The 69,977-nt window shown below is 39.2% G+C and overlaps 7 protein-coding genes and 1 pseudogene across 10 annotated transcripts in view; 4 read left to right on the top strand and 4 right to left on the bottom strand.

The window, feature by feature from the left end:
- The first annotated feature begins 390 nt into the window (after positions 1-390).
- LOC144657760 (uncharacterized) lies at positions 391-8,565 on the top strand. 2 transcript variants are annotated; one of them, XM_078518120.1, is made up of 4 exons: positions 391-570; positions 4,910-5,268; positions 6,361-6,558; positions 7,584-8,565. In XM_078518120.1, the coding sequence occupies exons 1-4, from the start codon at positions 438-440 to the stop codon at positions 7,911-7,913; spliced, it is 1,020 nt and encodes a 339-aa protein (XP_078374246.1). In that variant the 5' UTR covers positions 391-437; the 3' UTR covers positions 7,914-8,565. The 2 variants fall into 2 exon arrangements, with proteins under 2 accessions (XP_078374246.1, XP_078374238.1); XM_078518112.1 differs by lacking the exon at positions 391-570 and adding an exon at positions 2,927-3,104.
- Positions 8,566-8,881: 316 nt separating this feature from the next.
- Positions 8,882-15,757, bottom strand: LOC144657696 (ATP synthase F(1) complex subunit alpha, mitochondrial-like). Its single transcript, XM_078518060.1, has 11 exons — positions 15,599-15,757; positions 14,270-14,348; positions 13,837-14,006; positions 13,127-13,467; positions 12,702-12,766; positions 12,475-12,558; positions 11,169-11,320; positions 10,652-10,819; positions 10,215-10,379; positions 9,810-9,954; positions 8,882-9,242 (listed from the first exon to the last, which is right to left on the bottom strand). Exons 1-11 carry the CDS (start codon positions 15,656-15,658, stop codon positions 9,013-9,015), a joined length of 1,659 nt encoding a protein of 552 aa, XP_078374186.1. The 5' UTR covers positions 15,659-15,757; the 3' UTR covers positions 8,882-9,012.
- A 43-nt stretch (positions 15,758-15,800) lies between these two features.
- On the top strand, positions 15,801-21,880 carry LOC144657686 (uncharacterized). The gene is made up of 4 exons (XM_078518048.1): positions 15,801-15,830; positions 16,826-17,970; positions 18,534-18,888; positions 20,684-21,880. The coding sequence occupies exons 2-4, from the start codon at positions 16,869-16,871 to the stop codon at positions 20,919-20,921; spliced, it is 1,695 nt and encodes a 564-aa protein (XP_078374174.1). The 5' UTR covers positions 15,801-15,830; positions 16,826-16,868; the 3' UTR covers positions 20,922-21,880.
- Positions 21,881-23,042: 1,162 nt separating this feature from the next.
- Positions 23,043-37,975, bottom strand: LOC144657728 (geranylgeranyl transferase type-1 subunit beta-like). 2 transcript variants are annotated; one of them, XM_078518080.1, is made up of 9 exons: positions 37,831-37,975; positions 37,044-37,109; positions 36,853-36,923; positions 36,475-36,617; positions 27,143-27,275; positions 26,959-27,004; positions 25,057-25,241; positions 24,483-24,591; positions 23,043-23,879 (listed from the first exon to the last, which is right to left on the bottom strand). In XM_078518080.1, the coding sequence occupies exons 1-9, from the start codon at positions 37,868-37,870 to the stop codon at positions 23,740-23,742; spliced, it is 933 nt and encodes a 310-aa protein (XP_078374206.1). In that variant the 5' UTR covers positions 37,871-37,975; the 3' UTR covers positions 23,043-23,739. The 2 variants fall into 2 exon arrangements, with proteins under 2 accessions (XP_078374206.1, XP_078374202.1); XM_078518076.1 differs by having other exon boundaries at positions 37,044-37,168.
- A 1,970-nt stretch (positions 37,976-39,945) lies between these two features.
- LOC144648769 (LITAF domain-containing protein-like) lies at positions 39,946-43,934 on the bottom strand. Its single transcript, XM_078508237.1, has 2 exons — positions 43,583-43,934; positions 39,946-41,478 (listed from the first exon to the last, which is right to left on the bottom strand). Exons 1-2 carry the CDS (start codon positions 43,816-43,818, stop codon positions 41,307-41,309), a joined length of 408 nt encoding a protein of 135 aa, XP_078364363.1. The 5' UTR covers positions 43,819-43,934; the 3' UTR covers positions 39,946-41,306.
- A 2,490-nt stretch (positions 43,935-46,424) lies between these two features.
- Positions 46,425-56,620, bottom strand: LOC144657707 (peptidyl-prolyl cis-trans isomerase FKBP8-like). The gene is made up of 11 exons (XM_078518068.1): positions 55,921-56,620; positions 54,445-54,592; positions 53,733-53,820; positions 53,363-53,482; positions 52,665-52,739; positions 51,895-51,928; positions 50,263-50,319; positions 50,099-50,188; positions 49,335-49,412; positions 48,128-48,253; positions 46,425-47,533 (listed from the first exon to the last, which is right to left on the bottom strand). Exons 1-11 carry the CDS (start codon positions 56,599-56,601, stop codon positions 47,450-47,452), a joined length of 1,581 nt encoding a protein of 526 aa, XP_078374194.1. The 5' UTR covers positions 56,602-56,620; the 3' UTR covers positions 46,425-47,449.
- A 1,855-nt stretch (positions 56,621-58,475) lies between these two features.
- The window catches only part of LOC144657616 (uncharacterized), an 18,373-nt gene continuing 6,871 nt past the window's right edge, over positions 58,476-69,977 (top strand). Inside the window, exons 1-4 of one of the 2 annotated variants that reach the window (XM_078517982.1) lie at positions 58,476-58,592; positions 62,533-62,727; positions 65,075-65,132; positions 65,585-65,698. In XM_078517982.1, coding sequence (XP_078374108.1) covers positions 62,540-62,727; positions 65,075-65,132; positions 65,585-65,698 — 360 coding nt within the window. In that variant the 5' untranslated portion in view covers positions 58,476-58,592; positions 62,533-62,539. Of the gene's footprint in view, positions 58,612-62,532; positions 62,728-65,074; positions 65,133-65,584; positions 65,699-69,977 lie in introns of both variants that reach the window. The other variant, XM_078517975.1, reaches the window with a different exon arrangement.
- LOC144636660 (uncharacterized) lies at positions 66,997-68,469 on the top strand (annotated as a pseudogene).

Here is a 69,977-nt window from a genome sequence, read left to right on the forward strand (position 1 = left end):
CGATAATAAACTTGTGTTTGAATTTATTTCTCAATCGTCACTTTCCATTTAGCTCCCTTATCTGTTATTACATTGAAAACAAGGCCAACTACAAGACTACGCGAAGTAAATTCCCCTCATCGCGCTGTGACAGGCATTAATGAATTTTCACGCTTGACTCTCGGAGAACGGCAAAACTTAAAGCAAGAAGCACACTCTACCAAACTCCGTGGTATGGCCAGTACCTCACGTATGCGCACATCCATGTCACACCAACCCTGTGGCAGCCATGGAGTGTGATGGTCTCGGTCCCAGTGTCCTCTACTTTTGAAAGCTAGAAATCTGGAAGCGAGGTCGTCGACGTGTTCAGTACAAAAAGCGAGTCATATACGAACAAAGAATTTAAAGCACTGGAACATTAGGCCTGAAACCACGCGGGTAAAAATATCTACGATTAAATGGCACGAGCAAAGAATGGAAAGTTCGTTTTTGTTGTTGCAGCGTTGTTTATAGTTGTCGCAGTTGTGTATACGGTATCCGTACTTTACATAAATGATAACAAGTATCAAGGTTTACGCACCGGCGAGAAAGGTAGGGAGAAAGGGTAAGATTACTATGTCTAATCAATTTTACATAAAATTAAGAACTAAAAAAATGAACATCGGAAAACTCAATTAATTTAAGATCATTGAAAATTCAAATGTTATTGCTAATCATATTGCTGTCCATTTCAATCACGAGAAAAATTCAAATTCGCATTTGCCATTTTGATTCTTTTTTGTTCCCGCGAACATTATATACACAATATTAAAATCATAATTGACAGTCGCCACTATAACCAGGGTTTGTCTCCAACTTATTTTTATTCAAGGTAGAAAATTGACATTATTTTTCCTTGCCGCTATATAAGAAAGCCAATTTTGCAGTTTTGTGTTAAATTTAATTGAAAAGTAAATGAAGGAAACATCCACGGCTACCGCGCCTAGTTTAATTTTCAAGAATTTTGAAGTTACACTATTTGGATAACTTTATCTAAAAAACAGATTTCCTTTTTTGAAAGGAAATTGCACTGACTTAAAAGTCAGTGCAATTCAAGCAGGCAGAACGTGAATAAAAATCAAGTATAGAAGAAAACACTTATAACACCTAGTGAGAAAAAAGTCGATAATGAATTCATTGTATGGAATGTAAAAATCGTATAAAATAACGTTCTGCAGTAATATTTGAGTTGCCTGAAGGATGGGCCTTAACATAATCTTACAGAATACGATTCCTGATTTCCACTTTTTTTATTCTCCTTGCAATTTTTTCGAGTAATCAGTCATAATTTGTGTTCAAAGGTTTACAATAACAAAAGAAACAGTGAATAGGACTGAACAAGGAACGGCCAACCATAATTGCATTTGAATTGTATTGTAAATATTTGTTTAACAACTAAACGCCAAATTGTATTCAATTTACCCTCTTTTGCTTGCAGAAATTGTTAAACAACCAATATCGGAATTTTGAGAGAAAAATCTGCTGTGAAAATTTTAAGTGAAAAACGCGCAAATGTAAAGTAGAAAATATAGTGATGAATATCGTATGTATCTAAATTTGACTAACAATGGAATACGTTTTGTATGAGCTTGTAATGTGTGATTGAAAATTACGCTAAATAACTCTCTTTTGCATTGTACGTTCGAATTCTTGTACTCGTTGAGGTTTTATTCTAACTGGAGCTGGGTGTTTACTGGTATGAACCTGTTGTACAAACGAAGGATTTGCAATGCTTTCTTAAACTTATTTGTTTCCAGGAAACTAGTCAGTCTTCCGATACAATGAACGCGATTGTTTTAACAGATCTTGTTTGTGTAAGGTTGCGTGGTTTGGACTTTTTTGATCTTCGATTGATCGGCTCTGTTCCTTCCTGGAATTACTTTTACTTTCTACCTTGTTTTGGCGAACTGTTATACAAGTATTACCAGTTGATATCAGTGATCAGTAATTTTCCTTAGAATTTTTTTTTTCATTTTCGTCCCCACGAGCGTAACGTGGCAAGGATTACGTAGTTATTGTTGCACTATAATTAAAGATTAAGTATTCCTCATTGAATTCGGTTTTTACATATACTTGTTGGGAGGGAAAAGCGCACACCACACTACTTTAAGTTCTAAGCAGGTTTTTCTCGTCTTTACCGGGACCTTAGGAATACAGTTGAATCCCGATAACTCGAACCTTCAAGGGAAATCGAAAAAGGTTCGAGATATCGGGAGTTCGAGTTATCGAGGGTTAAATTAGTAAGAAAACGACCTGAAGGGAAAACGAAAAAGGTTCGAGTTACTGAGGGTTCGAGTTATCGGGATTCAACTGTATCACTGTACCATTTTGCTTTTTTGCACTATTTCTATGCTCCTCGTTGAAATACGTTGTTGTTCAGGTAGGAAATGAAATGGAGCGGCCCTTTCCACTATAAAGTTTGCAAATGTTACACAATCGTCTAATATAGTCGTCTTTCACCATTGTGTTTCTAGAAAAGTTGCATTGTTTCCATTTAGCGGAAAATTCTCACCGGAAATATCGCAAAACTAATTAAATATTCTTATTTTTAGCATCTTTTAAAGTAACCACAGGGGACCCAAATAAGCAGTTGTAATCGTTTTTATGTTCAAAAATATGAAAAAAATGTATGAGATTATCGAAAGGGTCTTATTGTCGTAAAAAATATTGTGAGTAATGTCTGCAAAATAAACGGAAATCTACTTTACTTGTTTATATCATCGTCTCTGCAGCTCGAAATGGGGAATTTTAACGTTTTGGAGAGTTTTGCATTGACTGTTTCAAGATCTTTCAAATCGCTCAAATTCGCGCGCTATTTTGAGACGACGATGGCGTGACTCGGAAAGCGATCAAACAAAGCGGTTCAAATGTCCTTGTAAGTATCATATTCCATAATCGTCGCCAGGACTGAATCGTCGATAAATAACAAGCAATGAATCGAAAGCTATTTTATGTTGTTATTGCGATAGTTGTTATTGTGACGGTGTATATGGTATCCAGAAATTATAAAGAGTTACAAGGCAAACGAACCAGGGAATCCAGGAATTATATGAAGGAGTTAAAAGGTAGAGAAACAGTCGAGAAAGGTAGGTCGCACATTCGCCCATGGTGCAATTTTATACAAAGTTAATTCACCAATCCCTACATACTTGTTTCCATCTCTCGGAATAACTATAGAGCCTATTGTCTCATGGCTTGTTTTACAAACTACTGGACATGATTATTTTTCGACAATCCTATCATTTTATTAACAAACAGACGAGAGGCGAATAAGTTATTTGTTTCAGTTTCAGTTTAAAGGGCAAATGTCGGCCAAGTGCTAATTTTCCTTTATGGAAAGAACAGAAACAGACGGTAAATATCGATTCACAGCTTAAATTTTGTCATGTACGGCTCTTTCACTATTTTAAACAACGATTCAGGTTTAGAAACAACGTCAGTGCCACGCGACGGATTCTGTCGGTTTGTCAGGACTTCTTGCCACTTATTAATGACAAGTAACGCAACGCACTTCCGTTATTCCGTTATTTTATCCTCTCTTAACTCTTGCGCCGTAAATTAAACCTCTCCGGTTTGACAATTCGAGGGTTTTTTTTACTAACAGCGGTTGTCAGGGTTGTTTAGTAAGTCCATCATATAGGAGAGGGTAGCTCGGAATTTATTTGTTTATTGTGTGTCCCAGGCGCCCTCGTGGCCATTTTCGTTTCCAGAGACGCTTGTCCTTCCTAGCCGGTGAGCTGGGGCACGAGAAGCGGGGGGGACAATGTTTTTGGTAGTGTTCAAAAAAGGAAATTAGTGTACTCTTTCAAAAACCCATCCAGACCGTCACTGTTTTACAAAGTGAGCTCCAGCGATCAGCTTTTGCGGTGGCATACTGATGAGTTAGACTTGTGACTTGATGTGAATGAAAATACGTTTCAACATCTGAAACGTGGTAAAACCAGGGATAATCTCAAAATCTTTTAATACACGTTTCAAACCAAGGACAGAAAAAATGAAAAAAAATGGTAGATAAACAACCGGCAATGATGAGTGCTATTTTTTCTTTCTTCATCGCACCCGACGCAACGCATGGCGTCAACTGAACTCTTTCATAAGTAAAACTGAAACTTTCATAGGTTATTAGTAATTATCTATCATTAACAGGTGTAATACACATCCACAGACTAGCGAATTTTTTTAAAAATCTGTTACCTAGAGACAACGTTGAAATTGGAAACTAGTCACATTCCCTATTTTGGCAGTTAATTTTTCGATAAAATTGTCTTAACGGAATTTTGTTTTATTTTGCTTTAATATCCAATCATAGCCGATTTCTAATTCCTTAAACTTTAAGGTAGGGTCATACGGGTAGATTTTGAGAAAAAATGCCACTGGTCTAGCCTCCCATGCAGTCTTTTTTAGGGGCGTCGCGTTTCACCTTGTAGGTGGTAAATGGACCTACTAGTACGCAGTCCTTTCATGGGCACTTAGTCGCTCATAAGCGTTTGGATTGTTTAAGTGTGAGACAAGTGTCACGTAAGATAGTTATCGGCAGTAAAAAAAAGTCATCAAGTGTTTACAATGAAAATGTATGGAAGAGAACCCCGTTGTAGTGAACACATTTAAATGTAAGTCTCTTGGCGCTTCTTGGCACTTCATTGTATCAGCTAAACGTAAATGATAAGTCTCGAGGGAACCGTTTTTTGAGGCGGGCCAAATAGCAGAAGTTTTTTTTTTTCGTTTTTGGGGGGGGGGCCGGAAAAAGGCGAGGAAAAAGGCTGGAGGTAAAGTTGGGTTCTATTCTAAGAATTGGAAGAGCGCATCCTTAAACTATTTCATAAAAACATTCAAACGTTTCTTTTTTTATCTAGTGCGTTTTTATAAGTTGTGTTTTGCATTCCGTTCTAAGACTCACATCACAGCCGACAATCTTGGCCCGATGATCAAGAGGACGATCAGTTGGACAATGAAGTTTGTGACGCTGTCCAAACATTTCTGATATTTATTGGTTACCCTCGCAGTGGCCACACCCTTATCAGTTCCTTGTTAGATGCTCATCCTAACGCGATCGTTGCTAACGAGTTTGATGTCATTGGTAAATGGCAAGAGTGGGACACCGCCAACAAAAACAAGTATTACCTGTTTAACCAGTTGTACCTGAACTCAAGAGAAGAATCTGAAATCGGTTACAGGTCGGTCACAGTCCCACATCGATACAACTACTCGGTTCCAGGCCAATGGCAGGGAAGATTTGATAAGAGAATTTTAGTGAGTTTCTTAATAATTATCTAATACTTTTGTTTGGTATAAAGCACCTTCTCTGCAATGGAATTCGTGGGCTGTTTTGGGCCGGGGGCATCTACTTCCCATAAAACTGTAGATTTTACAAGCCTTGCTTCTTTTGGCATTTAAACCAATGTCTGTCGCATTATTCAAACTGTTGTTCCGGGGGGGGGGGGGGGGCACTCCCATATATGGGCTATAGAGGTATGCGCCGCGGGAAAGGGAAAGGTTTTTGAGGTTCTCAGTCCTTAAAGAGGGTGTCATTTTTGCCTCTTTTGGCATGTGTTCCCGGTTTAATCCTTAAACCTAGACTCCCCCGGACAGAGGCGCGGGAGAACGGGAGAGAACGGAGCAGCGCAAAACGGAAGAAGCGAGGTCGCGCCGCGCACCGTCTGCTGCGGACGAGAGGGGGACAGACCAGGGGCCACGAGGAGAGAGGACGAGAGGACCAGAGCGCCGACCAGGCCGGACAGGCCGCCCACCGACCCACGAAAAGAGCACGAAAACGAGAGAGGGGAGCGCGAGAGGAGAGGAACCCACCAACCTCATCCCGTGGCCCGGGTTTAGATTGGATACCTAAATTGTATCAGCTAAAATTGCAGTGCGTAAACATCCAGCTAAACAAAAAAGAAATGCTGTATTAAAACTGAACTATCCGTTTAAGTATTAGCTTAACTTCCAATGTTACAGAAACGAAATCTAGCTGACCATGCAGATCACGCCATTTTTGGTTTTTGTTTTTCCCTTGAATAGGGTGTCATTTTTCGAGTTTAGGCCTAAAAGGATATCAATTCCGTTTCCTTCATTCTTCAATAGGGTCAGGGTTTATGAACCTTCGCGGCAAACACCTATCCGAAATTGACGGGACCGGGCTGTTGTTCCACGTATCGCGCAAGACCGACGTGTAGAAATGAAGAATGGGGACTTTTCAAGACATCCTTTTGTACAACATTCACTGAATCACCTCCGGCTCCTTCACCTTCTCACAAGAATTGCATAATGATCGTACTTTTGTCGGCCGATTTGCAGGATTTGCTCACTAAAAATCATGAAATGTGTAATTGTATCAACCAACAGGTTATCGGAGCGAAGAAGGGAGGCAAGACAACCAGACAACTCATGAAACTACAGAACATGGACGTGTTAAAAGAAATACAACAAGTCCTCGACATTCCCTTTAGATTTCTCCATGTCGTTCGTAATCCTTATGACAATATTGCCACCATGTTGCTCAGAGCTGTGGGCAAAAGAACAAACGCCGAATTGGGAGAAAAGGTAACCAGATATTTTGTCCTTGTGCAGCTATTAAACTCAACTGAAGTTTACACCACGAGCAGTCCCTCTTCTGCCTCTTTCTCCTTATTTTGTCGAGCGAGAGACAAAAAAATGACTGTGACGGTGTGAAATGTTTTTTTCTCGCTTGTTTTTAGCTCCTTACTCGACACAGTACTTTGTCGAAAGCCTCACCCCATGTCACGTGCCAGTCAATCAGATCAACACCCATTAGTGTTCCGCCATTTCTGACTTGATTACACAAACACAATAAAAATTCGAGAAATATTTGTAACGTTTACGGTGTTCTGGGTTTAACTGTAAAACTAGCAATGAGAGTACCGTACTTACTCGAATAAGCGCCGCATTTGGGACAAAAAAGTTAATAAGCGCCGCCCCCAATAAGCGCCGCAGTCCAGATGCGGCGCTTATTCTAGTAATTCCGTTAAACTAAAAACAGCAATACAAAGCAACTCTTAAACAAACTTGGACATTTGCATTTGATGTTTTGCAGTTCAAAGTGATTGTTTAACCGCTCGCCCATTGGTTTCTTACAATACGTAGTTCTGTAAATGTTGTGAAGGCCGCGAACCGCTTTTCCAGGTCAGCTAGCGCCACTTCTCTTTTCAGCAAGAGAGGAATACTGACAATCAAAAGACTCTATTTTCAATTACTGTAAAATATTAGATTCTTTCGCGGCGTCCAAATTTTAGAGTGATCAATTAATCCGTGAAACATATTTACCAGTTTGTTCGTAAAGTAACTAAAAAGAAAAAATGGAATAGTATCTAAAGTACAAAAGTGAAATAACTATTTCACGGGTTAACTGAAATCACTCTAATTAAGCGCCGTCCTTAAATAAGCGCCACCTCCGAATGAGCGCTGCACTTGAGGCGCGAAAAATTTAATAAGCACCGGGGCGCTTATTCGATTAGAGTGAAGAGAGAAAGAGTTTAGACGCTCTTCTTCTCTCCTTTCATTCTCGATTCTGTTCGGTCTAGCTTGACATGTTGTACTTTTTCTTTCAGATAAATGACCCTGAAAATTTGGATAAACAGATAATCAGCTATTTCGCTTTAGCGGAAAGAAACAATGAGCTGAAGAGCCGCCTTCCAGGCGAAGTTCACGAGATCCACAGCTCAGAGCTAATCAAGCGACCAAAAGAAACACTGCTTGGAATTTGTCAGTTCTTACATCTTACTTGTGATCGCCAGTATATTGAAGATTGTTCCAAAAGAATATTCCCCGAAGCTACGAAAACTCGTTACAGCGTGATGTGGACAGATAAACAGAAGGAGCTGGTCAGAGAAAAACTGCAGACATTTCAATCTTTGAAAGACTATCGTTTCGATGATTGAACTATTTTCAGTGGCGGCTTGCATTAGCTATAGATATATTGCTATTCGTAGGAAAGAAAAGACACTCTAAAATGAGATGACTTGAAATGATAGTAAGTTAAAAGAGTTGTAAATGTGGTTCAATAGGGACACATCTATTTATGGTATTCGATTCCAGTCCTTTCCCGAATTCCTTATTCTTAGTCACTTGGCTCCAATTACAAGGAAAAACATTTAGCATAGAAAATGGTAGCCTGCGAATACAGCCGCTTCACTTTTTCGCTCTTCGTTGGGGGGGGGGAATGGGGGGGGGGGGTATTCTCAGGCAGAAAATGGTTGAGCCCAGCATTTTCAGAAGTTCGAATAGTGTAATCGTCCGGGTGATAGTAATTCTGAAAAGAACTGTTGTTGGTGACTGACGTTTTGACAACCTGAGGGGAAGTCATCTTCAAAGTCTCTTGACTCTGAAAATGTCGAAACGTTAGTCACCAACAACAGTTTTTTTTCAGAACTACTCTCACCCGGACGATCACACTATACGAACTAGGAAAACGTTTAGTTAGCACGCGTTTGCACAAATGGCGAGTCAATAAATAGTTCATGTGTTCAAGAAAATGCGATGATGGTTTGTTACAAGTAACCTTCGTAGAACCACAAAACAATGATATTTTAACCCTTTAAGCCCCAATATCCACATTCAAAAATTCTCTCGACTGATCTCCATACATTTTCTTATGGTATAACTGCAGGTGAGTTGGGAGAATTTGTTACTGAGAGATCAAAGCAAATTCCCTTTGGTGATCTCTGTATTCATTCTTATAACCTATTTTGGTTATCACAATGCCTCTCCGAAAGACAACTGAAAGGAAGCGTTGCGTGACGTGCCAAGTAACGGCTGCGCAAAAGACTAGGGAAAGATCTGCAGCCTTTTTTCTCTACGGACAGGACTGTGGATTCCTTTGTGCTATTACCAACACACTGCAGCAAAATAATGACATTACTTTTGTAAAATTTATTTCCATAGTTTTTAGCACTGCCAAAATTGTCGGCACGATGATTTCTCGAGAGAACACATTTTACACAAACTGCGGTGAAAAAAATATTAACACTTTAAGACAAATCAGTCAAATGCTGCAATGAACTCTACTACAACTTTCTTAAGCTTCGCGTCTGTGTCTTCAGAGATTTGGCCCTCCTTTCTGATGGTCTCGATAAGTTCCTTCTGTGTTGATCGGATGTGTTTCAGGAACGCTTCTTCGAATGCTGTGATTCGTGACGGATCCACTTTGTCTAAATGACCCCTGACCCCAGCATAGATTACACACACTTGTTCAGCGATTTCCATGGGAACTGCAACAAAACGTTCATATCTTGTCAACAAACTGATAGATGCATTGAATTGGTACTAACAAAGAACCATTGACATCTAGCTCCCCTCCCAATTATGGAGCAAGAAATTTATTATTAAGCGCCTCCCCCCTCCCCAAACCCCTTTCCTTTTGAAAACAAAATAATAAACAACAGACTGCATTTTTGTAGCAACAACGTGGGCACGGATTCATACACAGTTTTGGCAAGCTTTGGGAGAAGTATGATCCGTACTTGAATGCAATAAGAATGCTAACATAACAATACTTCATTGATCATACTATGATACCAAAAGGCAACTGGTAATAAACTATGAACCTTCTTGGTATTTCACTGAATTAAAGGAGTCCCCCCTCAATCGTGTATAAAATAAATAAGCCTAAGGGGCCTTACGTGTACAATACTAAATAGGGGATTTATCGAGTCAACAATGTTTTATTGGTACAGTCAGGAACACTTGCGCAAAGTTTCTTCTACCTCATACACTCAATACCCCACCCCACCCTTTCATGGTGTAATGAGGGCACTCCCTTATTGAACATTACATACCATATTGTCCCTGTTTGAGAAGCTCAGTAAGGCGGACACCTCGGTTGAGGAGGGACTGAGTAGCAGCGTCCAAATCAGAACCAAACTGGGCAAAGGCTGCCACTTCACGATACTGTGCAAGCTCAAGTTTCATGGATCCAGCAACCTGATGATCAAACAATTTAAAGTGTTTATTGTAATAATACATTATTTTGAGAAAAAAAGGATCATCTGGAAAACACCATGATCAAACTCATTAATAACTCTAGAAGGAAAAACAAAGGGAATTACTGTTTGTATGGCTATCATAAAAGCAGCTACAGACTTCATCTTGATTTACATTTGCAAGAGAATGATGCTTCTACATTGTAAGTAATTCAAGTACCATTTGGACTACAACAAAAAAGTTCTGCAGGATTGCTGTACCTGTTTCATGGCCTTGGTCTGTGCAGCAGAACCTACTCTGCTTACAGACAAACCCACATTAATGGCAGGACGAATACCCTTGTAAAACAACTCTGTCTCCAAGAAGATCTGACCATCAGTGATAGAAATCACATTTGTTGGAATGTATGCTGACACATCACCTGCCTGCAGATCAAGAACACAAACAAAACTAAGTGATTGGCAAAATATTCTGGGTAAAACTAACACAAACACTGATTGTCTTTGCCTTTCCTGGCACTGTCAGGAAAGACAAACGCCAGGTATCAGGGTTGGTAGGGGATTTTTTTTTCTGTCATGGAATACAAACATTTTTTCGTGTTCATTTAATAATTCACAATTCAAATCTGATTACTCTGATGTTCACCGGTTCTTGGTGGTGAAAATCCTTGTAAAAGAATTCATGCTCAATGACTGACCTGAGTTTCAATGACTGGCAGTGCTGTAAGTGAGCCTCCCTGGTTGTCATCATTCATTTTGGCTGCTCTCTCCAGGAGACGCGAGTGAAGGTAGAACACATCACCTGGGTAAGCTTCACGACCTGGAGGCCTCCTCAACAACAGTGACATCTGACGATATGCTACAGCCTGCAAAATAATAACATCATACAATGATGATTTATCTGCAATACTTCAAACACACATTTTTCCATGTACCAGTAATTATCATCAATAGGATGACAGGGGATAAGACTTGTTTGGATGCTCTACATCAATGTCCTTCCCCCTCAGTAATTCTTTTAAGAACACAATTTTGTTATTTTGATAAAACCTGTCCTCTAACTGAATTTAATGACAAATTTCATTATAAATTGTCAGTAGTCTGCAGATACATTACACTCAGTGAAGTGCCTTGTTCATCCACAGCAGTCAATATCCAAATGCAATCCAACGGAATTCATCAATGATATTTTTCCAAATGTGGGATACATCATACCTGTTTTGACAAGTCATCATAGATGATCAGTGCATGTTTTCCATTGTCTCTGAAGAATTCTCCCATAGCACAGCCAGAGTATGGAGCCAGGTACTGCAGAGGGGCAGCATCTGATGCAGTGGCACTCACAACAATGGTGTACTTCATTGCATCTGCACAGAGTACAAGCGAATAAGATCAACACTAATAGCAGTCAAGAAACAATGATAACAAAAAGTCATTTAAATTATTACTATGTTAGCCACACTCTTCACAATTTTGGTATAAGATCTACATGTACATGTACATCCATAACAAAACTTGTTAGAACCCTGTAAGATATTAACTGACAACAGTGGAGAGAATTATCAGCGCTAGCTATAAAGACACTGACGAGGCCCACTGTTACAGGCATCATTCTCAAGTCAATGTACAATGTACCACCATTACTTAGCACAGTGGAACCCCAATATACTAGTTGTACCTGTAGTGCCAGGAAACATGTGAGAAGAGAATGTGAGAAAGAAATGATATGGAATGTATAGGTAATGCAAGTGAGTGAAATGACACAGGGAGCCTGCGTAGCAGGGCCGTAGTTTCCAGGCGATCGCGATGCGAGTCACACTAAAAACGACACGATCACGCGCAGGATGAAGATGACTCTGACAAATATTCTTCACGTAAAATCAAAAATGAGGAAAAATGAGGATACTGTGACACACGCGAGGAATGCCGCACAAAAGGGAAGTGAGACCACAATCCCAATCAAACTGCAGATGTAGAAACAGATGCAGGGCGATCAGTCTCGCAGCGAAGTGTATGATGTAGAGAATAATGAAAGGGAAGACAAGCGAGACAGAATGAGAGTGAGGGGGAGGAGGGAAACGGGAGGAATCACGCACCACACCACAGGAGAGCCGACCGCGCGAGCGGAGACGAGGGTGAGAGACAGCCGGGACGAGGGAGAAGACACAGAAAACAGGAGCGGGGACGATGGTCGCCAGAAGGAGTGAGAGAGGGAACAGGGGAAGAACAAAACAAGGGCACACCAAGTAAAAGAGCCCACGCAGAACAAGACCGCCAACCCACGCACATGGCCATGACGCCGCCCGACAGCCCGCCCTTGGCTCGGCGTCTCGTTGGAATGACTGGGAAAAGGTGTGCTCCGCCCATTTTTCTGTAACTTAATTTGGCCCGGCTGAAGAACATTGTTCCTTATACTGGGGACTCGGAAATAAAGGGTTTCATCGTATTGGGGTTCTTACATATCACACATTCTTGTAAAGGGCATCCTTGACTAATCTTGATTTAGTGTTAACATTCTTACCAGCATCTGTCAATCTCTTCACCAGCTGAGCAACAGTACTTCTCTTCTGACCAATGGCAACATAGATACAGTAAAGCTTCTTTTCTGAAGGATACAAATAAAACATCATTGCCACTCATGCACACTGTATCACGTCCAATTCCAAACTCAAAGTAATGGTTGCCATACATAATCTTGTTCCAAAGTTTTGCAGTATAGGAAGACAACAGTTGAAATTTATTGCTTACTTTCATCTGTTCCCTCGTTAAATTTCTTCTGGTTGATTATGGTATCAATCGCAATGGCAGTTTTACTAAAATGAAACAATGCAGGTTTATAAGTAAAAATGGTTCATTGACCACATTACAGTGTAGGTTATAAAGCACGTTACTCTTAACTTAATTCGGCCAAGCATGCCTATAAGAAACAGTTAAACAGAAAAGTGTGTATGTTGTAACACAAATGTAACTTCTTTTAATCTTCTTGGACCTAACATAGTTACAGTCATATCTTTATCATTAATCAGATTCATGCACAAAAATGTCATCTTGTCACTTGCCCAATGACATCAACCCTTTATTAAAACAAGCCACTGACTTAATTTAAACTACTGTACTTAGCCAAACAATTTTTTCGATGGCTTAGTCTATTCAAAACAGTTAATTTAACTGACCCAGTCTGTCTGTCTCCAATGATAAGTTCTCGCTGCCCTCGTCCAATAGGAACTAAGCTATCCACAGCCTTGATGCCAGTCAACATAGGTTCATTCACAGATGTACGAGGGATGATGCCTGGGGCCTTGATTCCTACACGGGCACGGTTTGTGTTGTCCAGTGGTCCCTTGCCATCGATTGGGTTACCTAAGGCATCTACCACTCGTCCTAACATTCCTTGTCCTACAGGAACATCTACAATGGCTCCTGTTCTCTTCACGACATCTCCTTCTTTGATAAGTTTGTCATTACCAAACACTACAACACCAACATTATCAGGCTCCAAGTTCAATGCCATACCCTGAAAACATGCAAAGTAGGCACAAAATAAGCAAGAAATAATGTGAAACAGTTTCACTATTTACCCGTTAAACTAAAAATTGATTGTATGGAGAAATATGGCAGTTATGCATTAAACTACAATAGAAAGATGGCATATATTTTTTGCAAATTTTGTCCCTACAACATTGTTCATGCTGGGCTAGAAGTTTTTAGAGCTTTTCTGTGCATGTTTTATGATACTTTTAGGATTTTCTCACACTAGGAATCATTGGTAAATGTACCAAACGCCATCTTTTTTCAGTATAGTGAATTACAATGTACAGTACTGGTCAAAAGTAAGTTTCAACAATGTAACCAATTTTAATTAACAGAAGCCTGTCAGTATTACCTTAAGGCCACTTGAAAACTCAACCATCTCTTCGGCCTGGATATTTTTAAGACCATACACACGGGCAATACCATCACCAATAGACAGCACACGGCCAGTTTCTTCAAGCTCAGCTTTTGGAGCAGACCCTAAGATTCTTTGTTCCAAGATAGAAGAAACCTCAGCAGTCCCTGGAACACAAAATTAACCTGTTGGTAACTAGCAAAACATGCTTGTGATGCTGCTAAAGTTAAAATTCCAATGATCATCTCAACTAGATTTCAAAACTTTTAAAACTAAGCCCTCCTGCCTCCCCCAGTATAAACGCATGGTTATAAAACATAAACTATTGAAAGTATGTGAAACAATCTTCTCAAGGTAGCAGCCTCAAAAGTAATGAGTTTTGGTTGAAAAACAAGACATGTGTTACTTTTAAAAAACAGTGGTAGCTTACCTGCACTTGCAAAGTTTGGACTTGAAGATACTATATTTCTTACAGCAATTGTAACAGCACCAAGGGATCCATGATAGATCTGAGTGAGAGAGATGCATAAACCTTCAAACGTTTGTTTCAAATTCATTCTTACCCCCCACCCCCCACCCCCCAAAAAACCTTTGAATTTACTTGATTCTCTTGTCATCTTTTATGAACCAATGATCACAAATTTTATTGAAGTGCTGAATCATTTTGCCAATAGTGGCCTTCTAATTAGGGAACCAATAAGTTGATTATCAACTTGAAGTCGATAAAAGTAAAGGTAAATGGTTAATAATCATTACCTTTACCGACTTTCAGTTAATAATCAAGTAATATAACTAATTTAAGTAATCTTGAAATCATTTTTAACTTATTAGAATTTTAAAACATATTTGTGTAATTTCAATAATCTATCTATATATATCTATTTATACAATACTAGTATTTTTATATTTTATATTTGTATATTTATTTTAGTTTCCCCAATTAGCTATTTAGCCAAACACCCTGACACTTAAATAAAGTTTATGTATGAATGTATGATTCTGTTGCCTGTCAACACAGGACAAAAGTTTCTTTAGAAACAAATCACTTCAATATTCTAAAAGTTGACTGGAGGGCCTGTGGAGAAATTTGGTCCCATTGAGCTAGCCAGCACAGGAGAAGAGGATGAGTAAGTGGGTTCCCTAACAGCATTGTGCAACCATTTCCCATCACCTCTTAATGGACGTGTACATCATGAAGGTAGGTGGACTGGCTGGGCCACCAAGTCAACACAGGGAAGCCTTGATGGCGGTAAGTTGCAACTTACAAATCATGGGAAGCCAAAGCTTATGATATTATGGATGTCAGTGGTATGTTCACCAACATTTATGTTGTAATAATAAATATAGAAGGATCAAGGCAAAAGTAAAAGTTATAAACTTATATATTTCATTATTGGGACAGTTGGGCAATGGTTAATGTACCATCTAGCCGGGATAACCTATGCCGCTCACCGGTACACCCCTTATATAGCCAGTGATATTGAAATCTGGTGGTGCTCCCATAAATTTATAACCCGAAAACAGAAAATTAAAATAATAATATGGTGTTCTCTTAAATTACTTCACCACAAGCAACTTTTGAAATGAAATCTCCAAAGAATTTCACTGCTTTTGTCAAAAAACTTTACAACTGATCACAGAAGACCAACACGAGCTGCTTCAATGGTGTAACCTGGCCGCGTTATTTTACAACCTAAATGTGTACATTGCAAGATGAACACGGACAGCAAATTACCCAAAGAAAAACTGACTCGCTTACCTGAGGTGTTCTTCTCGCTAGAGTTCTTGTTAAGAGGGACGTGAGTCGTGAAGAAAGCATGATTAGTTAGTCTATTTTTCCGGCGACTGTCCACGCTGCTCCACCGCCAGAGAGAGAAGTTCGTGTCACGTGACAAGAAAAGTGGACCAAACGGCACTCTGGGTAACTTTTTGTTGATATCCGCTGGTAGTAGTGTCCGTCGTGTCAGCTTTTCGTCAGGGGATCTTGGAGGGTAGGTAGTTTTTGTTGTGAATTACTTGTTAAGGTTTAATGTTTTACTGTCCCTTTTAAGGTCTTTCAATAACACACGAACTGTAGAGTTCAATCTCAGCCAAAGGTTGCGTTTTTCAATCGAATTTTCGGCACCTTCCGGAGTTGGAAACAATCGTTTTTCGCACGTGCGTGTAAAACCATGATTTGTTGATGTTTTAACAAGCTAATATTCAACTTATATAAAAAATATATGAAAGGCATTATTAAACAGTCTGGGAAACCAGAAAATGGATTTCTGGAGAAACTCATACTTAAATATTAAATTTTCCAGGTCTGGGGAGGCAGGGAATGGGGCATGGGATGGGGGAGAACCCCGGGGGAGGGGGGGGGGGCTACTCAGGTATGTTTTGGGTGGGTATGTGCTGCCCAGTTCTCCAAAGAAGCACCCCGTTTTAGAAAGAATTTGCAACCAAAATGATACCCATGATACCCCGTTCTAGAAACAGTTCAATTTTTTAACACCCCATTTTGGCTGCTGATAAATTGAAACTTTTGTGCATTCAAAATGTCATACCCAGTTCTAGAAATTGTCTCTAAAATGGATACCCCGTTCAAGATCGAGAGCTTCATAGCTCAATGTGACTTAATCTCTGTCACTTCACATTTTTCCCCCTATGGTTTGTCTCCCTGGTGATTTACCCAAAATTGTACTAGTCCTCCTCTAGTTAGGCAGAACTAAGTGTATTGCTGGTAGAGGTGAAAGTTTCTTCTTCCAGGAGATCACTGGATATTTATGGATTGTTGAATGAAATTAGACACAAGTTACAAAAATAATAATAGTTGTTCTCTCTCACCTCTCCCCAGCTCCCCCTCCCCTCCAACTTCCATCTGCTCCAGTACTGTTACACACGATTTACATCTTGACTATCTACAGGCAAGGCAATTTTCAGTCTACTCATCTCTCCAACTGATGTCTTTTATTCAGTGATCAATTTATTTTCCTTGCTTTCTTAGTGTGCCTTGGTTGACCTTTGTACAAAAAACCAAAATATCAAATATGCCTGAAGTCACAGTACTTGACTATGGAGCAGGGAACATCCAAAGCCTCGTCAATGCTTTGAAACTCCTTGGTTACAGTGTAACCTTTGTGAAAGAAGCTGATGATATTCTAAGAGCTGAAAGACTGATTTTCCCAGGTGTTGGTGCATTTGGAAGTGCAATGGCTCTCCTTGAAAGCAGTGGTTATGTCGAACCACTCAAGGCTTACATCCAGCAGGACAGACCTTACCTAGGAATTTGTCTTGGCCTTCAGACTTTATGTGAAAGTAGTGAAGAATCACCAGGAACAAAGGGCTTATCTATAATCCCTGCAACTGTAACACACTTCAACAAAGCAAAAGGTCTTGCTGTTCCTCACATGGGCTGGAATGGGCTTAAAGTTCACAAGGGATCTGCTCTTTTCCCAACTGGTTTCTCCAGTGAGGAAAAGGTATACTTTGTTCACTCTTATGCTTTGCACTTAAAAAGCACAGAGATGGACGACTGGGTTCTAGCCACTACTGATTATGGGGAGGAGTTTGTGTGCATTGTGCAAAAAGGAAACATTGTCGCTACTCAGTTCCACCCAGAGAAAAGTGGAGAACTGGGGATTAAAATAATCAAGAACTTCTTGAATAGTTTTCCAATCAGTTCGCAGCCTGTGACCATTCCATGTGAACTGCCAGTAGTCAGTGGGCAAACACAACTTGGGTGTCGTGTCATTGCTTGCCTTGATGTCCGAAGCAATGATCAAGGAGATCTTGTTGTTACCAAAGGTGAACAGTATGATGTGAGAGAACAGTTGATCACTGAGAGCAATCAACCTGCTGCTAAACCTAAGGGTGCAGTTAGAAACCTGGGTAAACCTGTTGAGTTGGCACGTCGTTATTACAAGGAAGGAGTAGATGAAATAGTCTTCTTGAATATCACAAGCTTCAAAAACTGTCCACTGCACGATCTTCCGATGCTAGAGGTCCTTCGTCAAGCCTCTGAGAATATTTTTGTTCCCTTGACTGTTGGGGGTGGAATCCGTGACATTCACGCTCCAGCTGATGATGGTGATCCCGCCAAGATGAAGCATTACACTGCTGTTGAAGTAGCAGCTGAGTACTTCAAATCTGGTAATTTTTGTCTAAATTATGTGCAGTCCAAATGAGACTGCGCTTTACAAAATATAATGGCTCCCATTTGGTCAAATGGCCAGTGTCCACTAGCTGATGAAATAATAAAAGAGTGTGGCACTTGGTGGCCACTTTTACTCACTAACAAAGCAAATTGATGATACCAGCTTTGTAAAGTTCTTTAGTACTTTTTTGTTAATGTTAATTAGTTACTTTATGGATGTATGGGTATAGTCTCCCTTGCAACCATTATGTGGCTGATAATTAATGAAACAATTCTTTGAAGCATTTGTGACAGCTCTCAACATCAACAATTAGCATTTATCCTTCTCAGAACCAATTGCATGACATCACAAATTTTGGCTGCAAAGGAGACTTGTATAAATGAGTTCAACTACCTTTCGCTTAGTTTTTATATTGGGATTTGGGATTTCTCGCTTGCATGGCTCGCATATTGTCTGAACACTCCTTTGTACCTGCTGACAGTCTATAAAGTTTTTCTTGAATTAAGACCAGTAGAGGAGAACGGATGTTGACATCAGGTTGTTAAATTATTCTGATAGGAGCAGACAAGGTGTCTCTTGGAAGTGATGCAGTGTATGCAGCAGAGAACTATATCGCATCTGGCGGGATCAGGACAGGCAATACTTCCATTGAGTCAATAGCAGCTGCATATGGTCGACAGGCAGTAGTGATCTCTGTTGACCCAAAGAGAGTGTATGTTCCATCCCCTGATGCTGTGCAGCATCATGTGATTAAAACAAAATACTCTGGTCCATCTGGTGAGGAATTCTGTTGGTATCAGTGTACAGTGAAAGGTGGGCGTGAGATGCGAGATATTGGGGTGTATGAAATGGTGCAGGCATGTGAAGCTCTTGGTGCAGGAGAGATTATGCTCAACTGTATTGACAAAGATGGGTAAGGTTTTGTTAAAGCATTAGTGTCATCAGATGTACATGTACATCATTTCCCTTTATCTCACATAAAATCTGTTGCTGCCATTAAGGAGTTTGTAGCTGTACTTAAAAAATACAAGTGTTCAATTTTTTACAGTAAAGGTAAAAAGGTTAAGTCTGTGCCCAAGCCAAGTGGCCCATACAGCCGGAGCTTATCCCGGTTTCCGTAGCATTAAGCGACTAGGATGTTGCTACTCCCCCTGGATGGGATGCATAGCTAGTCCATCGCAGGGTACCCCCGGGGGTACTCAAAAAAGTTTTATACGGGGAGGCTCCGCCCCAAGCTCTAACCCCTTACCCTTTTTTTTACCTTTTTGACAGAAATATTGAACCCCTTTCGGATACCTTTTACTGAAAAAAGGTACCCCTTTCATATACCTACAGTCAAACCGGATGTTCTTTTGATGGGAACTTTGCAATGTTGCGGCGCAATGTTCCAACATTGATTGACAGTTTGCTCGTCGCAACTTGCAACTTTCAATTCAAATTTGCTCGAGCAATTTGCCAAGTTCTGGTTTTCATTTTTCCCGTATGAAACATCATAATTCCACCTCTGTCTCAGAGAAGGATGAAATAATTGTCCTATGGTCGACTGCTTATCAACAGACTGTGATAAATTAGCGACAGGTGTAGTTGAAATCGCCAAACTTGGAATTGCGCTCAAAAATTCAAATTTGCTCCGCAAGTTACGGCTTACGTTTGTAGTTTTGAAGCGTAATTCCTAACTTAGCAATGTAAACTAAGCCTGTCGCTTATTTCTCGCATTCTCTTGATGAACAGTCGAATAAGGGGAAATTATTTTCTGTTTCTTTCCTACAAAGGTGGTACAGCCTCGTTTTATAGGGCAAAATGAAAACCGGAACTTGGCAACTTTGCTCGAGCAAATTTGAATTGAAAGTTGCAAGTTGCGACGAGCAAACTGTCAATCAATATTGGAACATTGCGCCGCAACATTGCAAAGTTCCCATCAAAAGAACATCCGGTTTGACTGTAAAAGATATGGCATAGATGTTTCTTGTCATTTTCATGTAGCGCTTAATAAATAAAATAATACAGCCATAAATTGGATCTGTTCAAAATATTTTTCTTAAAGGCCCTTTTAAAAACCTAAATGATGGATTTCCATACCCTTACGTATACCTAAACTTGTGAAATCCCTACCCTTTTATATACTTGAAGCCTGAAAAAGGTACCCCTTTCGGGGGAGCCTCCCCGTATAGGCCATTATAGGGAGTACCCCCCCAGCAGTAAATTCGCCTTTACCCATTTATACACCTGGGTAGAGAGAGGCACTGTGAGAGTAAAGTGTTTTGCTCAAGAACACAACGCAGCGCCCTGGCCAGGGCTTGAACCCGGGCCTTTTGACCCGGAGTCGAGGGCGCCAACAATTAGGCCACCCGGCCTCCCCCTAACTTACAGTAGAAACCTTAAATTGAATTACACATGGATTTGCAAAGCTATGTTAGAAAAAACTTATTATCCTTTTGATCCTCATTTTTTCCCAATTAGTGCTCTAGTCATGTAAAGGCCATCAAGAAATTTGAATCAGTTCTTTTATAGTGTGCCTTTTAAGATTTTTCAATCCTGGACATACCTCAGATTTTACCCACACATTTTTTGCCATTTGCTCTATCTGTAAATAATTGTCGAAAGACCAAATCCTCATCTACTTGTGTTATGAAAGTTGCACTCCTTTTCAACCAATATGAATCAACTGTATTGTTATTACTGAAAATTCGATTTCTCTTTTATTATAGCACCAATAATGGTTATGACCTTGAACTGGTTTCCATGGTGAAGGCTGCAGTTGGCATTCCGGTGATTGCCTCCAGTGGCGCTGGACATGTTGCTCACTTTTCTGAGGTGTTTCTGAATGCCCATGCAGATGCTGCCCTTGCTGCAGGAATATTCCATCGAAATACTGTTTCTATCACTGATGTCAAAAAACATTTGCTAAGTAAAGGAATTCCTGTCAGGATAGATACAGAAAATTGAAAACTGTATGCCTATTACTAACAAAACATATTTCTATTATGTATAAAATTAAAGCTTTTGGTAAAAACTGGTAAAGACTAGGTAAACATTAGGATTAAAAGCTTTGCAACGTTGCTCACTGAGTGCAGTGTCCTGCAAGACATCTGTATTTGTTGCAAAGTTTTTGCCTAAATTAAACTATTGTTCAACTGAGCATGGGCCATAAGGTTTAAGCTGACAATGTAAGTCTAATAAGATTATTTATTATCTTTTTATTTAAATTTAAATTTGCCTAAAACAGGTGTAACACTATTAAGGGAACAAGATCTCTTACTACAAACAGCACACTGCATCACAAGAGCTGAAAAACATGCAGATTGTACAGGAAAATTATGGACAAAATATACAGTTTTTAAAAATACTTATGTACCGGGTATTTTACTAAGAGCAAATAATAGTAAGATAATTGTTTTATAGGATGAACGTGATGGGGGCAATAAAATGTTTGCAAGTTTAAATTTCTTGGATGAGATGAGAAACCTTCCAAATATGAGTGTCATAATAAAACCCTCAGCTTCTGTGCCACTGTGTTAACAAAATACAGCAAATCAAGAAGAATGGGAAAAAAAAACTTATTTTAAAATGGAATATTAAATTGCGGCCCTACCTGTGTAATCAATTACAGTGTAACAAGTTACAAGACAACACCTAAATGTCTTAGAGAGTCAAGATAAATTAAGTCAGAATCTGAACTTCATTGTGGTTACTGCAGGAGTCCATGCCTGACACTACTGCAAAATTGCATTTGAAAAGTGAAGGATCAGGTTGTTTTAATCCTTACGCTTGCACTAATAGGATTTGTAGTACAATTCAAAGAGTCGTGTAGAAGTAATAAGGCCTTACAGACTAGAAATTATTTATTGATAAATAAAGTGTAATAGCAAATACCAGAATTAAATGCTAAGCAAATTTGAAAATTATTTTGCCGAATGAAGGTGTGTTGATTCCCCGGGGGGAGGGGTACTCCCATATATGAGCTATGTACGTATGTGCAGCACTGTGAAGGGTATGGTTTTCAAGCAGTTTTGTCTGGGAAAGAGTATAAGGATCAGAGAGTTTTGGTCTACAATAGGGTATCATATACTGGGGAAACCACTGGAAAAATTAACCAATAAATATATTTTCCAAACCAAATTTTTTGTGTGGTTAATCATCAAAGTTTAAAATATCCATAAAACCTGAAAAACCAGACATGGAAACAAGGGTATGGTTTTCAAGCAGTCTTGTCTGGCACAGAGTATAGAGATCAGAGTTTTGGTCTACAATAGGGTATCATATACTGGGGAAACATAACTGCCCAGTGGTATGAAGATTGTTGGTCCAAACAAGAATAGGCACTTGGAATTACGAGCACCTTACATAAATGTTGTAGAAACAAATTCTGTTTCTGAGAAGCAAAAAATCTTGCTAAATTTTTCAGAAACATTTGCTTTTGCAGCAAATATTGTGTGTAAATATAACTGCCGGGAAACAGTTTGGAAAACAATGTTTTCTTGGTTGTTTGTGAGCACCTTTTGACGAGACACTCCAAGTGCCTCCCTACCTAGTTGTACAAATGGGTACCATGGAATTGTCCCACAGGGTGGAGTATGGTTTTCAAGCAGTCTTGACTGGAATAAGGTATAGAAATCAGAGAGCTTTGGTCAGATAATAGGGTATCATTTACCAGGAAACTGCTCATTGTAAATTTAGTCCACAAAGGAATTGACACTTGAAATTGAAAGAACCTTGCTAAATGGAAATACAAATCATTCACTAAAAGTAACTTTAACAGAAACTGGCAGCGATAAATCACAGAGTTTCTAGGGAACAGCAAGTCTGGGGTAGGGTAGGGATTTTGGCATCTTATCTAGAATAGGGTTGGAAATGCAGCTAAACCTATTCTAGAGTAGCATAAGGGTTTCAGAGTGCAAGCTATATATGCCCACCCAAAAATTCCTAGAGTACTCTCCTCTGGGAAATTGTTAATAAAAATCTATAAAACTGCTGGCAGACATTACTTGTGATGGCTCAGGCTGGATTGCTAGTGACGCACACCTGCCACTGATGAGCTGTTAAGGTCTCGAAACAAACAGACTTACAATGACTAAAAAAAGTTTATTTCTATAACCTAGTATGTATTAATTTAATTTTTAAATAATTATGGGTAATTACAAACTGAAGTTAAGAAATCACTCCACACACATCAACTTTTTCTTAGGAAATTTTTCAAGACACCCAAGAAGTCCAATTATTGTATAATTTTGTACAATTACACTGGTTACTGCCTAATGTATACCAAAATTTCCTCCTTCACTTTCTACAATTACTGGTATGACATTTTAAAAAAATTGCTTCACTCTTTGTGAACATTTTTATAAGTCCACTACAAAAAAAAATCCTCTGAAAGTCACGAAACATTAGAAGCAACATTAAAATTCAGTCAGAGGGAAACTGAGTGGACAATTTTTTGGAAATAAAATTTAAAATATGAAAATACATCTCTTGCATCACAAGATACAGAAAACATTACATCCCCTTATAAGGCAAGCAATGTTTTATGTCTGTGTTTGCTGCATGTTGACTTGTAAATCTTTTAAAGAATTTTATTCTCTTCGCTTTTAATGCCATTACCTGCATCAGAGACTTCGCAGCTTTGCTCCTAGTATTTTATGTAACTTGCACGTAGATTGTAAGTGATTTAATCTTATTATTGCGTGCTTAATTAATTATGCAGCAAAGATTTAAAGGCCTAAACTCATAAGTTAATATTGAGATTAAAATGTACATATAACAGTCATCATCTAATCATTTGGTTGTGCAATTTGTTCAGGTGATCAGCAGCTCTCTGAGTTATGTTTAATGCTGCATGGATTGCATTTAAGCCAGGTTCCTGCATCAGTGACATGCCACATAATCCAAAGTATGTGTGCAGCGCATCTGAAAAAAATAAAACAACAAGATTAACATTGTTAGTATTTACTTAATTTGAGTGTTGTGGCACTCTTTACATTTTTAGCGTTAAGTGATGATTGCAGGGCTTATTTGGGGATGGCACTAATTATTTTGAGGGTAGTGCTCTTTAAAAAATCATGACGTTTGTAAATGATAACAAGAGAAACACGGAAATATAGACACTTGCAGCTGACAAACATTATAATCCAGGAAGCTGGCTTAGGTTGAGTTGTACCCCAGTGGGGGTACTCAGGATGTTAAGTGACGGGGATGATCGAATGGGGGCAAAAATCAAGACTCAAAAAAATCCCTAGGGCTTACACCAAAATCCAAAAAAATCCATTAACCAAAAAATAACCCCCAAGAAATCGATAGCAAAACACGAACAGAACTATGCAGCTAAAGCACTACCACAAATTTTAAGATCATTTTAAATACCCAAAAAATCCCTAGTTTAATCAAAAAAATACTTGCCAAGTTTTCCTACCCAAAAAAAAACCCAGAATCGAAAATTTCAAACCGAAAAAAATCCTATAATCCCTGTTACTTTACAGAAGCATTACAGAAGCATCTGTAGAAAAGAGTTACCTGGGTGGTTCCCAGGCCACTTGCTGAAGCCACCTGTCATGGCTGCTTGGGTTGATATGAGGTAATCACGATTGGCCAGGAAGTCCACACATGAGAATGCACCAAGCAGCTTAACAAAAACAAGTTACCCATCAGTGTATTAACAACACGAACCTGGCTAAAAACTAATGTAAAAAGTACTGGCAGCTTAACCCTTTTAACCTTTTTTGCAGAATGAACCTTCTTCCCCTTGATGAGAATTGCTAGCTTATTGCAGGTTCTCTGGTAGAATAAATGTTTGTCATGTTGCCCAGCAACAATTCACTGGTTTACCCATTTATACACCTGGGTGGAGAAACATTAACCGTGTATTAAATGGTCTGCAATTTGAAGCCTGATCTAATTACTAATCACTACAGTGTAATTACTAGGCCATTGCAGCGTTACGTACACAGGATTCAAGCTATGACCAACTTGTGTCAGGAACAACGGCTGGTCTTACAAACTTCCACAAGATGTAAAATCAAATGTAGTATAAAATCTGATGAAAATTTAGTTAGGTTTTGCAGCAAACAGGCAGTTGAACAGCCTATACCTCTAATGAAGCTCCAACCCAAAATGAGTAGCAGGTATCAACTGGCTTGTTAGGACGACCTTGGAAACCAGACTTCTGACGAAACAGACACCACTTTTTTATTTGTTCAAGTTCGTTTGGCTCAAAGGAAGACTCCAGACGATTCATCAAGACAAGAGACGCAATAGCACAGAATGTTGATCCACCTTTAATAGAGTACAAATGAAGACAACATAAAAAACAAGAAGCTTTTAAATATGTTGGTGCTATGTGCACTAAAATCAGGCCTTGCAGTTTAACGGTTTTCATGCTTGAAGGCGTGGCTTGCTAAAGCAGTCATTTAAGTCACAGAGACATCTGTAGTTTTGCATGATATTCATAGGCAACTGTAGTGGGGTAAGAATTCTCTATGACAAAAGCCTTAATCTAGTATGAACTCTGATTTTTAACTGCGCTGCGCAGTTTTTGCTCTGCACGGGGTTTATTATTATTATTATTATTTTTTTTTTTTAGTTTTGTCGGTGACCAGACCCAGACCTCCACTCGGTTGAGGTTATGTCATGCGATGTTTAGAAGCTACAAATCAGCAACAAATGGAAAAATTTTCTTATTTTTGTCTTTACAAAGAGTGTTTTGTGTGAAATATACAATTTTGAAGCGTTTGACTCGTGGAAAATACTAAATTTCAACGCTTTTAAAGAGAAATATAATTCAGCGGGCCAGAATCTGTGAATAAATACCATTACGTTGGTGTAAAAGAATGTGCTGACATGACAAGTTTCACTTTCGATCGGCTAGAGCTCAAGTCACGTAATGTTTTAAAGCTATTATAAGCTACCTTTCGAATCCTTTGGTCTTTACTAAACAAATTTATTGCAAAGTATTTCTCTTTTAAGGGTAATCTATTTTTTTTTGGGCCTGTGTCATTGAAAGGATTTTAGAGATAAAAAGAAAAATTCCCTTCACAAACATGCCCTGACTTGTTCCGCTTACGTCATTCGGTATGCTAGGGAAATACCCTTTGTTCTAAAAACAGCTTCAGCGTCCGCGCGTGGGAATTCGGCCAGAATTTGCATATAAGAAAAATTATTAATCGCGGCTAGAACAAGTCAACCATGAAATGTCACACAAAGTTTGTCAGACGCTGCATTTTTACAACCGCCTATTGTAATACGAAAACCGAAACAGGGTCAAATAAATTTTGAACTGTTGAAGAGGTTCAAAAATAGTACAAACTTTATAGAAACTGCGAAACATTGTCATTGGGCCAGTTTTCAGTTTTATGTAAATAGGGAATACTGTCGAAATTCTCGCGGATACTTACGTTCCTGGCGTGAAGCCAGACGTTCTTATGAACTGATCTTGCAGACCCAGGGGCAGTAGTTGTAAACTTTCGCCCGAAAAATCCCGTCGTCCCGATAAGCGATTTTTTGGTTTCACGGATCAGGATCGTGGGAATTAAATTTGGCCAGCATATAGCATTAGCATATAAGAAAAATATTTAATTGCGGATGGAACTAGTCAACCATGAAATGTCACACAAGGTGTTTTCTTACCATTTTGTTTGTCAGTCGCAACATTATTAGACGCAGGCAAAGGGGATGGGGGGGGGGTGCATTATTTGTTCCCCCCACATGGCTCCCCTAAAGTGCTCACGAGACCAGCGCAGTTGTAAGCTCTAAGAGCTCTTGTTTTAACTATTTCATTTGGCTTCAGTTCCTCTAAAAACTGTCAGACATTTGACGGACACACCTATACATATTTAATATACTACATAAAGAGCACTGTATTCATACTTCACTGGGAGAGATGTAAATATTGAGCAGCCGGTTTGGGGGTTTGAGGGGCATTATATGAATTTTCAGACCCCTCCCCCCTTCATACAAACCAGGTGCACTTATGGTGGATAAAAAAATTACTTACCATGAGCCTCCAAGCTTGGTCCTTGGCCAAATCCAAAGTCATATGACTAGTAAAAAAATAAGAAATTACCGGTATTTTCTTTCGCAAGTTATTATAACAAGTACAAAACCTTTATGTCATGAAGTTTTTATATGATAATCAGGAGCTTCTGACATGAATAATAAGCTGAACAGATTTGTATTACCCTACTTTTCTTGATGTACTCGACAACACGAGGAATATCCACACCACTCCAGTCATTTAAAATGTAGCTAATACAACAAGCACAGTAGATAAACCGCATATCATTCTCACTGCCGTCTACTGTAGGTTGGAAGCTGTAAAATAGCACAATTACACGGAAAAATATTAATATTTATAACTAACACAGTTGTACACTCTGTATTTCAATCCGGGGAACGGGGAGGGGCACCCAAAAAAGTTTTATTGGGGAGGCTACGCCCAAAGCTCTAACCCCTTACCCTTTTATATACCATTTTGGCAGAAATTGAACCCCTTTCGTATACCTTTTTCTGAAAAAGGTACCCCTTTTATAAACCTGAAAGACCTGGCATAGACTTAGAACACGACATTTTCTTGTCATTCTTGTGTAGCGCTTAATAAATTAAAAAAATATACAGCCATAAATTGCAACTGTTCGAAATATTTTAATTGAACGCCCTTTTAAAAGCCTAAATGACAGATTCCCATACCCTTTCGTATACCTAAACTTGTGAAATCCCTACCCTTTTATATACCTGAAGCCTGAAAAAGGTACCCCTTTCGAGCGGGGCCTCCCCGTATAGGCCATTAATATAGGGAGTACCCCCTCTCCCCCCCAGGATCTCAATGACTTTATAACAGATTTTCTGGCAGGGTTTTAAAACAAGGAGACATAACATCTTACATAAAGATCCTCTTGTGTTACCACATGAAGAAGGCTTGAAGCCTTGTATCAATACAGTGTAATCCAAATAGCGGTAGCTAACTTATCTACAGGTACAGGTATAAGTGTGTTGTTCCATAAAAAAATACATACCCATCCATCTCCCCCTCCCCCAGGAATAATTAATTTTAGCAATAATTTTTGGGTATGGAAATTTCCTGGAAAACAGGCTATAAAATTTACAAATAAGCTAATGACAGAAGTCGCTACATATGTATGTGACACTTAGCTTAGCTTGTTTCATTGCAAATATAATTTGTTGGTTTCATTTTATGGATTATTCAGTTATTTATAATAAGTTATGTACATATAGTGCTCATTAAAACTAGTGGTACCTATCGGTAGAAATGCCAACAAGTACAACGGGAGAGAAGAAGGGAGGATAATTGTAAATGTTTGGCTGAAAGTACGCTTTATGATTTTGGTCCGATCAATAAACATTGGGTGTTTTCTTTGAAAATCTTGAATGTTTCTGGAATAAAATGCGATTTTGTGAAGGCTAAATGAGGAAAAAGTTCTAGAATAATACCAAAGTAGTGAAGATTTAGTGAGAAATCTTTTAACCTTATGCTTATTAAGAGTTTCAAGCCATTGTTGTTCGATGCCACTATTTTGGAAAGGTTTCTGCTGTTTTAGCTGTTTTAAGGTCCTAAAGGTCTTAATCAAGTTGCTATGATCCACTGAACTTGGAAAATAAATTACGAAACAAAAAGCAAACTTTTACAAAGATTTGCCAAAACAAATCATTTTAAACTTTCCACACTGCAGTTAAATCCACTCAACACGTAAGTATCCAACAAATTTGAGGTTCCATCTTTGTGGCCAAAGATGGAACAAGTTTATTTTATTTTACTACCACCGTTCCGAGAATAATTCATCACGTCACGCGCAATGCATGACGTCTCAAATGTCACGTTAAACTGTTGTTGTCGAGACAGCTTTAAGGAAAATTCAAGGCCCGGTTGTCCGAGAAAAAAAAAGCTAGACACTCCAATAAAAAAATGAAGTATAGGGCATTTATTTTATAAATTCGAGAAACGAAAAAAAAACTCTAAATAGCTCTCTTCTGATCGATAAAATCCACGACACCAAATTCGTTTCCGTGTTGTTTTCATAGCCCGACCTAACTTAATTACGCATGCAAATTTGTGTGACTTCGAAATTTTCGAAGCTTTGGAAATTTTGAAGCTTTGTAAATATGCATTTCTTGCCTTCATCTTAAATGAAATTAAATTCTAAACAAAGTTTAATTCAAGTTTCTTTCGTATTTCAATCTCTAGTTCGGGAATTTTGGCTTTTTGAAGCGAACAGATTTGAAACCTCTTTGTTATCTGAGACGCATCTTGTCTGGGAATTTTAGTTGCCAATGTGTAGAGAACTGGAACTAGTTATATATAGAACGATAGGGGACTGGCACTAGGCGAAGAAGGTTGTTAATCTAAGATGGCGTGAAACGCTTCGAGTGCGTATTAAAGTTAGATGTTCCTGTTTGTCGCTTGTTGGGCGTGTGGACTAACAAAATTGGCGACCCCGCCAGGACCTAAAACTCAAGGACAATGAAGGACTGTAGGAACCACTTGTGGCGAACGATTTTGGTATGTTTTTGAGCTTATCAGTGTTTTTCTTCGCGACCACGTGCTTTGTAAGTTGCCCGCCATATTTGTCAACCCGTGTGGAGAAGAACGAAGGACACACTATGGCCGAAGACCTTCAACTTGAAATACAGTCTAACATTTATGCCGCGGATTGGAGTTCACTCGAGCGAATTGCGGAGTTCTTTAAAGTCGAAATTGAAGGGAAGAGCAAACTATTCGTGGCGAAATTTATCGTTCAGCAACTCGAGGAAGGAATTGGCAAGTTGAAAGAAGCCGAAGTTGTGCCATACCTTGAAGATGTGAAAAAGTTGTTGACAGAAAAACCTTCTGGCATCAAGGACGAAGGTAAGAGTGGCAAGTTTGTTCCAAGTGTTTCCAAACCTCCCAGTGTAGCAAAGGAAGACTCAGTTCAAAAACTGTTGGCGACCAGTGCTTTACGTAGACAGTTTAAGATTAGTGGTCAAATTGGGGAGCCGGAACAAAAAGATAAGATTAGCTTCTCTTCACTTGCACGTCAGATTCAGACAGGGTTGGCCCAGGGTTATGCCGAAGATGAAATTGTTGATGGTGTGATTCGTTCAATCACACCTGGGATGGTGCTTAGGAGTTATCTGGAAACTTACAAAGACTTAACATTGGAACGTTTAAAGAAGATTCTTCGTAGCCACTATGGTGCGAAAAACACATCAGAACTCTATCAAACACTAGCATCATTATGTCAGAGCTCAAAAGAATCACCTCAAGTGTTTTTGATGAATGCCCTAGATCTGAGGCAGCAGATTCTGTTTGCATGTAGTGAAGGAGATGATGACACATCCCTACAGTATGATTCTGGGCACATACAGCGTCTGTTTCTTCGAACAGTAGAAACTGGTTTACAGGATGAAAGTATTCGTGCTAAGATTCGCCCATTCCTAAAGGACCCCAATGTGTCAGATGAAGTGTTAATGCAACAGATGAGTATGGCAACCTCAGCAGAAAAGGAGAGGGACAAGAAGCTAAGGAACAATAGCAAGACCAAACCACCAGCATTATCAGTGTCTACAGTATCTGATGACTCATCTAAAGGAAAGGAAGAAAACAAGAAAAGCACCCCTCAGAATGATCTTCTAGCAGCTATCACTGCAATCAAGTCAGAAGTTGAGGCATTGAAAAGTGAGGTCAGAAAGAAGAGCACCGACCAAAGTGTACCCCCTGGGAAGTGGCCGGAGAGAAGAAGACCACCTTTGTGTTCAAGCTGCCTTGAAAACAAGAAGGAGTATTGCAATCACTGTTTTAAGTGTGGGAGCCACTCTCATTTTGCAAGAGGATGCAGGGAGCAGTTAAACAGGAATCGACTGCTTCCGCGAGACGGGAAACAGTCGTAAATCCACCAAAGTCTCACCAATGTAACAACTGCTGTAAAACCGGAGTCAAGCAAGGACAGCTTAAAAGATGTAGTCAGTGTCGAAGTGTATGGTATTGTTCCACAGAATGTCAGAAAGGACACTGGTCTGATCACAAGGTGTTGTGCCAAGCAATAAGTCATCTCTCTGAGGCAAGTACACGTAAGTCTAAAGATTTTGTAGACCCAGCCTGTGTTAGCCATTTAACTCCAAGTGAACATGCTAAAGTTATTGGACTTGTTGGTAAGAAGTGTATGGTAAAGTGCTTGCTCAATGACTGTGAATGTGACTTGTTATGGGACACTGGTGCCCAGGTATCCATAATATCAGTCGAATTACTTCAGCAACACCTAGGACAAGTAGCTATTAGACAGTTGTCAGAGCTCCTGGATACAAATCTAAATTTAACAGCAGTAAATGGGACCAAGGTACCTTACATTGGGTGGGTGGAAGTCAGAGTGAAGTTAACCTCTCTCAGCAGTGATAGTAGTCAAGAAGAACTGTTAGTGCCTTTCCTTGTAACATCAGAAAAGTTAGACTGTCCTATTCTAGGATATAATGTCATTGAAGAGCTGGTAAGCCAGGACCAGAATCCAAAGCCAATTATTTACAACAGTTTCCCTGGAAAAGATAAGACAAAATTAGATGCCTTGGTACACTTTATTCAGAGTTCAAGTTCAGATGCCATTTGTAAAGTGAGAACTGGAAGAAAAGATGTGGTCATACCTAAGGATAGCACAGTCGCTGTCAGTTGTCGTGCAAATACAGGACCTGTGTACAAGCAAACACCAGTGTTGTTCGAGCCAGACAGACTAGCACAGTTGTTGCCAGAGGGCTTAGAAGTTAATGAGACTTTGTTAAACATCAAACCAGGAAAAACTTCCCGTGTACAAGTTGCTGTATACAATGGGACAGATCATGACATCACACTAAAGAGCCGCACCTCATTAGGAGTTCTTCAGGCAGTGAAATCAGTGACTGCGGCAGACGTGAGGCTGAGTGAATGCAGTATCCAGACCGACCAACAACATCAAAGGGAGCACGAGCCTCAAGGGCCAACAAGACCAACTCCTTCTGGGCAGCAAGATGGAGAAAGCAAAAACCATCTCCCAGCAGTTGACCTTAGTGGCTTAAACCATGATCAGCGGATTGTAGCTGAGACAATGCTGAGGGAAGAGCATGAGTCATTCTCATCTAGTGAAGAAGATATTGGTTGCATCCCTGATCTGGAAATGGAGATTAACCTAAAGGATAGCCAGCCAGTGCAAAAGAAGTACACGTCGATCCCTCGACCATTGTACCCAGAGGTGAAACAGTACATCAAAGACCTTCTGAACCAGAATTTTATCACTGAATCTAAGTCTCCATATTCCTCTCCAGTTGTCTGTGTCCGAAAGAAAGATGGGTCTCTGAGACTATGCATCGACTACAGAGAACTTAACCGCAGGACTATTGCTGACAGACATCCCATCCATAGAGTCCAAGAAACCCTGGATAGTCTTGGTGGTAATAGTTGGTTCAGTGTTCTCGATCAGGGTAAAGCATATCATCAGGGGTTTGTAAGCAAGGAGAGCAGAGCAGCCACAGCATTCATTACACCATGGGGACTGTATGAGTGGATAAGAATCCCATTTGGATTGATGAATGCGCCTGCAAATTTCCAGCGGTGTATGGAACGGTGTTTGGGTGAACTGAGGGACAAAGTGGCTATTCCATACCTTGATGACATCATAGTATTTAGCAGGACTTTTGAGGATCATGTTGAGCATCTGAGGACAGTGTTAAGAAAGTTACGTGAACATGGAGTGAAGTTGAAGCCGCGTAAATGTAGTTTGTTTAAAGGTGAGGTCCAGTTTCTAGGAAGAGTTGTGTCAGGTGATGGTTACCGGATGGACCCAGGGTGTGTTAAGGCTATTGAGAAGTTAAAAGAAGTGTCACCTAGAACTGTTGGTGAAGTCAGACAGCTTGCTGGAATATTAAGTTACTACCGCAGGTACATTAAGAACTTTGCCAAAGTTGCGAAACCAATTTATGATCTCCTAACTAGCACTGGGAAGGATGGTCAACCACCCTCAAAGACACCGATCTGTTGGGGTAGGGAACAGCAACTCGCCCTTCAAGAGTTAGTGAGACACCTCAGTCATCCACCTGTTATGGCTTACCCAGATTTCTCAAAACCATTCACTCTACACACTGATGCAAGTAAAGATGGTCTTGGGGCAGTGTTGTACCAAAACCAGGATGGGGTCATGAGAGTAATTGCTTATGCTTCACCAGCACTGTCACCAGCCGAAAAGAAGTACCACCTTCATGCAGGCAAGCTTGAGTTTCTGGCTCTAAAATGGGCAGTGACTGACCATTTCCGTGATTACCTTTATTACTCTCCAAAGTTTACTGTTTTCACGGATAACAACCCGTTGACATACATTCTAACTTCAGCGAAGCTCAATGCCACAGGTTTGCGGTGGGTTAATGAATTGGCCGATTTCCACTTTGAAATCAAGTATCGACCAGGAAAAGCCAATGCGGATGCTGACACCCTGTCCCGAATGCCAATCAGCTTTGAGGAGTATATGGAAAGTTGTTCAGAAGTAGCTAGTCAAGATGTTCTGGATGCTGTCACTTCCTCAATCCATGTAACCAACACTGTTCAGACCGCTTGGTTGTCATCACTAACAGCAGTGCCTGATATCTTAAAGGAAGAGTGTGATAACGTTCCAACTATGCCACATAGTGAACTTATCGCAGCTCAACAAGAGGATCCGACAATTGGTCGTGTCTTACATTTTATGCAAGTCGGAAGCCGTCCAACCTACCAGGAGAAACAGAAAGAGTCAGCTAGTGTACGACAGCTCTTACATGAATGGAACAAACTGTTTATTTCTGAAGATGGAATTCTTTGCCACAAATGTGGATCTAGAGATCGAATGGTCTTACCCAAGAAATACCACAAAAAGGTGTATGAAGAACTACACGAAAACATGGGGCACCTGGGTGCAGACAGAGTAGTGGAACTAGCTAGAGAACGTTTCTATTGGCCGTTCATGAGGGCAGACATTACCCATTATGTCACGAAAGTGTGCCATTGCCTTAAGCAACGAAAACCTGCGACTCACGTTAATGCACCACTTCAACCTATTGTTTCTACAGCACCTTTCCAACTTGTTTCCATGGACTTTGTTCATCTCGAACCAAGCTCGGGCGGATACCAGTATATATTGGTGATCATGGATCACTACACCAGATTTGCTCAAGCGTATGCTACACGTGACAAGTCTGCAAAGACTGCTGCTGATAAATTGTATAATGACTTCATCATGAGATTTGGATTCCCAGAAACCATCCATCATGACCAGGGTGGAGAATTCGAAAACAAGCTCTTCTACAACCTTGAGAAACTGAGTGGGATTAAACATTCACGGACAACACCCTATCACCTGCAGGGAAATGGGCAGGTCGAAAGGTTCAACCGGACGCTTTTATCCATGCTGAGAGCCTTACCGGAGAAACAGAAATCCCGCTGGCGTGACCATCTCAATAAAGTAGTTCATGCATACAACTGTACGCGTCATGACTCTACTGGATTTTCACCTTTCTATCTATTGTTTGGTAGAAACCCGAGACTACCTATTGACTTAATGTTTGGCTTGAAACCTCCAGAGGGATTTTCTACATATCCTGAATATGTCAGAAATTGGCGAAGAGCAATGAAGGAAGCTTACGATTTAGCCTCTGCCCATGCAAAGAAAAGTGCAGACATGGGGAAACAACAGTATGACAAGAAAGTCAGACACACTGCGCTGTGTGAAGGAGATCGTGTTCTTGTACGAAACATGAGTGAGCGTGGTGGCCCGGGAAAACTTCGACCTTACTGGGAGCAAGAAATCTATGTTGTAACTCAGAAGAGGAAGGATATGCCAGTTTATGAAGTAAAGCCAGAGAGTGGAAATGGAAGGTCAAAAGTTCTCCATCGCAACATGCTATTACCGTGTTCTTACTTGCCGGTTGAGACCCCACTTAAGTCATCAAAGAGTCGCCGTACAGTATCTAGGAGGTCCAACAGACAGCAGGCTTCACAAGAAGAGACAACCGGAACTACTGATGAGGACATTAGCCTCACACCTGATAAGCTTCAACAACTTTACGAGTCTACGAGACAAGAGTCATATGTAGTTGAAGAGGACATTGACTCTTGTATAGTTGATTCCCCAGACTCAGAAGGAGAAGAAGAAGAAGACCCGGAGCAACCAGTTGGTACAGTAGATGATGAGGCTGCAGATAGCTTACCTATAAGACAGTCATATCGTATGAGCAGACCACCTCTTAGGATGACCTATGATGTAATGGGACAACCGTCCTTCCAAACAAGTTCTACAGCAGGAATTCAAGGCGTCACAGTATCGTACCCACAGCAGTTGTGGCAACCTGTCACAGTATCATGGATGTTACAACCTGTTCTGCAGCCCTATAGCTATTTTGCACATTTTCCAGTATCAACACAGCCGATGTATCCTGTGCCTATGTGGTGTTACTAGCAGGCCCTTAGACATTAACTTGAGAAGAACGGAACTGATTTGCATTGAAGCTACGTTTATCCTGGATAAGACTGTTAAATGTTTCCTTTTGGTATTGTATAATTTCGTACAACGTTTTGCTTGTGTATAGAGGTTCAAACTCGTTTCATTAAGAGAATTATTTTTCTCTATCTCGGAATATTCTTTGTACAAGGAAGTCAAGTCGTGTTATAGAAAAAGGCATAAGTATTGCAAAGATAGAACAGTGACATCTGAGTGCAACATAAGCTGGCCTGATCAACCAGAGTACTTTTGTTAACCCCAGGATGAGATACAAGTGTACAAAGAACTGTTATATGAGATAACCAAGAAGAGACTATTGTCTATTTGTTCATGTTGAGGACAACATCTTTTTTCAGAGAGGGAGAAATGTAGAGAACTGGAACTAGTTATATATAGAACGATAGGGGACTGGCACTAGGCGAAGAAGGTTGTTAATCTAAGATGGCGTGAAACGCTTCGAGTGCGTATTAAAGTTAGATGTTCCTGTTTGTCGCTTGTTGGGCGTGTGGACTAACAAATGCACGTGCTAAACAAATTAGTAGCGCGCTGATTGGCCAAACTACAACAAAGTGTGCACGTGCTGAACAGATTCTGCTGAATGGATTGGCTAAAAACATCGGAAATCGTGTTTTCGACAACTTCCACCTACATCCTAACATGGTCAAAAAATATATCACTGACGGAACCGGATTACACGAAAATCGAGCTGAAAGATTCTGAGATTTTTTCTGCATAGCCCTCGAACTACGCACGGCTCTATATCCTGCCGCCGAGACAGGCTCGCGTTTTCGCTCGCCTGTCTCGTTGGCAATAAAGCGCAAATTATTGAGGCTTTTTTGTGTTCAAATGTCACATGATTATCCCTTCATGATGGTGACTAAACCAGGGGTCGTAGTTTTAAATCCCAGTGAGATCAATTTTATTTATAAATTAACGATTTTGAGACCAAAATTTTCTTTACACTCAGGGTTATTATCAATGTCCATAGGGCATTATAAGAAATATTCTCCTTAAATAATTCTACATATTCTGACCTGCCATCAGGAAGTTGTAATGCCTTCAAAGACTCAATAACAGCTGGTCTATTGACTCTTGATAAATCATCTCCAAGGATGAGCAGACTACCCAGTGCTGTGTATGTCATGGCAATATGACTGCAGTCATAATCACATGCATCCTTCAAATAACAAACAGCGTGCAAAGAAGTTAGTGTCTGCTAGCCTGTTGCTAGTGGATTTTGCCATTGGACTTAATCATTAAGCAACATGTATATAAGAATAGTGCTTATGAGAATTTTTTGGGACTAGCAAAATGACTTTCAGGCTAGTACATCAGCGTGCCCTTGACATAAATCCCACAAATTTCACCCAGGTAAAGTTGGTATACCATAAGTAGATATTAAGTTAATATACCTGGGAAAGTGGCCTGTGGCAGGCTGTGGTTGAAGATCCACGGAATCCACATCTTTCCATACTTGCATTACCTGGAATGTTAAAATGTTATATAAAGGTAGAATTTTAGAGCACTTTTTCAAAATCATTTCACAAATCAATTAAATAACAAGACCAAAGTTAACAGGTGAATCTGAAACTGAACTACTTACTGGTTTTGTCTGGAAGCTTTTGGTTGGAGTAAATCCATTCAATTATCTCTTCTTTGTTATTTTCAACTAAGTGGAGTGAATTTAAAATATCAAGACCAGAAAGGGCAAAAAATGCCACAGTTACCCTGTTAAAGAAAATAAAACACATTTAATTAACATGTATAATGTAATTATAATTATATGTCAGCCTTAAAATGATTTTTTAAATACCTTCATCTAGGGATGAAATAGATTGGAAACCACTGGTTCACAACAATTTGAGCAAGCATATTATTTACCCAATGAGGCTTTTTATCATACTTAACTCGTTGTCTCTCTTGCATTCCTTTGGAGTGTAATCAGAAATGATTTTAACAAACCAATGGCAGCATTTTCCTGTTGAAATTCTAGCCATAACCTTCTTTAAAAGTCATTTTACCCCTGTTTATTCGAAAAATCCTTGTTATTTTAACAAATAAAATAGCAAATTCACACAGATCCTGTCATAAGCTTTCAGGTCAATAATTTAAGTATGATGAAGTTTGTTTACAAAGTACAATCTGTAATATTGCGAGAAACGTCATGTCAAAGCTCATATTATCAAGTTAAAACTACACACGCTGCTGAGACCTATTACACGATCACAAAGGTGTAAGGTACGAGAGAGGAATTCCTGTCGAAGTGTCCATTATTGTCCAATTTAAACTGAGAACAGTGTAAATAAGACGCCCAAATTACTTTACAGTCGAGTGCAGTACCCGCAGTACCCTATCTAATATGTCAATCATCTAGAAGTACAGGTACAAACCTACTGGTATCCAAAGATGAATATGCTGATGGTAGTACATCTAGGCATCGTTTAAAGAATTTGACATGCTTCTTACAAGCAAAATCTTCGTTCACACTTGAAGGATTCTTGCCATTTTCGGCGTCCATGCTTCTAGCACTTCCAAACTTCCAAACAATACAAATTTCCTTCATGTAAGCAACATTGAGGTATCGAAAGAAACATCAGAGGGAAGACTGGGAATGAGAGCCACAGGTTACCCAGGCATGCTGATTGGGCCGGATAACGCTGTTCGCCGGATATTAACCCTTAATATGCTGAAATTACTCCAAAAAATCGATTTTCTTGGCTCTACGGTCCTAAATTTCTCTAAACTTTTTGATACTGCATTAAGTTTTTGATGGCATTTCCATGTAAAAATCATTCTCGTCGCGGCCTCTGGGGACGAGAATGTGTAAAAATGTACAACTTTTTACTTTGGCGCATGCGCATAAGCCAAAATTTCGAATTTTTTTGTTGAACCGTTTCGATTTTTTTCCTTGCTCCTTTCCTTTTCATTTTTCTCTGCTTTCTTCTTCTCTCTATCTTTATTCTGTGCACGCCTTCTACTGGCCTGAAAAGTTTTGATCTTAATCAATGGAAAACCCTGGAAAGGAGACCATGATCAAGTACGGGAATATTGGCCTGTTTTAGCACCAATTTTTCGATTAGGGACGGACCATTATTATTTTATTTTTTTTGGAGGGGGGATGGATTAAAGATATTCAAAAAAAATTGTTTGCAGGGGCTGGAAAGACAAAATAAATAAAATTGTTTGCAAAAACAATATGTATAACAAAAAATAGTAAGAATTTCGAAAAAAAATGTTTCAGCAGAGGTGCATAAACTAAAAAAAAAAGTTTTCAGAGGAAAATTTTTCATCCCCCACCCCCTCCAAGAAAATAATGGTCCGTCCCTTAGCTCTGTCGGAATGCAGTCAATGTTCAAGATGGACACTCCTGTGGAAAGATCTATCCATACTATATACCTTATTATAGGAAATTAACGATACATGTTATTAACGCGAATTTCAAAAATTCGCGTTAATTTTATTGATGTTAACTTTTTTGCTATAAGGATTTTACCAGAACTTTTCTTAAATTCGCGTTAATTTTATTACGCGTACATTTTGTTCGCGTTGTTAAAATGCTTCGCTATATTTCTATAATAAGGTAAGTTGCAAACATCTGCTGACGTGTAAATTGGTGACGTCATAAGTGGTTGAATGGCCATTCCTCCAAATCCCGGAATAATCCGGACTTAGCATATATTAAGGGTTAAAATCTCTATCCAGTGGATAAATGCTAACAAAACAAACTGCGCTATCCACTGGATAGTGATTTATCCCGGCGGTGAATAGCGTTATCCACCCTTCGAACAACTGGGCCCAGGAATCTAGCAATTTATCCGCGAATTTAACAGCATGTTGACGGTTGTAGACAAAATCTTCGGAAAGAAAGCTCGAATGAGTTCTTGCAGACCTTGATCAGATGCGGTTAAGTTTTACCCTTAGTGCAAATTGGTATTAATTTGTCTCTTGTTCTGGTGTATTGAAGTATGTGCTAATGAATATAAAATGAAGGAAAATACCAATTTGTACTAGGGTAAAATTGAACCACAACATATATTATTTAGAATAACACAAATTTTGCGGGAATTATTTGACACCAGATTTTCATACAAGTAAGTGGCATCTTTCCCAATTTCTATCCACAATTCTGGGTACAAGTGTCCATTTGAAATATCTCATTCGAATCGACAATTTTTGTAAGCGCGCTTTTAAATATGGTTATTTAAATAAATTCACACCTTTTGGCTTTAGACTGAAACACATTTGGTGTGCTAGAGATAAAGCATTATGGGAAAAGTTCATCTAAGATCCCAAGTCACTGTTGATACAAACTAATCTTTACGCAGAGGAAAAGGATGTTTTGGCTTCAACTGAGCAATTGTAAATAAAATACAAGATCATACCTTTACTCAATCAGACTAGAAAAATATTTACATGCCTTCACGACATGCTACATTTGACACCTGTGCCAGAGCTTTTCAGTATAAAACCTTGGCGTGGTCAAGTTCGTTGGCGCCATTTTGTGTGCCCGTCAGGAAAAGTTTAAGGCCACTTGTTACGGCAAAATTCGTTCAAATCATGCGCAAACGATTTTCCCTGCTTTGAGAAAAAACGTTTCTAAACGTATTGGCGGTATCAAGCTTGCTGGCGCCAATTTGGTGAGACAGAGGGCGTAGTCCAAAGACTACGTGTAACGGTAAAACATATCCAAAACGTGCGGAAACTATTTCTTCCCTCTTTGGGAAGGTCAAGAGAACGAGCTTATAAGCTGATAAGAGTTTTTGAGTAACTGCGTTTGTTGGAGCAGAGCAATTTTGCAGACCCGGGGCGTAAAACACATCTAAAATGCGAGCAAACGAGTTTCCCCCTTGGAGAAAGCGGGGTCATTTGGCGCGGTCTAGTTTGTTGGCGCCATTTTATGTGCCAGAAGGCGTAGTTCAAGGACCACGTGTCACCGTAAAACAAGACGAAAACGCGCGCACACGATTTTTTCTTAGAATGAGTCGAGACAACGCGTTTTTACAAGTTGTGGCGCGATCGAGTTCATTGGCGCCATTTTGTGGGCTCTAGGGCCCTATTTGTAGCATGTTGCTTCACTGCTATTGAAGCGCTTCGATCCTCGTTATTATTCTCACTGTTAGGTGTTATTTCCTAATGTCAGAAAATTCTGTACCATTTGTTCATTTTTCCTGTTTCCAGTCTTCCATCAAGAGAGAACAATAACCGGAAACTGAATTATAAATGATAAGTCTCATCTCTTCCGGTCGTTTTGCTTACTTTGGAAAATTTACCATTATTCAACGGTCATTCCAACCGGTCCAGTCAAGCAAATGGTGAACACCCTTGGTCAAGCTCGTCGCTTAGCGCCAGTAAGGTGTTGTCATCAGCTCGTTCGTGTTTTTCATTTATAGCTCATGTTGTTGTTTCTGTTTTTTGCTGTTGGCAATTGTGATTGCTTTTATTTTGGTTTTACAACACCTAATTGAAAACTGCTCCACAAAAATCCACTTAATTTGTTTGTCCTGTCCATTCATAATTATGAAATTAATAAATCCTACAAGAAACTAACACAGTCTCTCGAGTTTCGATTGAAACTCGTTTGCATGCCTGAAAAAGATATTCTCAGATTAATAATAAGATTGTTTAGAGAACAGGAATTCCTTTGTTAACTTGGAAATAGTAAGGCAACCTTTGAAGTATCTTTAGCAGTTCCTGGAACCCTTTTAGTCTCCGAAACGCTTTATTTGTGTAAAAAATCTTTCCAGTCGTGTAAACCAGTGCAAACTCGATTGTCCTTCGTTACTTTATCTCTCAATTACAACAGTCTAGATGGAACCGGGCTTAACAAGTGTCCCGGTTTATCTTGTTTTAGTGTGGACACGCTTGGTTATCCTCTTGTATAGTTGTGTTGCGCTTGTCTGTGTTTCTTCTTTTTGTTCCATATACGATCCCACCTAAAACGACTGTATTCACTAAGCTTTGCACCGCACTTTGGGCAAGAATGAACGACGTTCTTGAGACCATCCAATATAAATGGTATCCACATACAACAGTAGCACCTGAAAAAGAAGAAACAAATGTTATGGTGTGTAGCCTGCGAGCAAGCTTTCTTGGGAGGGGGAGATGGAGGAGGAGAGAGTTGCTTTTTAAGAGATTTCCCCCCCCCTCCCCCCAGGCCCCCACCCACCACCCCTGAAGGGGCGTACTTGTATTTGTTTCATGAGAGATATTTGGCGTTGGTACGACAAGTTTCTCCTGCAAGTGAGATGCACGTGCAAGGTGGACGATAAGAGGCTAGAGATTTGTGTGCACTCTATAGCTACCGGATTATTTTCACATGATAATTTCCAGTTAGAAAAAGAACAAAATAGAATAAATAAAAATTCTATTATCGCGTCATGATTCGTTGCTGAGGAGCGATCGACCTCTCTGCTAATTCATGGTCACCTAACTAAGAAAATTGTAAGCAATTAATTTAAGATTCTTACCTATTTAAAGTTTAAAATTATGGATGCCACAATCACCAAAACTATCCATTTTCTACCAGTGAAAATCACCAAATAAAAACTTAACTTCACAATGCCCATAACGATTGGAAATTGAAAGCGTCTATTAACTAAAAGTCAAGGTCATTTTTAATATTTTGTTTAGAAATGACTGTAAAAACATTCTTTCGTGTTTGGCGAGTGCGGGCTTTTTTTTGCCGAGCAGCAGCTAGTAATCTAGACTATAGACACTATATTAAAATAGAACTTCATCTACTTTTATAGGCAATAAAGCCCTTAACTTCGAAATTGTCCTCAAATTTTCATAATTACTCTCGAAAGTTCTTCTTGGTAAATAATTTATTTTGCGTCATTTGTTTTATAACAGCCTCTAGAATTGCTTTATTGTTAACCTTAAGAATACAATATTGTATAAGCTGGACACAAACTCGATTAGAAGCTTATCTCGACATATCGTTTGCTCGAGGCTGATTAGTAGATAATTTACAGTGTGGTAGGCCGGATCGAAGCTCGGCGAGAAGACCAAAGGTATCAGGAATCGGCTTCACTGCAGCTACAGTGTTTGCTTCGAAGAAATGTACTTTTAAATACGTTTTCATGAATTTTAACATTTTGCCGTTACCCCAATGGCAACAAAAAATTCAAACATAAAATAAAACATCTCAGTATCTATCCTTGAGAGTGAAATTATGATACTGGACATATTGGTGTAAATTAAAATCTCAACGCCACATTTATGTTTTTTTTTACAAATTACTGACTTCAAAGGCGTTGGTGAAAAATTTGGGTTTAACGTAGATACAAAAAACGTGGTTTGAGGATTTTTTCTTTGTAATCTCGGGCGCTTGAAGGAAAACAAAAAGAAAACTAATTAAGCAGGTGGAGAAGTGATGAACTGATTCAGATTATTAACAAAGATCTATTCTGTGAGAGAACAGCAAGGGGTGTCCATACCTTTATTACTCAATTATTATCTGAATAGAGTGTTTTGACACTAACTGAGAAGTTTCACGCCAAGATTGCGGCGAAATGATTGGTTCTTGTGATGGAAGATTCGTTTTAGGGCATGTGGCGTTTGAGGCACTAATTGATGGCAAGTGTAGTATGTTCATATCGCGTCCTACCGATCAAAACATAGAGCAACGCAGGAAACACGATTGTAGCGATTTCTAAAAAATAAACTGATGTAGTATTCTGTTCTGTTACTTTTCATTTCGCGATTCGTCGAATTAAAAAAAAGCTGCACACCGTAAACAGTTTGCAAAACAACCTTGTTTGATTCAAATTAAAATCAGTGAAGTCTGAAATATATTGTATCCCATTTCTATGAAAACAAAGGCAAACTCATTTAATTTACCCGGCTTTTGATCAAGGATTCCTCTCGACCCGATCGTCGATCGAAACTCTCGCGGCAAATTCTATCAGTTCTGATTTATTTAAATATTTTTGATTGATATAAATGAAAAAATTCAATCGGCTTCTGTCAAACGCGCGGACGAAAAATTGCATATGATACAATTGTTTAGAAAACATCGAAATCTTAGGACAATTATATTCAAAGCGACTTTTGCAAACGAGAATTCACTTCAAAATATTATCAGTTACCTTATTGGAAAATATATATTTTTAAGCGAACTATTCATTAATATATACTTACTGAAATATACAGAGGCAAGCTGACGTCCAATATGTGTATTTCCCAGATTTGAAGCTTGTACGGGTGACTATTTTTTCATGACAATACGGACATGTAATGTAAACTGGAACATCTTCGAACGCAGTTTCAGCGTCGGAAGATTCGGCGCCATCTGCCCCTCCAGCTGCTGGCTTCGAAGATTCCTCGCTTTCACAAGCTTTTTGCGAGACCAGGTGTATTCTTTCCTCGTCCGACATTTTCTAAATCAATTCCGAGAAACTAAAAAAATAGCCTCTCGGTGGAAAATACCATTTACCGACACAGATGTAAAAAAAATTCTACTGATTCCCAAATACTCAGCCACTGAATATGTTTTGAAATTGTTACTTTAAACAACACGACATCAAAGTAGTTTATCGTATTCCTTATTCGTTAGCCGTTGTTTAGTTTGGGATTTTCTATTGGCCAAGATTAACATCCGCACCCTTTTGTTTCTTTATTATGTACTAAATCCTCTTCCTTAAACATTGTCCAATCAGGGGCATTCTTCTTTATTCTTTAGACTCTAACTTGACGACAATAAATGTTGTTGTTTCAGTATTATTGAAAAAATAATATTTTATACGTTACTTACAAATTAGATAAGTGCGTTAGAGCGGATTTAGCAAACGAAAAATTATACAATCACTGTACAGTGTTTTGAAATGTCAAAAACGCACTTACGAGAAGCACTGATTTCTCTCCAGTTTAATTCAAAGAACTTTATATATAGCACAATTTTCTGTTCTTTGCTGTTGTAAAATGGGCATAAATAAACTCAGCCACTCGGTCAAGATTGCAAAACACGTTTATACGGAGAGAAAAACTACGGAATTGACACTTGCGTGTATGTCTGTGGAAATAAATAAAACATCAAATCTGATAAGTAAAGTTTGTTTGTACTAGAACCTAACTGTGAAATTGCTATACACCCTCCTAAAAAAAAACATTTGGGTGACCGTCTTGCGGATTAAAATTTCCAAATACAACTGTTGGGCAAGCTGAATGGACTAGCCTGCCTCGCGCGTGCTCAGTGACTGGCCTTGTGGTTTTGTGGTTAGGCGGTTTCCTAACTACACTAAATTACTTCACTAAGGCAAAACTCGCTTGCCAGGATTCAAGGTTGTATTGTTTACGGTTATTTCATCTTTTCCGTATATTTTGTGACCGGCCTTCGAACGCGAATAAAGAACATTTCATCGGCAGAGGGTGAACTAGCTAACTTGAGGGCTTTGGGTGATGCTTGGAGATCGGACTCAATATAACGGCTACGATGCTTTCACGATACAGCCTAAAATTGGTCAACACTGACACACAAACCAAAATATTGTTAATGCGCTGAAATATAAAATTTCTCGGACGTTTCGAGACTTTTGTTTCTTCTTCAGCGTAGAAATGCAGGCATATATGCGCTACACAGTTTTTTCCTGAGTTGTGTTTTTCAAACACACAAACCAATAAGTAGTCCGATCGTGAAACGCTAGCTCGTGAACATCAAAGAGGGATCGCTAATGCATGCGACCAGAAAGAACAGGGCAATTTATATATTCAAGATTATACACTGAAACTTTGTGTTTCAATCACTGATTTTAAATGTTTATATCTTTTGAAGTCATAACAAGAGATCTATATCAGATCTATAGATAAACCATCGTATTACTTTGAATATTCCAATTTCACTTCATCTACTCTCTAATGATAGCGCTGCCTCGACCCAAGGTGTTGTCATGCGCAGAGACAGGAGCCATGATGGGCTCCTGGCAATCTCGTCCCCAGAGGCCGCGATCCTTCTGGTGTGCGCCAGAAAATCGGGACCTCTGGGCTATTCTGAAAAGCCGCCACAAAGGCGTCTGAATCTGCTTGGCTGTTGAAAACTTGTTCGTTTCACCACAATCTCCGGCGCACGCGCACAATCAAACCGGAACCAGGATTTCCTGGTTCCGATTTTGGATTCGTCCAGAGCCGTTGAGTTTCCCGACCGCTGGTCTAGGGGAACGCAGGCTCTGGGAATGAGATTATGCCTCGACCATTCTCGACCCCAGAGCTCTAGTCTTTTGCACGTGACTGACGGCGACAGTCATGCACAAAAGAGAAGAGCTCTGGGGTCGAGAATTTGCCTCGACTCATGCGCAGAGACAGGAGCCATGATGGGCTCCTTTTCTTTTGGTCATCACCAAGAATCGTAAACGCTAGTCTCCCTCGCTTTTAGTGTCGTCACGCAACGATTGTGGAGAGGAGCGATGCGTGACGACGCTAAAAACGGCTATGAGGGAGACTACGTGAGCGCCTCCTTCTCATCAAGCCCCATGCTCCCAGCTTCGTCCTTGGGGGCGAGGCAGATGCTAATATAATTATATAAAACAAGGGTCGATACTTTTTTTTCCCTGTGCTGGAACCGTCACATAAGGTAGCCCAATCCCAGGCAAAATCATCATCAAGCCTAAGACCTAGTGGACGCTGGGAAAATTTTTAAGTGCTGTAAAACAACGGTGAGCAACGGTGATCTAATCTGGAGGTCGTGCGTTCGAATGCTTCGTGTAGTCCTCGATTTCTTTTCTTCTAACACTCAGAAGGAAATGCTGGGTTACTTTACAGCACTTTAAAGCAGTTTCAGTGCTCTAATATAGAAATTTTTAATAGCAATGGACTATTATTTTTAGGTTTCCTGCGACACAAATAAAGATTTTGGCTGTTCAAAAATCTGCTTAAATCCGTGGCATAGTTCCTTTAACAACACTGCATTCGCAATTGGACCCAAGTAGAAGACCGATCTGCCCCTGTGCACCAATAATTCAGTGTAGTGTAAATAAGTCCGTGACACACCTTGATAAATTAGGGACTGCTTTATTTCAGTTTACTGTTATTCGAATACATTTCAGTGTGACAAATCAACAATTGTAATCTCGTTTATTCTTTGTCATATCGTTTGACTGTGTTATAATATTATTTTCAGAATAGTTTTTTTTTTATTTTTCCAGAAAGTAAAATCAAATCATAAAAGTATTCAGCAAACAGAAATCGAAAAGCTCTGCTAATTGTGTAGCCAGGAAGAGGCTACCATCATTATATAAACTTTTATAGCAGATCTAACCCGAATTCCAAACAATAAGGTTTAATATTTTAATTTTTTTTTTCACAAATGCAAGGTGACACTCACTTGTAATTCACCTTCTTCAATATGTCCAGGTCATTTTATTAGTAACGGAAAACAAACAAAATAATACGCAACTATTAAATTAAAATAGCAACCTATAAAACAGCGCAGCTGTTTTCCGGGTCAGAGTAACTACAAGGCGCGAGTTACAGAGGTAAAAAAAAAATGAACACGCATTTCCTCGCGCGCACATTGACAAGCTTTTTATGTCGCGCTTACGCATTTTCTTTGCGCGCGCCCCGATAATCGCACCATATACAGTCGAACCTCTCCTTATGGACACCTATATAATACGGACACCTCCTTATTATGGACAGTTCACCTGGCCAACAGCGACAAAAATTCATAAAAACTCTACTACTGTAATACGGCCACTCGTCCCTGTCCCTTTTGTGTCCGCATTAAAGGAGCTACGTCACGGACAACTCAACTTTTTTAAGTTTATTGCTCAGAATCCGTCTCCTTCGTCAGACAAAACCATCCTTGGTTATTTTCAGGTTTTCATTACTCCGTTCTTCCGTTTAAACTACTATATTTAATATCGTGACATAGCTCCTTTAAACAGGTTCGACTGCACTTACATTTCTAACACAGTTACTACTCGAACATTGCGTGACACAAAACAGTTGCACAGGAGACTGAAATAATCATTTAATAAGCGGTACGTATGCACTTGGCTATGGTGAAGCTACGGTTCAATGTCTGCTGAGGTAAATAGTGATCAGAATTCCTCCAAGAGCGACTACTGTGGCTCCAAACACAAGCGGCCATCCAAGAAACTGAAACGCAAAACATGCAGCCATCAAAAGAGGAAGTCCTATTTGCAACGTCAACAGAGCCCTTGCTACGAAGTACAATGTAAACACATATTATCATCCAATTCTGCTTAGTGGAGTACAAAAAACCCTTGAAACGAGTACAAATATCTCACGATATTGGTCACAAGACCGGTTTAACCGGTTCCGCAGTCATGATATCAAAATCGGTGGTAAGTCAGGATATCGGGATGACAGAAATGAGGGATAACGAATCTCTCATTAGAAATTTTTGTTTAGTATCGCTGAACGTTTTTATTTGTCATTTTGAATTTTGACCGCCCCACAGGCTCGCCGAAATTCTGCAAGACCCGTGAAATTATACACTACACTTGAATGTCTTAAATGTCTTAAAAGATATACGAATGCCATGAATAAATAAAATGAGGTTACTCTTTTATCTACTCCCTCCCAACGTTTTTGCTGTGTGTGCATAAAATAAAAACGACTATTCTGGTCTTAAAAGACGTTTCAAAAGAAATAAACCATCAACACACCAATAAGAAATTTCGGCTTTTTAATGCGCGAAAATAAGTGATTGAAGATTGCGTTACGTACCGCTCTGTTCTTTTTCTTGCTTCCCTTGCCAGCCAGATCTCCTACCATTCGTCTATACATACTTCTTTCGCTGCGTTTTTCCGAGGCCAGTAATTGTCTTAAACGATTGAGTTCTTTTCGAATTGTCTGTGAAAGAAAGCACCTGTTAGCGTGTATCCAGATTTAAAGACCCTAAGGCGCCCCCCAGGAGGGGGGGGGGGTACTCAAAAAAGTTTTATATGTGGAGGCTCCGCCCCGAACTCTAACCCCTTACCCTTTTTATATACCATTTTGACAGAAATTGTACCCTTTTCGTATACCTTTTACTGAAAAAAGGTACCCCTCTCATATACCTGAAACACATGGCATAAACTTAGAACACGACGTTTTCTTGTCATTTTCATGTAGCAATTCATATATTAAAATAATACAGCCATAAATTGCATTTGTTCGAAAGATTTTAATTAAAGTCCCTTTTGAAAATCTAAATGACAGATTTCCATACGCTTTTGTATACCTAAACTTGTGAAATCCCTACCCTTTTATATACCTAAAGCCTGAAAAAGGTACCCCTTCCGGGCGGAGCCTCCCCGTCAATAGCTTTTAAGGTTGGTAGCTTTCTGTATATATCTATGCAGAAATGTTACTTCACTCCAGGTTTAGCCCATTCTAGGAGCTCGGTTAGTAGGAGAGTAAAAACAGTAGGAGTTTTTTTTTTTCTTTTCACTCACCGTCCACAAGCTGCTAACCAACTAACTGAACGCCTTGAACAGGCTAGTTCAAGTCGACTCAGAAATCGGGCGAAACGTCTTCGACGAATAGTTCATCGGGTGAAACGACCTGATACCGTTCAAGTCAGTATTAAGCCAATCAACGTTTCCGCCCGTTTCAGTTTTGATGCTTCATTTTTTAAGTTTGAACGATAAAACTTGGGTTAACGAGGTTTTGACAAATTGGACATAATTGATCCAAATGATTATTACCTCTCAGGGTTTGAGGAACGCAAGTAACTTTTCAAATAATTGCTCCCGAGGAGACTAGTTTTATAGCTTAAGGTAAATGTGGACCACGAGTTACATGCAGCGGGAGAGTTACTCACAACCTGATCAAAGGATATTCGAGCTAAACTACGTAAGTGGGAGCACCAAGTGGTGGTATTGCAGGGTTCTCGGAAGCAGGCGGTATTAAACGCCTCAGATTACGTCCTGGAAGTGTTATCATTACTTACTTGATTGCTGGGGTCCAACTGATCAGCCTTCTTGATGAGCCCTAGAGCTTGATCTGTATCCCCACTGGCTGCTAAGACCTGTTTGGATTAAACACCAGCTATATGTCAAAGGTCTTAGGCACCATTTTGGGGAGAAGATGTAAGGTAATATAAACTGTGCAATCTATCAAATTCACCTCACTGCATTGTGCTTGCACATTCGCAGGAAGACGTTCAGTTTTTAGATAATTTTTGTAGAAGCGCTCTAAGAGCCTTCAACTCTTATTACCAATCAAGCAAAGCACGGAAGAGTATCTCTAAATTTGTCACATGTTTTCTTGAACACTGTGCACTCAGTCAACTCCCCAAGATTCTCAAGTTTGCAATGACGTTAATTAGTTAACAGTTAATTAGGTTACATTGAACAGTCCTGCAGCCAAAACTTGCCGCAGGACCAGTTAAACTCTTTTATTTTATGGCCAAACTCATAAGAAAAAATTAAACTAAAAGTTAGAGAACTAGCTTTGTTTATCCATTGCCCCATTTCAGAACACGTGATATCTCTCAGAACTTGCACCAAGTCATTATACATCTCCAGCTGTTGAACCAAATTTACTTTTCTTGCTGGATATGCTTTGTACATCAAGCAAGACAAGTATTTTTTGTTCAACAACGGGAGATGGGTGACTTGGTGGAATTTATGTCATTCACACATGAAGCATATGCTGGCAGGACCCTTAAATGTATCAAAGTTGAATGGCATTCAGTAGAATTATCTGTCCTACCTTGCCTTTCCTGAACAAAGCCTTCACGTTATCGGGATCTACTTGTAAGACTTGAGAACATGACTTCTCTGCTGCAGTGAAAGCTTTTATCTGGAAAATAATAATAATAATATGGTGTGGGCAATTTTAACCAATCCAGAACTTTTGAATTTGATGATTTTTACCTTCAGCTGTGCAGCAGCCATGTTGTTCCAGCATTTCACTCTTAACTCTTGAATCTCCTATAAAGATATGACATAAAGTATTTGTAAATAGATACGAAGGTGCATTTCACAATAAATAAATAAAAAATATCTTTATTTAGACACAGTTGGGTTTAAAGCTAGAAGCTTGTGGGGCTGTGTATTCCCGATGGAATTGGGCTTTAGAAGTGTTGGTTTCTGTGGAGCGAGGAAAACTGGAGAACCAGGAGAAAAACCCTCGGAGCAAGGACAGGAACCAACAACAAACTCAACCCACACATGACGCTGAGTCCAGCATTCAAACCCAGGCCACACTGGTGAGGGGCAAGTGCTTTAACCACAGCACCATCCCTGCTCCCCACAATAAAGGCAGAACATCTTCATTTATTTTACTTTTAACTTGTCATTAATAATACTGACAGATGCTAAAACAATTTAACAACTGTACACAAATGATCTTGGTTACTTAACCTTAGCCTTAGGCTAGGACATCAACTTATAACAAGGCCAGTTGCACAAACTGGCAAGATGAACAAAATCCTGTACTGTGCAAAATCTTGCTCACTGTGTCCCACAAGAAAATGGCATTCTTAATTTTGCCAAACAAAAAATCCTTTTCTGACCAAGCTTGTTTTGTCAAGAAAACTAGACATTGGCCTCAGGCATTTTTTAAAAAAGGCATCAGCTGAAGAAAAAGAACTTGCCCAATATACAGCCATCTTGACCTCACTCTTGGTCAATAACTCATATATACAACTTTAATTTATGATGTTAAGCAAAAGCTGTTATTGCAGATGAGCCTGTGATAATATATTATTTTGAGAAGGTATGCAAACAAGGCGAAAAGGTCAACACATTGGCAGGGACGGCGGAACATTTTTCCAACTGGGGGGGCTGACTAGTGACTTGAAGTGGGGGGGGGGGGCTTAAAAGACCCTTCTCTTAGTAAGTCTTTATTTTTTCGGAAAAAGTGGGGGGGCTAAAGCCCACCCAGCCCCCCCGGCTCCGCCGTCCCTGATTGGTTAAGACAACGCAGAATGACCCTGTTGCCTTGCTTGTATGTCAAACTGCTGGGAACTGCAATAACAGCTATTGAATGGAATCTGTCTGTGCATGATGTTGTGGTTCAATTTTACCCTTGGTACAATTTGGTATTTACCTTTGTTCTTGTGCGTGGTAATATATGATGATGAACATACCGGTATTTTATAAAACAAAGGACCAGATTGTACCACAACATATAAATGGGCAAAGTAAGCTCTTCACCTACATGTAACTGAGGATAAAGTTTTAAACTGCTGTACAAGGAGACAAGCCCAGTTATGGTAAATTAGTCATTACCCAAGATGAACTTTAATACATAAATAATAATGGATTGATGTGTGGAGAGAATGGACTCAGAAAAAAATTCTGAGTTCACAGATGGGACCCGAACCCACAACCTTCCGAACACTAGTCGGACGTTCTAACCACTGAGCTACTGAGAACTCTAATGGTGAGCAGTGGTCATTTGTGGGTGACACAACGACTTCATCGTGCAAATCACATTATGAACTTTAATACATTATATTTACCACTCTACCAGGACATCACTGCATTAAAATTAAAACAAACCTTAGAAGTGGATGATCCCAGATATTTAATGGCTCTAAAATATAACAATGAAAAATTGTCATTACAAATACAACTATCAAGAAATTGAAAAATATAAATAATAAAAAACCAAGCTATTAAAACCGATTCAAATACACTGAAGAATCCAAATAATGGTAAATTAACCAGAGAGAATGCTAAAAACTAGACAATGCAAACACTTCATGTGTTGACACAGCCTGATAAAAGCATTCTGACAGTGTTAAATTTTGAAAAGCCAAAAATATCTGCAATCCCAATTAGATGTTTGCCAGTGCTTATACAAGGCCTTTCAGGTACTCCTTAAAGGTACATGGTCAGCGTTCACGTTTTGAAAAAAGTCCACCTTAACCCGAAATCAAAATACACGTAGAGATCCTTCAGAAATCTGCTTCAATCTTCTCAGTGTTTTTTCTTCTTCTAAATTTTCCCATTTAGTGAAACACTGAGAAGATTGAAGCAGATTTCTGATGGCTCGTTTTGAAAAAAAGTCCACAGTGGTCTTTTTTCAAAACGTGAAAACTAGTGTCCAGGTCAGCGCGGTAAGAACGCTGACCATGTCCCTTTAACTGTCTGGTCTGCATCAAGCCTGATAAATGTACAACACTCTCTTTTTGGGATGACTAATGTGTTTACAATAACCTTGTGAAGATACTTAGTTATCCAAATTTCACATAGCTTGTGTACAACAATTAAATATTATATGATATACAAAATTAAAAAAATAGATATTTTAATCCTATTGACTGTACCTTTGATAACTGTTAATAGCCCCAGCGTAATCACCTGCAGTATACAAACTATTTCCCATTTCTCTCTTTTTCTCTCTGGAACAAAGCATACACAATTTACTGTTATAATGTTACACTATTTATTTTTAGTATATACTAAAACAGTGGATAGCGTTTTTGGTGCATGCTAATTGGCTATTCAAACTCCGAATATCCTTTGCTATTCACCTCTGAGCAATGCGCAAGAAAATTGTTATCTTTGACAGGAATAAACCTGTCAAAAATCATCCCTTTAGGCTATATTATCTCACTGTTTTAGTATATACAAAAACAACTATTCACCACAGTGTCAGTGGCTAGTGGTGGATATTTATCTCACCGCTACGCAGCTTTGTAAATATCCACCACTAACCACCTCCACCTCGGTAATTGTTAAATATACATTATTTATTAATCCTTTAGGTACAAAAAATACCAAAAACATCAATACAGGTATGGTAAGCTTCTAAAAATACTTCAACAACTTTAACCCACCATGTCTTCCACTTTTTTAAAATCTACAGGTAACAAAATCTAACAACATGGGAGGTTTTTTATGTGCTTTTAAACAAGTGTGAACAGAGCTAAGAATTCACTTTTGTTGATGCTGCTCAGCCAATTCATTATTCAATACTGTAGGTAGAATTAATCTCACATTAGGATTAATGTTAGTACCATACCCGATGTTCATTCTGTCTTCATCACTCATGGTATTGATGTTAGGACCATCTCGAATTGCCAAAAGTTGTATTTCGTAAGTCAGTTTAGCATCAGGGGGGATAGGTGGGTTTGCTTCTGGCCTGAAACAATAGTAAAAACTCAACAGAAGAACTCTACATTCTAGTCAATGTACATTAATGTCCCGACTTAGAAGTATATAATAATTATACGTATATATTATATTATAGAAGTATATTAATTATTACAACTGATCAACAATTACAGATTTGCCCTCAGATTAAACAGCATGAAAACATTTTAATTTGAAGAACTATTTTAAAATCACCGTCAAAACATATTGGAAACAAATTAAATCAAATACCAACATACTTTCCTGTTTGTCCATAGGCATATCTGGGGTCTGTAACAAGTTCACACACTTCATCCAGTTCCATCAGAGCTATAGCTAAGTCAAAGGCTGAAAACAATAAACACCTCTCTATCAAGACATTGTCATCATCTCACCCAGGGGAAGTAACACATACTTCAAGACAATTCCTTCTTTAGCATCCAACTGATCACATTTTTCCAATGGTCTACATACTCTCATTGACCATACTTCTGGACCAGTGGCATGCTAGAACCCACTCAGTTATTGTATTAACTGAGATAAGCGTCTGCCGTAGAGTTTGGGCCACTTAGCCTATTTAGTGATATTACCCAGGGCTCTTCCCATTCCCTGTAATGCTTAGTCCTCCAACATTATGCCATCCTATTTTCCATAAACAGGAACCAACAATAACTGGACTCTGAAATGTATCAATTAGTTTGTATCTTCACACAACTGGCCAGAAAATATCCATGCCCACCCCAAGGAAGGTCACTGGAAATTCTGAGGGGGTGGGGTGGGGGGGTTGGTCTCAAAAGCTAAATTTTTAAAGGAAAGGATGAAGCTTAATTGGAATTTCTGGAGGGATGTTTGGGGGGAGGGGGTTCAAACTGAAGAAACCTTCCCTGGGGGAGGTATAGATATTTTCTGGAACAACACAATCTAAAATTATAAGGCAAAGGAAAAATGAATGAAGGATAACTGGTGTAATACCTTGAATAACTTCTCCTTCTCCAAGTATAAATTCTAAGCTACTGTTCCAGTCTACACCTGTCCCATCTTCAGTACGTCCAGCAGCCTGTATGGTAACACGCTGACCTTTGTCTGGTCGTGTATCCCGACCCTTTCCTTCTCGTAACACCTACACATCGCACAATTCACAGTAGCTGTAAATAATTTATCCTCAAGACTATACATTAATTTTCATTGATTGTAACATGTTTTTGGTGTAGTGTTTCTGTTTGCTTATGTAAATCTTGCCTCATATTTGAATAATGGCAGCTAGCAAGTTGTTAACGTTTAGTATCATGCTGCAGAATGAAAGGTATTTACAACTGCAGTTGTTACCCCGGTAACACTCATTTACCATTCTGTTATTGTAATAAAATGATTTCATATTTGATTTGAATGTCTTGTTGTATTAATTACATCTTCCCCATGTGAATAAAATCTAAGACATGGCAATTGACATAAATCAATCAATTGGTAAATTGGAAAGCAATGGTTAATCAAATTATCACAAAAGAAAACACGAATCATCAATAATTGTTAGTCAATTTCCAATATCACTTAATCCCTTCCACTCCCAGCAAGGGTAAAGAGCAAATATTATAGAGGGGTCCGATCTGAAGTCCCTCTCTGCATTTCATAGGTCATATCTGCATTTCATAGGTCCTATCTGCATTTTAGACCAGCTTTCATATGCACCATGTGAATCCTGCTCCCTGTCCTCTTTTATTCCACTTCCAATAGACTTCCCTCCCCCTTGACTGCTGGGTACCTAGATATTTTGACAGTGTATAAAATGTTTACGAAAAATGAAATCCAGAGCTTGACAGAACAAAATTGAACTTGGCGACTTGCTGGAGCAAATTTAACCTGCCCAAGCAAACTGCAATCAATATTGGAACACTGTACCACAACATTTCACAGATGCACAAAAAACTTCCAGTTTGACCGTAGCTAATTTCGAATTATACACATACATTTATCCAGTGTCTAAAGGGTACGAGAGCAGGAGCCCATTACCTAGAGTGAGCAACTTTCATACTTCACCTGTGAAACCACATTTTTACAAATAAAGTTATTTTTAGATATGGTTTTCCTGCTAATTGGTTATGGATAGCCAATCACAAGCGATTTTGTAAGAGACTGTTGATATGTAACTATAGGACCTTGTCCACATGGGAAGTTAACATGGTGGACACAAGCGAGGAATCTTCTTTGGAGTGTTCTGACAGCATTCTGAGCAAAGATTTCAGTATTTCCTGGCAAAGAAGTAACTTACTTCATCGGAAACAGTAATTTTGGTGCAAAAGGTTTGGCTAAAAATAACTTTACTTATGAAAACGCTGGAAGTTGCATGCTCAGGGTAATGGGCTCCTGACCAAAGCTATTGGGGTGGCCGTGGGGGGTGGGGGTGGTTCCAGTAACAAGTGCTTGGTACAAAACTTTAAATCTGTTGATTACCCTTTTCTTGAGTAGTCCATTCCCTAACATATCCATCCAAGTATCCTTGGATTCATCAGAGTCACGTGTACCGGTCTCTGAATCTTTTTCTTCTCCTTCACTCTCTGATGTTTCTCCCTCGCCTGTCACTTCACTCTTAATCTTTCTGTATTCATCCTTACTCTTCCTGTCCGGAGATCTGTGACTTCCGTGGTCGTGATCAGCCGATGAACTCTTCGGACTGCCTTTAATTTCAGAATGAGAATGCGAAACCTCCAGGAGATTTGTTTCTTGCGAGTTTAGTCCTTCCTTGGCACTGGAAGCATTTTCCTCCTCTTCAATATTATTAGTAGACAAATTTTCGAGTTCCCCTGATTCCAAGGAATTCCTATTCGGTGTTTCTGTTGTAGACTGTTCTTTTGTTATCAATTCATTTAATATTTCACTACTCGTTTCGCTTGTTTCAGTTTTTTCTTCATTTGAAACTGGATCTAAAATGTCCGTCCCATTTTCCAAAGATTCCTGTTCATCGGGCTTTTCTTCTCGACTCTCATTCTCAGTAAAACTTGTCTTTTTATCTTTAAAGCCATCTTCACTTCCTACAGCTTTTGTTGCGTTATTTTCTTCTGGTGAAGACATAATGTCGTTAATTTGGGAGTCTTTTGGCGAAAGCGATTCACCAATATTGCGTGCATCCTCCATATTGAATTTTTACCAAACTAGTTCCAAGGCTCCGGCCGTCATAAGCATAACGCCACAGGACACCCAAATCTGGCGCCGTACACAGTATAGTTTGAAATAATAAATCTTCAAAGTTTGAAAGAATAAAACATGCCTGTTTTTATCTTTTCCACCTGTTTTACTGTATAACCTGAAATAATGTCAGCCATCAGATTTCTCGGATCAGACTGATTTATTTTTAAGTTTAATTCATAGGAACGGGAGATTGAACAATGAAATACCAAGGTGAAATACCGCAAAATTAGATTACTTCTGAGGGCAAAAGAACGACCATCTTTTCTTTTCTTAATCCAAGTATCGTAAGGGACGTTCGTTCCAATATTTATACCGGGGTTAGCAAGAAAGAAGGGACATTAAAAATTCAGGAAATGAAGGGGAGGATCGCTGAAAAATATGCCTAGGAGTGAGGCTGTCTATTTTTCAAATATAATTATAAGTTGCTTATATACAGTCAAAAGGCAAATCTGGCAGTAATTTGGATTTGTATTGATCTGTATTGAATTAACGGTATACGACTCTTTATACAATTGCCTAGTGTCTATATCGCATAAAAGGCAAACGTAACAGCGGTTGAGCCATGAGGGGTAAATGTTTTTTAAAGGAGCAGTGTCACGATATTTTAAGTCATTTTTCTAATTACATCAAAATTGAAGAAAACCTCAAAATAATTTTGTAATATGGAAAAACAACAGAGGAGTAGTAAAAATGTGAAAATAACCAAGGATGATTTCGACTGACGAAAAACGATAAACTTGAAAAAACTTGCCAGTTTTTTCAAGATGTGTTGTCCGTCAGGAGCCCATTAGTTGTGCGCCAGGGGTCATGATATATTTTTTTAGAATTTTGTTTGGAAGAGCGGCCAACATGCTTTGTGAGAGGTTTAAATTATTGTTATTGCTTAAATGAATCCTTTCAAAATCTTTTAGTCGCACTGTGTGCAACCAGATAGTTTGCCCGAATTGAAGCGCATGGTCATTTCTACGCTGCATTTTAATACACAGGGCTATTGGTGCGGAGTGCTCAGTAAGCACAATGAAAAGGCTGAGATACGCAGTTGGGATGATGATCATGGCCGAGAGGATCGGCCGAGGGTACGTTCTCCTCGCTGGCTCTCATGCATACTGACCATACTGAAGAACGATCTGCCCAATGTCAATTTATGTGAAGGCCTGCATCTAAGAATGCTGCAGTTGTTAGTCAACCTCGTCCACAGGGCGCTTTTCCCTTCAGAGCGGGGAAAAGCGCCCTGGGGACGAGGTTGGTTGTTAGTAGGTCAGTAGTTGCCCAAACATATCCTAGTGGCCTAGTAGATTTAGTTGAATGGAATCTTTGATAAATGGGGTCTGGAAAACTAAGACAAAATGCGGGATGTGTTATTTCAGGAGACCTAGCTGATATGTTTGCGGTCACTTCGGCGGTGCAAACTGATCTTTCAGTAGGTACGAACACCCATACTGAAAAAACAGCCCTGACTCGGTGACTGCAGTCATGGCTTTGAACGTGTAGAAGTCTCATTGTCATTTGCATGTAGAAAAGATTACGAATGTAAATAACACTGATCCAAAGAAAAATTAGATAAAAGCCCTTACTAAAATCTTTCACCATTAGATCCCAAACGAACCCCTTTTAAAATAACTGAGTACCCCCGGTCCAAGGATCCCATTTGTCTTCAACGCAGAACGTTGCGTGACGACCTAGCTGCAATGGAGACTGGAATCTAGTACTGGAGCTTTTCGCGCGCTTTTGTTCCGCGCAAGGTGTTTCGCGCGTTCCGCACACTTTCGATTTCAGCGAAGGCGCGGCATAGCAGTCCGTGCAATGTTGGCATTTGCATGCAGTGACATGCAGTACGCTACGGCCGGACCCAGGTGATTTGTGGGTTCGAAGTTTGAACGGTAGTTCGGCCATATACTAAGTTGAGTTTTACCGGACTGGAAGCTTATAACTTCGCGGTAAGGAGTTTTTAATACAGTAAGTAGTGATATTTACATCCTTGGTTGTTTTATGTGAGATGATGATTGCTTGGGAAATAGAGTGTCAAATGGTAGATTTGCTCGCTTCGTGATTGCTTCTTCTCCATCGAGTTTCGTGACGACATTGACTTCTCTCTACGACACAAATGCGTTTTTTGTCGATGGTTTATTGTCTATCGTCCACATTTATTCGATCGAAATTGCAATGTTTTCGCAAGCCTCTCCGGCCGTCTTCGCTGTCTAGTCTGCCTACACTGATACGACATGGCTCCGTTTTCAAATTTCTTCTATGTGTCAGTGTGCGTTTTCGACCGTGCGGGATTCGTGTCAGAGTGGACGATAGGCGAAAACGCACCGACAAAAACGAATTAGTGTGACTTGAATTAGGATTTGCTTTCACCCAGCTTCTCTCCCTTTATTTTCTGGCTGCCATTTTCGGTAAAAAGAGTCAAAGCCCACTCTTCAAGAGGTCAGCAACAAGGAGGAGTGAGGGCTCTGGGAACGTAACTGGGTCAACGGGATTGAAATTCGAAAGTCGTACTCTTACTCTGATCTGAAGGTCCCTAATATTGCATTGCCTTGGGCTTCCTGAATGTCAGAAGCCTGTTTCCCTTGCAAGGTTTCAGTATCAACTTTGTTTTGACAGGACATTGAAATTTCCAATGGCTCAGTTCTACGGAAATCAAAATCTTTGGCTTGAAATTATTTAGCCTAAAAATCACTTAAAAAGTAAAGTTGCTATAAGCGTGTACCTTTCTCCAATAGCTTACATTGTCCAGTTGGTTGAAGTCTTCTCATAAATGCATGCAAAAACTAAATTTCTTAAATGATCCGCATGAGTGCGCATACAAGGCTTCTGACATTGAGGCCCCATTAGGGGGGGGGGGGGGTCCGAGTATCCCGTATCCCATTAATTTGTGGGCTAGATATCCCACATCCAATTAATTCCTGTCAAAACTTTGAGGTTCAATATCCCACAATGTCTTTTCTTAATATCCCGTCTCCCTATAATTTTTCCCTGAAATATCCTGTATCCCTATAATTTTCCCCCAAATATCCCGTATCCCTAAAACCCCTAATGGGGCCTTGACATCATATCACTTTGTGATTCCTTGAAATTCGAAGCATTATTCGGCATTTATGAAACCTCTAAGAATTTAAAAATACAAAGTTATGAATTGTGTTCTGAGCAAAAAAGATGCCTTCGATTGAAGAATTACAATGTTGCATGCATATACGTTTGAAGTCATGTTCCACCTTTTGCATTCAATCAGATTGGATAAATTACAAAACTATTCAACCAAATTACTTTTTTGTGAAAGAATAGGTTATAATTATTTTGCCAATTCCTTTTCAGTTTAGCCAGAATACAGTGTTATTAATAATACTTACTTGAGTGGAATCCATGACTGGTGAATGTTTCATAATCGACGTTGTACATGTATATTTTACATTTTCAAATATGTGACCTTTCACGCGAAAACGTACACTATTGAGTAGCCGACCTGTTCGCAAGGCTCATAAATAATTTTAAACGGCTTGCCAAGAAGTGAAGGAAGGCTAAATGGCTTTCTTGTTATTCTGGACAATTGAATATGATGTGCCAAGAAAACTAAGCCGAGCGGCACAGCATGGTTTTTATCTTTAAGTTTATTGCGAACGAATAGCCATGAACAGCTGGACAGTTGATAAGAAAAACAATTTCGATCCGATACCTATTAACCACTAAAACGTTTTTGTTATTATATTCTTTCGTTGCTTAAGGCCATAGAAAGTCACTTAAAAACAATGAGAACATTCGATACCGAGTTTACTATTAGCAAAACTCAAAGAAAATTAAAACCCGTAAATGCAGCTGCGCCGTAAATGCAAACAGAAATTCACTTCATTGATATAAATTATTTGCCGTGGTTATATCTTTGCGTTTCTACCAGCTTGACAAATTGTCGAAAATAAATGTTTATTCCAAGAAGTTAGAGCTATGAGCTTGCAGTTTTTACAAGTGTCTCGCGAGACGAGACTCTCGTCTCACGAGAGGTTGGTAACTTACTTTTAAACGGTACCGTATCTCTACTTTTTTGGCTGCGTCTTACATGTAAACGTTTCGCTGTATTCACTTCTGTTGTGAATATAAAATAAGCATCGACCATGCCGAATTTGCATAAATATAGAGTTTCAAAACAGCTTATGACAGGCAGTTGACAGGTAACACAATACCATCCAATCCATACCGATCACTTGGACAAAAGATTGTGTTGTCAAGACAACTACAATACAGTAATCTCTCTCCATTCTTTATTATTGCAAACTTTCATCATCATGGCGGAATTCGATCAACTTGAACAGGGATTGTTTTAGAAAACCCGAAGTCTATTTGTAATGCTTTATTATATAAACTCAGAGACTCAAAGGACAGTGCAGAATGCATTATGGCCAATCAATAGACAGCATGATATTAATTTTTGAGGGTAATTTCGCTTGAGAATAAGTCAAATGAGTTCACCTTTCAGTTCAGTATTGAAGCAGCAAATGTGATATTTGTGCTTTTCGTGCAAAGGTTTGTAACATAATAACTTTGTTTTTCTCTTAGACTGCTATGATGCGTTTAAGTGTAATTAAATAAACGCCACGGATTCTACAAGAATCATACCGCATTGTCTCCTTCTGCATTTAGAAAACGACCTAAAACAGTGCACGAGCAGAGCACAAACTATGAATTACAAAGCATAAATGTCGAAATTGCGACTTTTTCCCCCGAAATTGTTGCTAAAAATTGCGGCTTTTTCCCCCGAAATTGTCGCTAAAGCATTTCGTGCGCCAGATCATGCTCTCGCCATGGTCTGTTGAACATGTCACACGCTCACTCAAGCATGTAGCCGAGAAGCAGGTAGTGTGAAGATTTCTTTCAAGAAATGTCAGAACCGTCACGAAAGCATATTCAAACAACTTAAGAGGCAGAGGTTTTACAAAATAAAATGGAAAGGAAGTGACGGATGAAATATGATACTGTTGTTTTTCTCGCAGATCGCTGTGATGCCTTTTAAGTTTAATTAAATTAATGCCAGGTATTCTACAGGAATTCTACCGCATTGAAAAGCACACCACGTTAGGCTTTAATACAAAATTTCTAAACACGTCCCTGTTATTTTAATTTTCGATAGCTTGAATTTCAGTTTGATATTGAAACAGCAAACGAGATACTATATCGCTTTAGACCTTTAACTTCCTAGTGGTGTAGAAGCCATCAGAACCATCATGTTGTGATGTCGTGTAACTTAACGAAACAGATATTTTAATTCCCATTCAGGTACTGTTCCGCATGCACTGATCACGCATGTAACATGATGATATGGTAACGTGATTTATTTTCTGCAAACAAGGCAACATTGATTATCACACAGATATTATCAATTAATTATGAGATGCTAGATCACCTTTTCAAGAATTATTTCACATGAACTACCATGACGCCTTAGTGTTTAATTCAATCAATTTGTGGTTTTAACTTGGCGCCACGGAGTCTACACGAATCCTTCTGCAAAAGAAACACGCAATGTTCGTGATGTAGACTGATCTGCGCATGCGTTTAGCACAAAGTATTTTGTTCCAGAAAGAATTGTACCACAAGGAGAGCATAGTGCTTTCTGAAACAAATATATACCCTGAGTTCTTCAATTGTAAGTATCGCAAATATACTCCGTGGTTTAGGGGTTTAGCAGTCGCCAACCCACCAAACCATCACAATAGTGCATTCTGCACTAAAACGTGCAAACATTTACTGAAAGTTCCTCTGTGGAGGTGAACTCCTATCGAGTGGGTGCGAACTCGTTATGGAGTGTAAACCTCGGTCACTGGATCACTCTAAGGATAAATTTATTTAAACTAACTACTGGTACTCTTAATTTCATTTTATTCACAGACTTGTCATGGGTTCACTGTATGCTAAACTGTATTACAGTGCTGCATCTTCTGCGCAACCAGGGTTTGATGCGCAGTTTGAACCTCCTTTAAAGGAGGGACTGAAGTGTCGTCTTTGCCATCTTGGCCTTCGTGACCCTGTGCAAACTCTTTGTGGCCACAGGTTTTGTAGAGAGTGCATAGAGGATGCAATAAGGTAAGAGTATACTTGTCTTGGCAATTTTTATATTTTTGCATTGAAACACACAGGTAGCTAAAGCTTTAGAACAAGTGAAAATAAATATTAAAATGATCTTAAATTATCACATATTTATTGTTTTATCATACATTTTTTATCTTTACGTATTAGGTTTGTTTTACGATGGGAATTAACATATTTTTTTTAAAAATTGCTCCCAACCTTTATTAAGCAAAGCAAAAGGTTGCACCGTCCAGCAACAAGAATGACAAATAAAACCGACCTGTTTTCATTTTATTAGCTGTAATTCTCAAAGTTTGCCACTTTTGCCCTCAAATTCCATAAAAACATACAGAAGAAATGTCGACTTTCACATTATTTCCTCAGTAAAAATGACAATATTCCAGCCATTAACCTCTGCCAACCATCCACAGACCAAGCTCCATGGCTGGAATATTGTTGTTTTTATGGGAGAGAGAATGTGAAAGTCAACATCTCTTCTGTAAGTACATGTATTTATGAAATAACTATCGTGGCTTTCAGATTTGAGGAGTTTGGGGGCAAAAGTGGCAAACTTTGAGAATTACAGCTCCTTCAATGAAAACAGGTTGGCATTCTTGCGGTTCAAGGACTGTGCTACCTTTTGGAATTATGTTAACTCTCACTCGTAAAATAAAGCTAACAAGGAAATATAAAAAAAATGTGGGATAAAATGATTAACCTTCAATATTTCAGGATCATTTTATATAACTATTCGCTTGTAAAACAAAGATACCACGGAAATATAAAAAATGTATGATAAAATGATAAATATTTGATAATTCAGGAACATTTTATTTATTTTCAGTCATTAATTTCTTCTATTAGAAAAAGCTTTGGCTACTTGTGTTGAAAAATAGAGGCTGTGAACAATCTAAAATTCTTTCATGTTATGTCTTCAAATGTTGTTTGCAAACATTTAATAAATCTATGGCTTTTATTAAGCCTTCAAAAAATCTTACAAAGAAGCCAAAAAAGTTTTGATATCTGACCCTTGTAGAGCACAAAGAAAAATTAATTCAGCATGAGATCTGTACAAAGTCTGGTGTAGCTACATGTTTTGTATTTGTTTACGCCACCATGTTTTTTTCTTATTCTTATATATTATTATTTGCAAGTCCAGCTCCCTAATTACTAACTGGCCATGCTACTTCCTTAAATTATTGGCCATATTGCCTACATTGCAACTTTCAATACAAAGGCTTATGTACAATTTTATTGCAAGAAGTTGTTTTTCCGTCTTGTCTCAAATCATTATTAGTATTTAGTAAATATATTTGTTTAGCACACGACCCCACAAGCATTGTGCTTCAAACCTGATCGTGTTTAAATAAAGGATATGACGATGATCATAATCATCATTTGAAACAGGAATGGTTGCATTTGATTCAATTTTTCCATTCACAAGCAGGCGAGCGCTAATTTCCAACCCTGGTCACACAAGCAGAGAAACCGGGTCACAATCTTTTCATCGCTGTTATAAAAAGCTAGAAATATACCAAAAGGAGTTGTGGCCAATGAAACCAGAAGCTTTCTCCCACCACTAGCAAGTTTTGATTTAGAAAGAAACTGGTCGTGGAACTTGGTCACGCATAATTTCGCTGGTGAATATTTCTGCCATATACTGTATGTCATTGATCTTGTTACTTGTCACACTGATATACTGCCGATAGTTGACCAACAGTTGACTGATAGTTGACCAATAGCAAGGTTTTCAAAACAAGCTGGTAAACGCCAGAGCTCCACCAGCTACTTGAATATATGTTGCTAGTCATAGCAATCAGCTCGCAACAAACAAGCTTGGCTTTGTAGTTGCCTACTCTTCCAGTTCCTGATGCTTACTTCAAAACATTTTGAAACCTCTGCAGTAGTTGGCTGATATCTCTGATATACTTAACCGATTAAACACAGACATGTCAACAGAGTGCCAGCAGGCTGTCAACCAACCGTCAGCTAGTATTGAACAAATGTCTGCCAAGTTTTGACTAACTGTTGGTTGCCATTCGGCCCAGGATAGCTGCCTTAAGAGTACACATGATCCATCCAGCTTTCAAATAACTGGGCACAGGAACACAAAACTGAGGCAATTCCAGAGAATTTGTCCCTTAAACTTTATAATTAAAGTGATAATATTTATTATTATTGTTATTGTCAACATGACTAGCAGGGCATGGCCTAGTAGTTAGGGCACTGGTCCCAAGTTCAAAATCTCTTCCCTGCAACTAGCTAGATTTGCATTCTGTTGTCCCGAATACAACTCATCCACAAAATGATAACAAGAACTAGTCATCAAGTAAAAATTAATGTGTCTTCATCATTTCTGAAGGAGCAAGGGGCGCACATGTCCAGTTTCTGGTTGTGAGCACTTTCTTGGGAGTTCAGAGGTAAGCCAACAAGGTTGGTTTAGCTGCAAGGGAATAAGTTCAATACAGTCAGACATCCATGTCCTCTTGTAATCTACTAGGTTTACAATCAGAAGTGTCATTAGCTGTTGTTACACACAAAGAAGAAAGCCTGTGACCTAAGGCCCTCGTCAAAATAATTGTTTCCAGTATATTTATATCTCACTATAACCAGCTTTTAGGAGGGAAGACTAAATTCTTAACATCCTGGACTCCTGATTGAATGGCCTGAATTAGAGCCAAGGCCAGGCAAGTTCATTGTGTTGTGTTCTTGGACAAAGTTAATGTTGGGGTTCATCATGCAATGGACTAACATCCCAGCTTTTACCGTTCATGACTTTTGCAAGTAACATTTGATAGCTTGGATTCAGTCAGAAAAAGATTAAAATACTTTTGCCAGTGTTAACTCATTTCTTATCTTTTTATACTTCTAGCCATATCCAGACAATTTTGCAAAGCAGGAAGTCTTGTCTTGGAATGTCCGCTGTCCTTTGAAAAGGTCAGACGATCATAATTGTCCTTGGAAAGGACCATTACATGACTTCCAGGTAAATAAGCAGCAGACCAGAACTGGTCAATTTATAATGCTTCATACATGCAGGAAAGCAAAATTGTAAAGGTCAGCACACACTAGGCGACACATCGCTGCAACACGTCGCAGCGACATATTGCTGCGACATATTGCCTCGTGTGACATTGTGCATTCTTGCGACAAACAAGTCGCTGCGACAGAATTTTGTCGCTGCGATGTGTCACACGAATTCAAACTATTTTGAATTTCTTCGACACCACGATTAATCGCTGTGACAAAATATAAATTAACCAATGAGAGAACGTCGTGTATTTTTGCCATATTGAATTGGAAAACTAGTTCGCATTCCCACTCTTCCAAATTCGCTGTTTGTGCACCGAACAAATGCCTTGTCGCAGCGTCTTCTTTTGAAGAAGTACACACCGAGCAACTTGTCGCAGCGACCTGTGGCTGCGACTTGTCGTCTAGTGTGTCCCAACCTTAAATGTATTCTAGTAAAGGGTCATTAACTCAGTACAATGTGCACAGTTCAGGGAGTAAGTTTTAGAATTAATAAGTGAAGAATTGTAAATGTTAATTTCACCACTCAGCTTATCTCAGGAGCAAAGTGTAGGGAGGTAATAAAATTGTTTGAGTCTCCATTAAAACACTATCCTTACAATGAACTGGTGGTTTGTTGGTGGGTTATGTGTTGCAGCTGACCAGGCTTTTAGCCAGAAAGGCATCCAGGATGCCCACCTGTAAGAGAGAAGAATTTCTTTCTCACATTTCGATTGTTACTGAAAATACAATTAACACACTTCAGTGTTGCAAATTTTGGCCACAACCTCCTTAGGAAGATAAGGTTTTTAGGTTCAAATATAATTCTAGATGCCCACTTTTTCAATCCTGTCAAAACAGTGCTTACTAGTCAGCTTTTATGTATAAGCATCATCATTTTTCAAGCATTGTATTAGTAACAGTTTTTTGTTGTTGTGTTGTTACCATACTTGTTTTTTCTTTTAATAAATTAAGTAACCACCTTTGGAATAATGAATTTATTCTCATTCACTAAAGGCCCAGTAAAAAGGGCAGCATTTTCTTTCAACTTGTCTTGCAACATTGTTTCATTGCAAGTTTTAAGTGTTGTTGCGCATATTACCAACCGTATTGTAAGTTGTGGCAGCATATTGCACAAACGACTGTTTTAGCAACAGGACGCGAGAGCGTAGGACGCGACATTTTGACCGTGAGTGAGGACGGGAGTACTGGGGCTGAATACGTGTCGCGGCAGTGACTTAGCAAGCGCGCGAAAATCAAAGACAACTTGCCAACATGGCGGATGTAGGTCTTCGCAGCGTGAGAGAAGCATTACTTCTCGCCTACAGTAGCAATGTCATTGATGCTTTAGAGTTTGCTGTGTTGTATGAGGAAAATCGTTCAAGAGAGATATTTCCCTACTGGAAATTCGAAAAATTTAACTTTGACGACTGGGACGATACTGAATGCAGAACGGAATTACGATTCGCTAAAGCAGACATTTTCTTACTACTGGAAGTTTTAGGATTTCCAGACAAGTTCGTGTGTTCCCAGAGAACTGTTTGCTCAAAGCTTGAAGGACTTTGCATTCTTTTAAAAAGGCTTGCCTTTCCATGTCGGTACACCGACATGGTTTCGCGTTTTGCAAGGAATCCAACTGAGTTATGTTTGATATTTAAAACGTTTTAGTCTACGTTTACAGTTCACATCGCCATCGTCTCGAGTCTTGGAATCAGCCATTTCTTTTGCCTCAAGTCCTAGAGCGCTATGCCCAAGTCATCTACGACCGGGGTGCACCGTTGCGGAACTGCTTCGGTTTCGTTGATGGGACGCTATGCGGAATAGCAAGACCTAAACAAAACCAACGGGCTGTTTACAATGGACATAAGCGTAAACATGGATTGAAATTTCAAAGCGTTGTGACTCCAAACGGACTGATCGCTAATTTAGCCGGCCCATATGAAGGACGAAGGCATGATAGCACCATGTTGCACGAGTCTGGGATGTTAACGGAACTGCAAAGAGTTGCTTGGGCTAATGGCGAGCCCTTATGTTTATACGGTGACCCGGCATATCCGCTCGGAATTCATTTGCAAGCTCCATTTATAGGGATGCACACCTTACCCCTCAAATGCAAAGATTCAACGACGCTATGAGTGAAGTAAGGGTATCAGTGGAGTGGATGTTTGGAACGATCACCAACTATTATAAATTTGTTGACTTTAAAAAGCAACTGAAAATTGGCATGAGTCCAGTAGGGAAAATGTACTTAGTGTGTGGAATTCTTCAGAATGCTCACACTTGTCTGTATGGAAATTTAGTTTCAGAATACTTCAGTCTTGATCCGCCAAGCTTTCAGGACTATTTCTGGTAAAATGGTACAGAGATTGTTATCATGCATGTAACACAGGCAACCTTTTATCCAGTTTTTGATAAACATATGTCTGATTACAGCCCTAAATGTAATCAATCAATAAAAGAGAAAAATAACTGGTCATATTTTTTTCTTTAATCAAAAAGTTCCATAGGCAACAATGCTAACATTCTTGTATTTTAATAAAAATGTAAAAGTTTTCTGTTTTAAATCCAAGGGTGATCAACAATTATTTTCTCATTAGCACACTGATACTGTCAAGATCTGTCAAGCAGATCAATTCTGAAAGCTAAGCATCATCAATAAGGCAAATTTGTATGTTGATTGAAAAACCTTGTAAGAAAATACAACTTTTGAAATGTCACAATTAACCTCAAGTCCATAAAGCTGTTCATTGCTTGTCACCTCTATGAACACTAGTAAACATAAGCTGCAGCTGCTGTTGTTGTTGCTGCATGAGGGCCATCATTTGTTGTTGCATGACATTCTGCTGTTGCTGCTGCTGTTGTTGGTTGTCTATCTGCATTTGTAGCTGTTGTCACAATAATCCCATCTGCTCATTCCTTTCCTTTCTTTCAATCTCTTTCTCTTGCTTCTGTTCTTCGAGTTCTTTTTCTTACAACTTTGCATCTATTTCGGTTTTCTCCCTTAACCAAGACATGGTCTCACCTCCAGATCTTCTCTTTTTCTTTTCTTTAACTTCATCATCTGCCTCTTTTTACTTTCACCCATGGTCTCCATTGCTTTTTTCCTTATTTCCAGTGCTTTCTGTCGATCAGCATTTGCGTTTGCTCTTGCACTCGCTGTTTCTGATTCCGCTTTCTTGTCCGACTCTTCACTCAAGGCAATCATGTCCTCCATCAGTAGTTCGAACTCTGTGAGTTCATCACCACCGGTACCAGAGCCTTTAAGTTCTCGAGAAGTCTTCGACTTGTATCGCCTCGAGAGAAGTGTGAATCGGTCTCTTACGCCCCTAGCAGTCACATCAAACAGATCCTTGTGGCAGTTAAGGTTGCTAGCAATCACTTGCCATACAGCTCCACGCTCTCGGCTGCTAGCTTTATAATGGAAGATTCCTTGTCCTCCCATTTCTTTGAGAAGCATAACATCTTTCTCTTCTGTCCAATTCATCGCGGGTCTAAAATTCAGTAGCATGAGAATTAATTCCGAATCTTCAGGGAACACTTTTTGCACGCTGTAAGCCGTTAATTACGACATTATTTTCTATTTAACAATTCAAAGTGAGTATTACATTTTATCGGCGGCCTTAAATGTTTGTAGGCTTTAGACCGAAATTCGTGTCGCTACACTTCAAGGGAAATATAAAGTAGAACAATATAGTCTAATATGGTTCGAACTGTTAGAAAATTCAACGGCATCAAGTTCTGTCTAATCCAACCTTTCAACCACGGGTAGAAGTTCTACTACTGTTTCTCTTAGATAGAAAATTTTATGGAAGGTTTTCCACCATTAAATTATACGAAACTCGTAAAGCTGATTCCATGCGGATTTTTTATCTGTGTATATTGTTAAGTTATCCGCAAACTGCTAGCTGGAGTTACCAGATACTCGATCACTTCTTTATTCTAGCAAAAGCACTCTAACAAGATTGCACGACTTCTATACACGTGACTCTCAATCAATACGTTATTGTCCATTGTTCATCGGTATCTAATCTCTAGCGATCACGTGTAACTGTAACATAACACAACATCCTCCCCTGGCGAGCGATCTAAAGCGGATTCTGTCCGTACTAACTAAATCAGAAATAAAAATCAAAGTTTAAATCACTCTTTTTAACGCCTGCCTTTAGATCTACTGTTGAAAATGTTCGAGCATATCATCTAAGATAGTAGCTATAGTTTCTCTTCAGCACTGCATTTAGTGCTTCGGTCATCATATT

The sequence above is a fragment of the Oculina patagonica genome, chromosome 1 (genome assembly GCF_052425735.1).
Source record: "Oculina patagonica isolate OP01 chromosome 1, crgOcupat, whole genome shotgun sequence".
NCBI lineage: Eukaryota > Metazoa > Cnidaria > Anthozoa > Scleractinia > Oculinidae > Oculina > Oculina patagonica.

Bases quoted from the DNA above. Each gene is read 5' to 3' on its own strand.
- LOC144657760 (XM_078518112.1), top strand. From the start codon at position 2,951: ATGAATCGAAAGCTATTTTATGTTGTTATTGCGATAGTTGTTATTGTG. The intron at 3,105-4,909 runs GTAGGTCGCACA...TTCCGTTCTAAG, and splicing joins TAGAGAAACAGTCGAGAAAG to ACTCACATCACAGCCGACAA. The intron at 6,559-7,583 runs GTAACCAGATAT...TTTTTCTTTCAG, and splicing joins ACGCCGAATTGGGAGAAAAG to ATAAATGACCCTGAAAATTT.
- LOC144657696 (XM_078518060.1), bottom strand. From the start codon at position 15,658: ATGCTTTCTTCACGACTCACGTCCCTCTTAACAAGAACTCTAGCGAGA. The intron at 10,380-10,651 runs GTCAGTCATTGA...CTTGATCTGCAG, and splicing joins TGCCAGTCATTGAAACTCAG to GCAGGTGATGTGTCAGCATA. The intron at 9,955-10,214 runs GTACAGCAATCC...TTTGATCATCAG, and splicing joins AGACCAAGGCCATGAAACAG to GTTGCTGGATCCATGAAACT.
- LOC144657686 (XM_078518048.1), top strand. From the start codon at position 16,869: ATGCCTGAAGTCACAGTACTTGACTATGGAGCAGGGAACATCCAAAGC. The intron at 17,971-18,533 runs GTAATTTTTGTC...TTATTCTGATAG, and splicing joins AGCTGAGTACTTCAAATCTG to GAGCAGACAAGGTGTCTCTT. The intron at 18,889-20,683 runs GTAAGGTTTTGT...CTTTTATTATAG, and splicing joins AACTGTATTGACAAAGATGG to CACCAATAATGGTTATGACC.
- LOC144657728 (XM_078518076.1), bottom strand. From the start codon at position 37,958: ATGGACGCCGAAAATGGCAAGAATCCTTCAAGTGTGAACGAAGATTTT. The intron at 37,169-37,830 runs GTTTGTACCTGT...TTTCTTTAACAG, and splicing joins TCATCTTTGGATACCAGTAG to GGTAACTGTGGCATTTTTTG. The intron at 23,880-24,482 runs GTAACTCTTTTC...TATTTTTTTCAG, and splicing joins GTGGCCTGGGAACCACCCAG to ATGCGCTGCACACATACTTT.
- LOC144648769 (XM_078508237.1), bottom strand. From the start codon at position 43,818: ATGTCGGACGAGGAAAGAATACACCTGGTCTCGCAAAAAGCTTGTGAA. The intron at 41,479-43,582 runs GTAAGTATATAT...CTTCTTTTTCAG, and splicing joins GCTTGCCTCTGTATATTTCA to GTGCTACTGTTGTATGTGGA.
- LOC144657707 (XM_078518068.1), bottom strand. From the start codon at position 56,601: ATGGAGGATGCACGCAATATTGGTGAATCGCTTTCGCCAAAAGACTCC. The intron at 53,821-54,444 runs GTATTACACCAG...TATTGTTTTCAG, and splicing joins AGAAGGAGAAGTTATTCAAG to CCTTTGACTTAGCTATAGCT. The intron at 47,534-48,127 runs GTACGTAACGCA...TTTGCGTTTCAG, and splicing joins GCAAGAAAAAGAACAGAGCG to TTTCTTGGATGGCCGCTTGT.